Source organism: Saccoglossus kowalevskii, chromosome 7 (assembly GCF_978046115.1).
Source record: "Saccoglossus kowalevskii chromosome 7, keSacKowa6.1, whole genome shotgun sequence".
In the NCBI taxonomy this organism is placed as follows: Eukaryota; Metazoa; Hemichordata; class Enteropneusta; family Harrimaniidae; genus Saccoglossus; species Saccoglossus kowalevskii.
The window spans coordinates 27902062-27974150 of NC_140647.1; the positions used below are offsets into that span (position 1 = coordinate 27902062).

Consider the following 72089-nt stretch of genomic DNA (forward strand, 5'->3'; position numbering starts at 1 on the left):
CAGACTCGCAGTTGCACTGTTGCACTTATTATTTTACACACAGCGCTACCTATACTATCGATCGATTACCTAAGATAACGTTTCACGGGTGAGGTGGAATTTCGCGGAATTGTAATACCACAAAATATATATTGATTTCTACGAAGTGACGACGACTTTTCATTACAAAGGGTTATTCACCCTTAGCGGTCACCTGGTGAAGTCTGGGTTGATTCGACTTATAACTAATATTTAAACTAATACACTTAAAAAGTGGGAATAATCCCTGGACTAACATAAATAGTTGTCAGACTTGCAATTGCTGCACTGTTCAGTGCAGTCTATAATATCGGTTCATTCGACAGGTGCGTGTGTCGAAGCTACTTGGCTATTACTTTATCTAACCATAGGCATATGATTGAACCCAGTGTAATTAGTTGACGAGCAAATAGGCGACCAGTAAACGTACATGTTCTCAATTACGTCTTATTTCCAAAAATGTGAGGTAGTCAGATGAATTGTGTTTTCGTTCTAACAATATTTTTTCTTTGCTGAAATCTACCCGTTTTTTTGTATAAATTATATTACTGTACATATAAGGCTCGATATGAATACAATGTTTCGCCGGAAAAGCAATTCTCTCAACCAGTCATCGCAGAATTTGGTCATGTATTCACCATAACTCGGAATTTGGCGTTGTTGTACACGACGGAGAGTCATGTAACAATGTCAACATTTCTGTGTTCAGTGTTGTTGTAGGGCATGCTAGCTAGTTAATATCCCTCTCGATGCATAGAGCCGAGAACATTACAGTTACTGGTGACGTTGTATAGTTTCGAAGTCTTAAGCGGCACGCAAAGGTTGACTTATAGTATTAGGAGCTGCTGCACTTGTTAATCTGGCGACCAGCTTAGTATGGTAGAAGGAAATCAATGTTGTAAATATGTGCTTTAAAAAGGTCCTATTACCATATTTTATGTTATTATTTATTTATTCATTAATTACTGACAAGAACTCATACAAACGCTTAGACATTTAAGTTTAAATAGTATTGTTTTAGTTTTTCCAACGACAATTACTCAGCATATTAATGAACAACGGGATAGAATGAAATACATGTTGATGATGACGATCAGCTCATCACATGTAAAAAAAGAGGACAAATGATGGTGTTCTAAGGGGCAGTGGAACAATGAGTCAACTTCGTCGTGCTGAAAAACTAGTTAAACGATACCTAAATATGGAAAAAAAAACTCTGAGACAAACTCTGATCTTGCATGCAGTTTGCTCACGTTGGCCTGGCGCTAACCTTTACTCACTCACTCACTCACTCACTCACTCACTCACTCACTCACTCACTCACTCACTCACTCACTCACTCACTCACTCACTCACTCACTCACTCACTCACTCACTCATCTCAACTTTATGATGTAGGAGGAGGAAGAGGAGAGGGTCTGTATGTGAACTCACTCACTCACTCACTCACTCACTCACTCACTCACTCACTCACTCACTCACTCACTCACTCACTCACTCACTCACTCACTCACTCACTCACTCACTCACTTGTCCTAAAAGACTATAAGACAAACATCATCAAAGACCCCTTAACCAACTACAGATTGTCAACTGTGATAAGACGACTGGAGAGACGGGATGTGTCAGCGGTTCACATTTGTAATACATTGTTTGTTTTTTGAACAAGCAAAACTTGTAACTAAGCGACGTCTCGTACACCACGGCAGTTCTACAATTACAAAACAAATAGTGATTATTTCGAAACAAGTTACACCTGTGCATAACACAATGTACAGTATCTTTAACAAGTAACCCGATAAAATAACTAATTCGAGTATAGTAGGAAAGGTATCCACTGAGGTAATTGGTCTTTGACTCGCCTATATGTCTGACTCGCAACTACTCTACTGCCCCGCTTAAGATTTCTATACACGTCGTATTTTCTGCCCCAAAGTCGAATTCGTGCATTGTTAGCGTCACGTGTGCAGATTTCTATGACATGATGACTAATTGTTTATTTCACATACGACTGGCTCTTGCGATTTGACGTCCTGTTTTATATTAAGCGTGCTTTGAATTCATACTTTTCACACAGACCTTGCAGAGTGAATATTAAAATAGTAATGTTATATTCTATTTATGTCTTCTATGAAATCAAGGCAATGTTTACGATATCTTTCTGCAAACATATACTGGTTTACAACATATGATGATTTGAGAAAAATACTTGAAGAGACTTTAATTCCAAACAATGAATGTCATTATTATTATATTGAACTGACCATATTCAATATAAATACTGAAAACCTGAAGCGCTAAGCCCAATTATCCGTGGTTATTCCACCAGGAACATCATTTTTAACGAATTACGTTTCGCCCACTAGAAATCGCCAAAAAATGCTGATTCATACTAGGAACGAACACCGCACATTGTGGGTTGCCGTGGCTATTCCGTACTAGTATGTATTTTGAAGCTTTGCAGATTACTACAACGCCTCCATTAGCAATTTTCGCAATATTGTAACTAATGTGTCATCGATCAAATCATGTGACATGACAAGGCATTTGCCACATCCATAATCTTTCGGCTTGTGGGTTATTTATATGAGCGTTTCTTTAATATTCAATTTATGTCTGTTCTGTGATTATTGAACTTGGAAATTCCATATTATGTCGGTTGCTAGACAAAAACCACTAGTAAAACACATAATTAAACTAAAAACTAGCCAGATCATCTGATTTCAGCAGTGCAAAATGATACAACTGAATTTATCTGCTGTAGTCATTGTATTATGTAACTCGTATTTTTTTCATTATAAAAGGTTATTCACGTGTAGTGACCACCTAGCAAAGACTAGGATGGTAATATTCAGATAATTTACAACTTAGAATGTAGAAACTTCGACTTGCATAAATAGTTGTCAGACTCGCAGTTGCACTGTTGCACTTATTATTTTACACACAGCGCTACCTATACTATCGATCGATTACCTAAGATAACGTTTCACGGGTGAGGTGGAATTTCGCGGAATTGTAATACCACAAAATATATATTGATTTCTACGAAGTGACGACGACTTTTCATTACAAAGGGTTATTCACCCTTAGCGGTCACCTGGTGAAGTCTGGGTTGATTCGACTTATAACTAATATTTAAACTAATACACTTAAAAAGTGGGAATAATCCCTGGACTAACATAAATAGTTGTCAGACTTGCAATTGCTGCACTGTTCAGTGCAGTCTATAATATCGGTTCATTCGACAGGTGCGTGTGTCGAAGCTACTTGGCTATTACTTTATCTAACCATAGGCATATGATTGAACCCAGTGTAATTAGTTTACGAGCAAATAGGCGACCAGTAAACGTACATGTTCTCAATTACGTCTTATTTCCAAAAATGTGAGGTAGTCAGATGAATTGTGTTCTTCGTTCTAACAATATTTTTTCTTTGCTGAAATCTACCCGTTTTTTTGTATAAATTATATTACTGTACATATAAGGCTCGATATGAATACAATGTTTCGCCGGAAAAGCAATTCTCTCAACCAGTCATCGCAGAATTTGGTCATGTATTCACCATAACTCGGAATTTGGCGTTGTTGTACACGACGGAGAGTCATGTAACAATGTCAACATTTCTGTGTTCAGTGTTGTTGTAGGGCATGCTAGCTAGTTAATATCCCTCTCGATGCATAGAGCCGAGAACATTACAGTTACTGGTGACGTTGTATAGTTTCGAAGTCTTAAGCGGCACGCAAAGGTTGACTTATAGTATTAGGAGCTGCTGCACTTGTTAATCTGGCGACCAGCTTAGTATGGTAGAAGGAAATCAATGTTGTAAATATGTACTTTAAAAAGGTCCTATTACCATATTTTATGTTATTATTTATTTATTCATTAATTACTGACAAGAACTCATACAAACGCTTAGACATTTAAGTTTAAATAGTATTGTTTTAGTTTTTCCAACGACAATTACTCAGCATATTAATGAACAACGGGATAGAATGAAATACATGTTGATGATGACGATCAGCTCATCACATGTAAAAAAAGAGGTCAAATGATGGTGTTCTAAGGGGCAGTGGAACAATGAGTCAACTTCGTCGTGCTGAAAAACTAGTTAAACGATACCTAATATGGAAAAAAAAACTCTGAGACAAACTCTGATCTTGCATGCAGTTTGCTCACGTTGGCCTGGCGCTAACCTTTACTCACTCACTCACTCACTCACTCACTCACTCACTCATCTCAACTTTATGATGTAGGAGGAGGAAGAGGAGGGGGTCTGTATGTGAACTCACTCACTCACTCACTCACTCACTCACTCACTCACTCACTCACTCACTCACTCACTCACTCACTCACTCACTCACTCACTCACTCACTCACTCACTCACTTGTCCTAAAAGACTATAAGACAAACATCATCAAAGACCCCTTAACCAACTACAGATTGTCAACTGTGATAAGACGACTGGAGAGACGGGATGTGTCAGCGGTTCACATTTGTAATACATTGTTTGTTTTTTGAACAAGCAAAACTTGTAACTAAGCGACGTCTCGTACACCACGGCAGTTCTACAATTACAAAACAAATAGTGATTATTTCGAAACAAGTTACACCTGTGCATAACACAATGTACAGTATCTTTAACAAGTAACCCGATAAAATAACTAATTCGAGTATAGTAGGAAAGGTATCCACTGAGGTAATTGGTCTTGGACTCGCCTATATGTCTGACTCGCAACTACTCTACTGCCCCGCTTAAGATTTCTATACACGTCGTATTTTCTGCCCCAAAGTCGAATTCGTGCATTGTTAGCGTCACGTGTGCAGATTTCTATGACATGATGACTAATTGTTTATTTCACATACGACTGGCTCTTGCGATTTGACGTCCTGTTTTATATTAAGCGTGCTTTGAATTCATACTTTTCACACAGACCTTGCAGAGTGAATATTAAAATAGTAATGTTATATTCTATTTATGTCTTCTATGAAATCAAGGCAATGTTTACGATATCTTTCTGCAAACATATACTGGTTTACAACATATGATGATTTGAGAAAATTACTTGAAGAGACTTTAATTCCAAACAATGAATGTCATTATTATTATATTGAACTGACCATATTCAATATAAATACTGAAAACCTGAAGCGCTAAGCCCAATTATCCGTGGTTATTCCACCAGGAACATCATTTTTAACGAATTACGTTTGGCCCACTAGAAATCGCCAAAAAATGCTGATTCATACTAGGAACGAACACCGCACATTGTGGGTTGCCGTGGCTATTCCGTACTAGTATGTATTTTGAAGCTTTGCAGATTACTACAACGCCTCCATTAACAATTTTCGCAATATTGTAACTAATGTGTCATCGATCAAATCATGTGACATGACAAGACATTTGCCACATCCATAATCTTTCGACTTGTGGGTTATTTATATGAGCGTTTCTTTAATATTCAATTTATGTCTGTTCTGTGATTATTGAACTTGGAAATTCCATATTATGTAGGTTGCTAGACAAAAACCACTAGTAAAACACATAATTAAACTAAAAACTAGCCAGATCATCTGATTTCAGCAGTGCAAAATGATACAACTGAATTTATCTGCTGTAGTCATTGTATTATGTAACTCGTATTTTTTTCATTATAAAAGGTTATTCACGTGTAGTGACCACCTAGCAAAGACTAGGATGGTAATATTCAGATAATTTACAACTTAGAATGTAGAAACTTCGACTTGCATAAATAGTTGTCAGACTCGCAGTTGCACTGTTGCACTTATTATTTTACACACAGCGCTACCTATAATATTGATCGATTACCTAAGATAACGTTTCACGGGTGAGGTGGAATTTCGCGGAATTGTAATACCACAAAATATATATTGATTTCTACGAAGTGACGACGACTTTTCATTACAAAGGGTTATTCACCCTTAGCGGTCACCTGGTGAAGTCTGGGTTGATTCGACTTATAACTAATATTTAAACTAATACACTTAAAAAGTGGGAATAATCCCTGGACTAACATAAATAGTTGTCAGACTTGCAATTGCTGCACTGTTCAGTGCAGTCTATAATATCGGTTCATTCGACAGGTGCGTGTGTCGAAGCTACTTGGCTATTACTTTATCTAACCATAGGCATATGATTGAACCCAGTGTAATTAGTTTACGAGCAAATAGGCGACCAGTAAACGTACATGTTCTCAATTACGTCTTATTTCCAAAAATGTGAGGTAGTCAGATGAATTGTGTTCTTCGTTCTAACAATATTTTTTCTTTGCTGAAATCTACCCGTTTTTTTGTATAAATTATATTACTGTACATATAAGGCTCGATATGAATACAATGTTTCGCCGTAAAAGCAATTCTCTCAACCAGTCATCGCAGAATTTGGTCATGTATTCACCATAACTCGGAATTTGGCGTTGTTGTACACGACGGAGAGTCATGTAACAATGTCAACATTTCTGTGTTCAGTGTGGTTGTAGGGCATGCTAGCTAGTTAATATCCCTCTCGATGCATAGAGCCGAGAACATTACAGTTACTGGTGACGTTGTATAGTTTCGAAGTCTTAAGCGGCACGCAAAGGTTGACTTATAGTATTAGGAGCTGCTGCACTTGTTAATCTGGCGACCAGCTTAGTATGGTAGAAGGAAATCAATGTTGTAAATATGTGCTTTAAAAAGGTCCTATTACCATATTTTATGTTATTATTTATTTATTCATTAATTACTGACAAGAACTCATACAAACGCTTAGACATTTAAGTTTAAATAGTATTGTTTTAGTTTTTCCAACGACAATTACTCAGCATATTAATGAACAACGGGATAGAATGAAATACATGTTGATGATGACGATCAGCTCATCACATGTAAAAAAAGAGGTCAAATGATGGTGTTCTAAGGGGCAGTGGAACAATGAGTCAACTTCGTCGTGCTGAAAAACTAGTTAAACGATACCTAATATGGAAAAAAAACTCTGAGACAAACTCTGATCTTGCATGCAGTTTGCTCACGTTGGCCTGGCGCTAACAAACACACACACACACACACACACACACACACATACACACACATACGTGGATTGCTATATGTTGTGAGGACTAGGTAACAGCACCCCCCATACGAGGACACCATTTTCCCCTGTACCTACTGCCATAAAATTAAAAAACATATCATCAAATCTATTAAGGATATGCCCTGTTTACGCATTTTTAGAGTATCTCAAAATTTTGCTGACCTGGTTTTTCCTATGCCACAGAGGACAAAATTCCGAGGACTGTGATTTTGTTGCGAGGACAAGGAAATTTCAGGGGGTGTCACTCATAATCTTGTTGCAAGTCCTCGGAAAACATGCAAATAAACAAGATATTTCACTGCTCATCTAAAGCAGAGGTAACTGTTTCAAACATAAACCATTCAAGGCGATGACTTTTGGATTGTTTTTTTTTCTAAAACAGAAATAATTACACTATATTCCTTTTTAATTAGAAATGATTATTGCAAGACAATCCTTTTATATTCCATGTAATGAAGTGACTGTATATATTGTTGCCACTATTCATTGATATTCTATGCAATGAATTGACTGCATTTATTGATGTCAAAATTTTCATTGATACTCCATTAAAAGAAGTGACTTTATTTATTGATGGCAAAATATTCATTGATATTTCATTCAATGAAATGTCTGCATTCACTGATGACCCCAAGAATCTCCCCTCTAGATCTGCCACTGAAAATATTCATTCATATTCTCCATGCAATGAAGTGACTGTATATATTAATTTCACAATATTTATTGATATTCTATGCAATGAAATGACTGTATTATTGTTCGTAAAATATTCATTGACATTCTATGCAATGAAATAATTGCATTTAGTGTTCGCAAGATATTAATTGATATTCCATACAATGAAGTGACTGTATATATTAATGTTAACTATTGATAATCAGTGTATTTAAGTGACTTTATTTTTTCCAAACCAAAATATTCCAAGTAATGAAGGGACTGTATTTATTGTTGCCATCTTTTTCATTGATATTCCATACAAGGAAGTGACTCCATTTATTGCAGCCAACATTTTCATTACAGAGAGGGTAACCTCATACTCACTTTATTAGTACATGCTTCACACAGAAGTCAATACTGTTGTTTTTTAGCATATTACCAAGGCTGAAGTCATTCTCAAATTTCCAAATTATACACATATAAAGTGAATGTTTCAAACATAACTAAAACATAATCTCTACATAATAAATCATTAATGAACATAAAATTTGTTTGAATGCCTTTTTTTTTATTCTTAATGGTACACACTGAATACATGTACATTAAAAAAATCAGCAATAGTTACATAAAGTAAATGATATCATCACAGCAAATGTCAATGGTGGATAGGGGGTGGAACGACAACAAATTATCAAATATTCAGGTTTTAATATACATGTATGAGGGGCACACAATGAAACCATCCGTACTTAAACACTAAAAATATGGCAATGCTGCGTGATGGGATGGGTTGTTGTGTGCCCAACAAGTGTTGAACAAGGTGTGATACAGGTTTGTGAAACTGATATAACCATCTTTTAGAGCCCAGGTTTCATCATATTGTGAAGCTTTGAAATTATGTTCATAGTTTATCTATTCATATGCAAACAAGTTTGATCTTGCATACTGTTATTACCTATAATTGAAAATTTATCTGCTCTATTTGAAGTGCATCTAGACAAGCACATAAACCAAAATTAATTTATACTGGATCAATATAAATTGACTTGTTTTGACCATAACCATATATGAAAGCACATGCTAACAGAAGCATTCAAGACACATGTAAGAAAGATGAAACTCATTCTTGCATGTATTTGATAACCCACCCCCACCAACTAAATGGCATACAGAAGACCTGTAGCCAGAGTTAAGAATAATGCTGTTTTGACTTTGATTGCCTTTTATATGTTGTTATCAGATTGTACACACAATACTTTATGTTTTTCCATGACCTGCTGGCCAGTACTTGATTCTCTTTCAGACAGTTAGTACATTCAATCTTTCCAGGAACTTTTAACATTCTGATATTTCTCATAAAATAGTTTTTAACTATTGTCCGTTCTTCTGTGGTCCACATCTTTTTCCCATCACTCACACCTAAGCACAAGAGAAAATGTAATTAAACCAAAAGAGGTCCAAAAGAACTTAGTGCATGGAAATAAAACTGTCTAGTATTCAAGACTTAATGATAGCAAGCAATGTAGAAACCACAAGACAAATTAATTTTTAACTGAGAGCAAAATATATACGACTTCGTGCTTAGGAAGGGAATACAATCAATCAATTATAATACCTTTATCAGGTTCTCTCTGTAAATAAGCTTTCTTAGTTTCTGACTGAATAGGGTTATCGGTGGAAGTTCTCTTGTTATACAGTGATGACATAATTACATCTGGAATAAAAATAACACAAATCAAGGCAGTTAGTAAATGAAGCTGAAATCACAAGTAATGGAGCACTGAAAACAAACCCAAAAGAATGACACCCTCGAAGGTTTCGCACACTATACTTTGTCTACATTCACTAAGAAAGTACTTTTTTGTTGCGAGCAGTTCAAATTTATGAGTTAAGACGTTATTCAGGAAATTTCTCCCAAACAAGCATGAATACTCTACTCCTATAAGCAGGAGATTTGTGATGGAATGCAACAACTAATGATACTTTCTGCAGAAAACCCATTTACCAGACATTATTTAGCAATAAGAGGTCAAGTACTAGTACAGGGATGTGTTCAATGAGCGAGATGCAGAAAAAACACATTATTTAAGAGGCCATTTCCATCCATTATGGCAGCGAGAAATCCATTATTTCAATTATAATGCCCAAAATGTAGTGATGTGCTCAAGAAAAAGGACAACAACTCTGTTGTTATTGCGTCCTGACTTTAACACGTTCACAAACAAATGGCATACAAAAACATGTTTATAGGTAATTTTGCAATTAAAAAGACCAGGATTTTCTAACTTAAACGACTAGTAATGGATTTGTTGTTTAAACAATCTTCACAAGTGCGGACAATTTGGTATATTGCTGATCTTTTTTGTGCATTGTCCTCAAGCACTACCCTGTTATTGTCTGATAATGTTACAGCATCTGGTACTGATCAACCACACGATAACTAATAAGAGATAAAATAAAAACAATACCTTCCGCTGATTTTTTCTTCTTTTTTGGTGAGGAATCACTGGTAGAATATGTGGAGGTTCTTTTATTAGAAACTTGTGTCTTGTTCACAGCAAGATCTAGATTTGAATTAATAGATATAAAAATATAATTAAAGAAAATTTAATGCTGTTTAATATTAATTGTCATTTTATCATTTCCCATGATAAATATTGTGGTGGAATACAATTTCTGTAGGTATGGGATGGGAAAATACTGATATAGAGATAACAAGCAAAGCAGTGACCGTAGACTTGAAGAGAACGTACACAAGTGTTATTATGACAAGTGTGTAGTGTAACTTGCTGAAAACTTGGTCAGAATAAGTAATGACTTTGCAAAGACTAAAAATTACGTGACCAACTAGGACTGAGTAGGAGAAATCGCCTGTACAGTTGTGTTGACTAGAGTGATATTTAACACATTTTATAGCAAGTCACTGTCAACATTGTTGGGAGTTTAATAGTTTTGGTGTACTCACTTTGAACCAACTTGGAATCCTGACTCCAACAAGTGAGGATTGACTGGGGATTTGTAAATGTGTGTACCAGACACAGAAAGCCGATACCAGCTTATCTGTCACTTGACTATTGTAGGGGTGCACCCATAGGAAAGCGGATTGAACCAGACCATTAACGTCAATGAATTCCTACATTGCTTATTAGTTGGAATAATACTGGTGTACTTTGGATTTAACACTGGTACCAGTGGTAATCGCACAGGAGGAATGGTTAGAGGACTCTATTGACCGGGTAATTCAACTAAGATAGCAAACCCCTAACTCAACCACAGACACCCAAATGTGACCCTGGTAATCTGAGAATAAGCTCGTTGTAGACCACTCAGGAGACCCTGTGGGAACCTTATCCACTGAACCAATAAAGTGCTACCAGTGGTGTTAGGAAAGCTGACTCACCGCTGACTTATTTTATAACCGGTGGCCAGTTATTTAATAAAGTGCTAGAAAATATTTCTTGGACGAGTTGTTTCAAGTTAAAATTGCAACTGAGAACACAGATTAGTTACAGTTAAAAATAAGTTTAGTCTTACGGTAAGGGAAATAAAATTACCTTCAACAGATTTCTTCATAGGTAAAAGGAAATCCGTCTTCTTAAGTTCTAGGGATGGAGTATGCACAGAAGCTCTCTTTGACATGTGCGTCTTAGAATCTTCTGAAGCTAAAAATAAAAAAAAATACAATTTTATCAGAACAATCAATATGGCAAATGCAATTAATTTTGAACAAAATTATACCATGCATGTCTGGAAAACAGTTAAACAGATAAATTGATGTTATATTCAGTTGTTATTTCAAGTACTGTCTTTGTCCCAAATACCAATGAATCAAATCACGTTCAAGAATTCAACAAGTCATTGTCAATGACACGTCCCCGTTCCGTTCATATTTGAGCACAGGGAGCCCAGGAACTATAATCAACTGTAATACGCAGTCTCTATGAGCGGGGGGGGGGGGGGGGGGGTGGGGGGGGGGGTGGGGGGGGGGGTGGGGGGGGGGTTATCGGCTGGTATCTAGTGTAAGAAATAGACAAGGGATGAAGGCTCCAGCCAGCTCACATTTTTTAAACTCGAAATTACAGACGAAAAGAATGAAAAATAAAATCTAAAAAAAATACCAGGTTGAAGATTATTAGTTGCTCCTTCAAATTTCGCCAAAGCCTTGTCTACATTTTACCGATATCTGCAGAATAAATCAAGAAAACTACACAAATTTACTCCATTTAGGAATTCCTAACGGTTTGCCCGAACGCGCGGCACAGTTGAAGGCGTGGCCTGTTCAGCATTTGTCAACAACCAATCACAAGACTAGTTACGAACCACATCGAGGTCACGACTCGGTTAGCCTTGCTCAACTGGTTCGTAACCAGTCTTGTGATTGGTTGTTGCCAAATGCTACAGGCCACGCCTCCAAACTTTGCCGTGCGTTCGGGCAAACCGTTAGGAATTCCTAAATGGAGTCAATTTGTGTAGTTTTCTTGATTTATTCTGCAGATATCGGTAAAATGTAGGCAAGGCTTTGGCAAAATTTGAAGGAGCAACTAATATTCTTCAACCTGGTATTTTTTTTAGATTTTATTTTTTATTCTTTTCGTCTGTTTTTTCGAGTTTAAAAAATGTGAGCTGGCTGGAGCCTTCATCCCTTGTCTATTTCTTACACTCGATACCAGCCGATAACCCCCCCCCCCCCGCTCATAAACACCGCGTACTACAGTTGATTATAGTTCCTGGGCTCCCTGTGATTTGAGTGACATAAGTGACATATACATTCAAAGCAGATCATGACCGAAATGCACCTGCATATGTACAACACATTGAACAAAATCCATCCATGCATGACTGAGATCCGGTTCTGGAATTGGGAAAATACATGATTTTGATGCATTTTCGGCCTTAAAATGGCCATCATTCAGCTATTGTTAAGCGGATCATGAAACAAACGCACATATCTATTTGTGACATGATGTATCATGTGTGTGTGAAGTTTGAACTTGATCAATCCAGACATGTCTTGGATACGGATCCAGAACTGAATTCTTTAAAACAAAATGGCCACCAGTCGGCCATTTTGAACTTGATCCGAAAAAAAAAAAAAAAGACGTGCATCAAGGTCCTATTATGTTTAATGTATGTACCAAATTTGAACAAAATCCGTCCATGCATAACTGAGATCCGGGTTCGGAATGGTGAAAATGTGCGATTTCAACCTTAAAGCGGCCGCCATTTGGCTATCGTTAATGAAATCATGAAACAAATACACATACATATTTGTGACATGATGTACCTTGTGTGTGTGAAGTTTGAACTTGATCAATCCAGACATGTCTCAGATACGGATCCAGAACTGAATTCTTTAAAACAAAATGGCCGCCAGTCGGCCATTTCGAACTTGATCCAGAAAAAAAATAACGTGCATCAAGGTCCTATTATGTTTAATGTATGTACCAAATTTGACTGAAATCCGTCCGTGCATAACTGAGATCCGGGTCCGGAATGGTGAAAATGTGCGATTTCAATGCATTTTCGGCCTTAAAGCGGCCGCCATTTGGCTATCGTTAATGAGATCATGAAACAAATGCACATACATATTTGTGACATGATGTACCTTGTGTGTGTGAAGTTTGAACTCGATCAATCCAAGCATGTCTCAGATACGGATCCAGAACTGAATTCTTTAAAACAAATTGGCCGCCAGTTGGCCATTTCAAACCCGATCCCCCCCAAAAAATATGACGTGCATCAAGGTCCTATTATGTTTAATGTATGTACCAAATTTGAACGAAATACGTCCATGCATAACTGAGATCCGGGTCCGGAATGGTGAAAATGTCTGATTTTGATGCATTTTCGGCCTTAAAATGGCCGCTATTCGGCCATCGTTATCGAATCATGAAAAAAATGCATGTGCATATGTCCCATATAATGTGTGATGTATGAGTGAAGTTTGAACTTAATCGGCCCATGCATGTTCGAGATACAGGTGATCACGGACGCACGCACGGACGCACACAGGGCAAAACATAAGTCCCCGTTTTCGGACTACGTTCGAACGGGGACTAATAAGCTCACTTCAGAAATAAAACTGTTGCCAGTCAGACAATGTTAATCACATCATGAAAAAAAAAACTTTGTGAGATGATCATACAGAATTTGAGTGAAATAAGTACAGCCATGACTGGGAACTGTAAAATGTCTCTCATTATGTCTAAAAATGGCAGCTTACCTGCTTCTACAATACAACGTGATATATCTTCTCTAAATTGCACTATATTGTCCATGTCATACATTAATTTTGTAGACTGTCCATTAGCAAACTGCTCTGCAAACTGAAAAGTATTATGACATTATCAGCAATAAAATAAACATTGCTGTCGATACAACGGCCTGATATATGATACATACATTGAGAAAGTACTGTAAAACCATTTATTTTCACTGACATTTAATATATCACTATTTTAATTTTAAATGCAGCTGAAAGTCCATAATTACCTTGATGACTAACACACCACATGATACAGCATCATCTTGCATTGTATGATCCACTTTCAATATAGTATAAGTACTGACTTCACCCTTCTTACTTGCATAATTACTAAAAGATAACAGATATTTTAGTTGTTGAAAATGAAAAATCTTGGGCAAGAGTTAGGTGCATTTTTTGTGTTACGGTAAGTAAACTATGGCACGTAGGTGGCACAGGATCCTACTGATAATTTATAGCAAACACTTGTATCAAGAATAATACTTGAAGTAGGAGTGCATATGGATTCAACCTTATCCAATTCTTGGTAATTTGCTCCACAACTACATGTACCGGGGTATGTAATATTTTGTTATAGCAACAAAACACTCTTGGGGACATAGTTATGTTCAAACAATAACTACCTATTTCTCATACTACAGTATATCCCAGAACTTTGAGTTAAATTAAAAATCTACAAAATTATGCAAAAACAGAAAAAAATAAATTATAATTGAACTCTTCCTACTTACTTCCAATTCTGCTGAATTGTCACCATTGTCTCTTTACTTTCACCAGTAGAATTCAGATATATTATTTCATGACTTTTTTGCTTAACCACCTGTAAAGCATTACAAAAATCAATTCTCATATTGGACAGAAATAAACTAGTCATTGAAAATGACACAGTCCCCGTTAAATATTTGAAAGTTTTCTTTGTGCTTGTCATATTAAAGCGGAGGGGTTGTCGCGAGCGTGTCCTTGAAACTTGAGTTCCAAGTGGTGTATACAACAGATTGTTTATTTACATCAAAACACGTGTTCCGTGTAGTAGTAATATGGCCAAAAATAAAAACAGCCGTTATTCTGCCATCTTTGATCTGATTATGAAACACACTTGATATGTACGATGTATGTGCCAATACGAATGAAAATGGTACATAAATTGTGGAAATATAGTAGTAAGGCCAAAAAGTCAAATGGCTGTCACAATTTGTCATGGACATGCATCCTAACATGTATAAGGTAAATGTATGTGCCAAATTTGAATGAAAACTGACAGAGCACATCCAAGATACCACATAAAAAAAAAAAAAACAAGATGCAAAATTCAATTCATCCAATTGCAAAATAAATCATCATGGACATGTATCTTAGCATGTATAATCTATGTACCAAGTTTGAATGACAACTGACAAAGCATGTCCAAAATACAAAATTTTCAAAAAACAAGATGGCTGCTAGTCGGTCATTTTGAATCGAATCGCTGAACCACTGCATGTGCATATGTCCCACATAAGATACTAGGCACATGCAAAGAATTAACATAATCGGTCCAAAGGGATTCTGAGATATGACTCCGGACGGACGCACGGATCATCCGAACGGGGACTAATAAAATTGTTCAGTACTGATGGATTAATGCAAAGGAAATAGAAAACAATTATACAAGAATTTTAGAGTCAACTGTAAAATTGAAAATGGTGCCTGAATTATTTACAGTATTTTACAACTTACCACAAGTGTCCAATGTCCATTTATTATGCCAGAATTAGTTGTTTCTCCACCTTCAAACATAGCACCTATTACCATCTCATACTTGGAAAGATTTATCTGTAAATACATTGTATGCATTAGTAATAATACACATGACTAGTAACAATTGTTGCTAAATGGAAGAAACAAATTTCCACTAGCTGACTAGTCTGGAAAATATTAAATGATAATTACCTTTTTTGGTTTGGCCATTTCACCCTTCAAACAAATAGATGTCATTAAATTGTGGTCAAAAAAAAGAATGGCCTGAAAACAATATAAAATTACATTGTCAGCAATGAAATAAAGGAGATTATGTTTAATGATAAGCAATGAATAACCTGTGGCAACAAAGCATAACAGCAGACACCAATGGAGGAAATAAGTACTAAAAAACTGTTGAAGTGCACTACACTTTGGATATTATGCACTAATGAAAAAAATATATTTCAATACATATACACTGTATTTTACATAATATTCACGTCAGATAGCATCAGAAAGTGATGAACAGTGCATAAATAACTCAATCTAAATAAATAAAATTCATTTCGTCCGATTGTGAATGCTCAACACAGACCTGACAAACTTTCATAGAGAATGGTCAATCAGAATGCATCTTTAAATAGTAGCACAAATTATTAACAGATTATAGTAGTTACTCAAGTGACTTATAAATGAATGAGTGTCAAATGTTAAACACTTTTTTAATCTCATTGATGATCATTATATATCTAAGGCATTCCCATTGAGGTCAGGTCAACAAAGAAGTTGTGAATCAGAGACCCCCCCTCCCATCCCCTCCATTAATCTGCCATGCTGTTATGTTGACAGAAAAGAGAATCAGAGAGACCCACACTCCACAATCATCATAAACAAACACAGACTAAATAACACAAATACCAATGGTAACCAGTCAAATATCAAATTACAAAAGCAATATTGGGGAAAATACAACCAAACATGTTATCATACCAATTTAAGTTTGATTGAAAGTGACATTGATATGTGAACAAAGTCTATCAATTTTGAACAAATTATCACTGTCAGGGTCAGGGATACCCTGTACCAGAATATCTACAAGAAAAACAAGATTTCTTTCCATTGAGCAGCAATAAGTAAAAGTTTACCAAAATCTTTATCATTCAGTATGCAATTAAATCTTAAACTCAGCTTCCCAATTCAGCCATCACCATTCCACCTGTTCAGAACCTTTCAACATAAAATAAATACCTTTTTCTCTCTTGTGGCAATATAAATAGCAGAGTTCACAATATCATCTGACAGCTGTTTTTTATGGCCCAGGTCCAATATACTGTTCTTCATTATCGAGTAGGGCCCTACTTTCATTGTATCTACATCACCTGTAAAACAACATAAACCATTCAAAAACCCTATTACAATAAATACTTTTTCTATCAGGTTGATGTGGTTGTATCTTGTAGATCTGTATAAGCATCAGTGGCAGTCTTTTTCAGATACGCATGTTTACCTTCACAACATCTTCAACTAATGGAAGAAATTTTGGCATGTTCCTCTTCCTTTCATTCATAGTATTAAGTGCATGTAAATACTGAACACCAAGTGCCTTAGGAAATGGTGAATTAAACTGAACACTAAATATATGAACAAACCTTTAGAAACATCTTCATCATCAATATGCATACATTTGTCTTGTAGTTTTCCATTTATATCTGTATTATTATTATTCATTTCTTGAAATTCCTCATCTTCAATGATATTACCAGTATTCAGTAGGTCTTCATTCTCACATTCATCTATAATTCACACAATTTTGAAAAGTTAGTAAGCCAAATGACAAATATCATACGACTTATTTCAATTCTCGTCCTAAGACAGTGCTCAAAGAGATTACAGCATAACTACTGCAAAGATTGTTCAGTGTCATTGATAAAAACTATTTCCTGAACAAATACTAACCTAATATCAATACACAATAGACTGTTCATTCTATCGGTCATTCAGGTTTTTCTGCTGGCATATACAAGGGGACAATTTTTGTTATTATCTTTAACAGTGTCAGCAAATACTGATAATCGTTGGCTAGTGTATATTTGATACTAATAGCAATTCCCCATAATCATTGATTGAAATTCCATCAACAAATTCAGGCATTTCAATTTAGGGAAAGGTGACCAGCCTATATGCTAGTTCCATATTTGACATACAACTAAAGAAGGTGACGATGATTGAGTAAAAACAATAGTTGGAGTGTCATAGCAGTGAAACGCAGAATTTATCATGGGATAAAACACTACTCACCATCTATGTTGATTTCTATTTCATCAAGTCCTTTGTTCTTGAATTCTCCAATATTTCCTTTCTCAAATGCCATCAGAATTCTGCTGACCTTTGCAATTTGTAATGTATTCTGTGGAAGTCTGTAAAACTCTCGATGGACTCTTATGTCATGTCCCAAAAATCCAGCAAGGATGTCTTGCTCATTGTCCTTCAAATTGAAGATTTGTGACATTGTAGCAATTTGTTTCCTTAAATTTGTAGAGGTGAACCGTTCAGCATGTTCAATGCCACATTTTGTTACAAACTTTCTCAGGCATACTGTTGCACGTACTGGGCGCAGTGAGTTTTGTAAACACGCAAAAATGTATGGATTTGCCACATTGACTTCAACAGCTTTTCTTTTTTCGATAAGTAATTTTATCTGATTACAGTGATCCTTGGTTAATAGAACAGGCACATTTCTTCCTCTTTTGCCTTTTATTTCAACTCTATCAATCAAACGACACAGATTTTGCTCCCAACTTGTCAAAGATGAACCAGCTTCTTGATTGACTCCTCTTACTTCTTTAAAATCTTCTAGAAGCATTCTTTCCATTTCCCCACTCCTCCTCCTATTGAATAAAATCAATTGGGCTAACGTTATCTCGCTCAAATTCTTCCAGGTTGATGTGGTTGTATCTTCTTGTAGATCTTTATAAGCATCAGTGGCAGTCTTTTTCAGATACATGTTTACCTTCACAACATCTTCAACTAATGGAAGAAATTTTGGCATGTTCCTCTTCCTTTCATTCATAGTATTAAGTGCATGTGAACTTATCGACTGTGCCCACTGTATCTCACACAATTTAAGGAATTTCTTAGCTGCTAATTCGTTGGTAGAGTCTTCATTTTTGATTGCCTCAGCCATGCAGATTGTAGTACATTTCTTCAGAGAGTGACCCAACTTTAATGCGAGAGAAGGTTTTCCAAGAACTCTGTCGTCAAGGTTATAGTCTGCCAACTGCTGTGTTGCCTGGATTACAATTTCAAACTTTGAAGGATGAATATATTCTTTTAGGGAGGATGCATTTTTCTTACTGATCTTTCTAAGTTGTATTAGAAGTTTTGCAAGTTCTCTCATTTTCTGCTTCACGTACTGAATCTTTGCAGATTCTGTACCAACTTTCATATATTCCCTGGATCCAAATTCTATGATAAGATCATCATTTCTTGCAATTACTGCCACTTCATCCTGAGTCATTTTAGATAGCACTCTGTCCGCCATACCCTCTGTAACATTATCACTATGTGGTAATAACATTCCTGCTACTTGTTGTATTCTTCGATGAATTATTTTTGGTGTTGCATTTTCAAACAGTTTGACAGGACATATCTTGTTGTGTTTATACAGTTCTGCTTTGATGAACCAACCCAAACATTCAGGACAAGGGAGATACTGCGATACAGGAACTGTAAATGATGGTCTTCTGTATGGTATGATATAGCCATATCCATCTTTAAGTATTTCAACATTATGAGCATGGTTGCCTTTATTTGTCAGTTTCTGCCATAAAATTTTCCTTTCGGTACTTCCCTTTCTGAAACTTAATGCATAGACAACATCTTTCTCTGTACTGTGTTTATTCTCAAAATGCCTTGGTAACTTTGGATATTTGTTCATGCAGTAAACACAGTAAGCAAATTTGTCCCATTTTCTTTTCCTATTGGAATTATTTGTTGTTTGAACCTGCACCGAGGAAGGATTCACAGAACTGATTTGGATGTCATTCTCAAGATTCTTTGTAGTAGATGATGTACTAGGCAGATTTCTTTTTTCTGAAGACTTTACAAACTCTATGCTCATTTCACCTGCAGAAGTATTTTGATGATTCTTGTTTTCTTTCCCATGAAACTTTGATGACAATGGTGACACAGTATTGAATTCAACGGACTCACAATCCGACAGATCAGGAACAATGATACTATTGGAACAATTATCACTACTTTGACAGATAGCAGCTGATTGGCAAGCCTTATCTTTGGGGCTTATGCTAGATTTCATCCATGGCTTGTCATTTCCTGTAGTTTTCACATCACTGATACTATGCATATCTAATTCACAAGAAAAAGATACATCCGACTCACAATCTGAATTTGGTTCATAAGTAGGGTCAGCATCAGAATCGTCATAGTCTTCTTCAAAGTTTTCACTATCATTTTCATCTTCATTGTCATGAGTAGCTGCAGTTTTTACTTCCATTGAAGGATGTGTTTTAACCTTAGTTTGTACAGGTGTGAGAGGCCTAACTTTAACAACATTTTTACTTCTATCCCATTTAGATTGCAGAAATGGAAAAGAAATTTCAGAATCAGAAATGTCAGATTCACAGTCTGATTGCAAAACAATGTTTGAATCATATTTTTTAAACAAGGTTGATGATTTACGTACATTTTTACAGGAATTAGTATAACCTGGGGTGAGAAATTCTTCTGGTGAGGTTATAAATGGCAAAATGACTCTTCTTTTTAATGATTTTGTCTTGCCTCTATCTGACCCACCATTGACATCATTATGTACCAAACATGATTCTGGTTTCAAGTTGCCACCATCTGGTTCACTTCTGGCAGTTAAAATACTGTTCTGTAAGATGAATGATCCTGAATTCAAATTGCCACTATCTGGTTCATTTCTGACAGGTAGCACACTATTCTGTATTATACACGATTTTGGTCTCACGTAGACACCATCCGAACCATGTGCAATATACGATTCAAGATTCACGATACCACCATCTGGCTCAAACCTGCCAGGCAATATACATGCTTCTGGTTCTGAGTTGCAACTACCTAGTTTACTTCTGTCAATCTGCGTGAAATGTGATTCTGGTTCAGTGTTGCAGTCAACAGATTCACTACTGGCATTGTGGGTAACATGTGACTCTGGTTCAGTGTTGAAGTCAACAGGTTCACTACTGGCATTGTGGGTGACATGTGATTCTGGTTCAGTGTTGCATTCAACAGGTTCACTACTGGCATTGTGGGTAACATGTGATTCTGGTTCAGTGTTGAAGTCAACAGGTTCACAACTGGCTTTGGCATCATTGTGTACCAAACATGATTCTGGTTTCAAGTTGCCACCATCTGGTTCACTTCTGGCAGGTAAAATACTGTTCTGTAAGATGAATGATCCTGAATTCAAATTGCCACCATCTGGTTCAGTTCTGACAGGTAGCACACTATTCTGTATCATACACGATTTTGGTCTCACGTAGCCACCATCCGAACCATGTGCAATATACGATTCAAGATTCACGATATCACCATCTGGCTCAAACCTGGCAGGCAATAGACATGCTACTGGTTCTGAGTTGCAACTATCAAGTTTACTTCTGTCAATCTGCGTGAAAAGTGATTCTGGTTCAGTGTTGCAGTCAACAGATTCACTACTGGCATTGTGGGTAACATGTGATCCTGGTTCAGTGTTGCAGTCAACAGGTTTACTACTGGCCTTGTGGGTAACATGTGATTCTGGTTCAGTGTTGAAGTCAACAGATTCACAACTGGCATGGTGGTTAACATGTGATTCTGATTCTGTGTTGCAGTCAACAGGTTTACTACTGGCATTGTGGGTAACATGTGATTCTGGTTCAGTGTTGAAGTCAACAGGCTCACAACTGGCTTTGGCATCATAATGTACCAAACATGATTCTGGTTTCAAGTTGCCACCATCTGGTTCACTTCTGGCAGGTAAAATACTGTTCTGTACAATGAATGATCCTGAATTCAAATTGCCACTATCTGGTTCAGTTCTGACAGGTAGCACACTATTCTGTATTATACACGATTTTGGTCTCACGTAGCCACCATCCGAACCATGTGCAATATACGATTCAAGATTCACGATATCACCATCTGGCTCAAACCTGGCAGGCAATAGACATGCTTCTGGTTCTGAGTTGCAACTATCTGGTTTACTTCTGTCAATCTGTGTGAAATGTGATTCTGGTTCAGTGTTGCAGTCAACAGGTTCACTACTGGCATTGTGGGTAACATGTGATTCTGGTTCAGTGTTGAAGTCAACAGGCTCACTACTGGCAATGTGGGTAACATGTGATTCTGGTTCAGTGTTGAAGTCAACAGATTCACAACTGGCATGGTGGTTAACATGTGATTCTGATTCTGTGTTGCAGTCAACAGGTTTACTACTGGCATTGTGGGTATCATGTGATTCTGGTTCAGTGTTGAAGTCAACAGGCTCACAACCGGCTTTGGCATCATTATGTACCAAACATGATTCTGGTTTCAAGTTGCCACCATCTGGTTCACTTCTGGCAGGTAAAATACTGTTCTGTAAAATGAATGATCCTGAATTCAAATTGCCACTATCTGGTTCAGTTCTGACAGGTAGCACACTATTCTGTATTATACACGATTTTGGTCTCACGCAGCCACCATCCGAACCATGTGCAATATACGATTCAAGATTCACGATATCACCTTCTGGCTCAAACCTGGCAGGCAATAGACATGCTTCTGGTTCTGAGTTGCAACTATCTGGTTTACTTCTGTCAATCTGTGTGAAATGTGATTCTGGTTCAGTGTTGCAGTCAACAGGTTCACTACTGGCATTGTGGGTAACATGTGATTCTCGTTCAGTGTTGAAGTCAACAGGCTCACTACTGGCAATGTGGGCAACATGTGATTCTGGTTCAGTGTTGAAGTCAACAGGTCCACAACTGGATTTGTGGGTAATATGTGATTCTGGTTCTACATTGCAACCACCTGGTTCACAACTCGCATTGTAGGTGCCGTGTGATTCTGGTTCAGTATTGCAGTCAACAGGTTCACAACTGGCATGGTGGTTAACATGTGATTCTGATTCTGTGTTGCAGTCAACAGGTTTACTACTGGCATTGTGGGTGACATGTGATTCTGGTTCAGTGTTGTAGTCAACAGGTTCACTACTGGCATTGTGGGTGACATGTGATTCTGGTTCAGTGTTGTAGTCAACAGGTTCACTACTGGCATTGTGGGTAACATGTGATTCTGGTTCAGTGTTGAAGTCAACAGGTCCACAACTGGCATGGTGGTTAACATGTGATTCCGATTCAGTGTTGCAGTCAACAGGTTTACTACTGGCATTGTGGGTGACATGTGATTCTGGTTCAGTGTTGTAGTCAACAGGTTCACTACTGGCATTGTGGGCGACATGTGATTCTCGTTCAGTGTTGTAGTCAACAGGTTCACTACTGGCATTGTGGGTAATATGTGATTCTGGTTCAGTGCTGCAGTCAACAGGTTCACTACTAGCATTGTGGTTGACATGTGATTCTGGTTCTGTATTGCAACAATCTTGTTCACAACTCGCATTGTAGGTGCCGTGTGATTCTGGTTCAGTGCTGCAGTCAACATGTGGTTCACTACTGGCATTGTGGGTGACATATGATTCAGGTTCAGTGTTACAGCCATCAAGCTCAACACAAGCAAGTAAGGCATTACTGTTCATGACACATGATTCTGATTGTTTGTTTCCACCACCAGGAACTTTTTTCTATAGATAAAGAAATAATCCAATGTGATTTAGGTTAAGCATACATCTTGCAATAGTGCATTGATAATTATAACTGTACACCAGGAACTAAGTGTATTGCAAATAGTACCTAAAGACTTGTTTTTCCCAACTTATTCAGGGAGATTACAAGATTACAAAAGCATATACTAATTAGATGCATGATATTTATGTTTGTCACTTCTCTCAGGTACAGACACATGTGTCTTCTGTGTTACTGCTGACACTAATCTACACCAGCTGATATGAATACTATTTTGCACATTATTCTCAAAACAAAAAGCTACCCAAAAGCCAAAACATAAAAAATCCAACTGTGTAGATATAATACAGATTAAATATTTAATAATATTGAAAAGATAGAAAATATGGGCAGTTTTGGCCAAATATTGAGAATGGTCAATGAAGGCAGAGAATTATGCAAAGAAAGACAAGGAGGAACCAGAACAGAAAATTACCTAAACTTCAAGAAAAAATCACCAATAATGCTCTGAAAACAACAAAACATTTTGATGTTTTGATATGACAAACAAGTCAAAATACCACCACTGTCAAGCAAATAACAAATTTACAAAACAAGTCACTGTCAATGCCCTAGTCCCTGCTCAGTTTTTAGTGACCGCATTAAATATAAACAATGAAAATGTAGAGAAATTACAATAAATGTTAGGAGATTATTCAGCATGTTAAAATATGGTGTTACATCAAATGGCATCATATTCATGTTTTGTTCAGTCAAAGTGACACCTCCTATGAAAAAATCCACATAATCCACACATAATACAGTTGGACATTTTGAATCAAATAGCAAAACAAAACATATATGTTTTACATACCAAAATCTGTTAAAGCATAAAGCATATTTATGAAACTATGAAAAAAAAAAGCATAGCTGCCAGATTGAAGCAAATCACCAAACAGATTCACACGTGATAGTGTCATGTTCTCAAGTTTGAATAAAACTGACCCAGACATGCCTGAGAAACAGTTTACGAGCGTGTGAGGGAACAAAAATATATACTAGTCACTCAAAAGTCATTGAAACAAAAACAAAATAAATCAACTTGTGTAATGTATTGTCTTTGTAATGATTTTCAACAAAATTGTTGAAATGTTGATTTTTGGTGTGTTATTGGACTAAAATAATCACCAGTTGGCCATTCTGAATCAACAAAACAAAATAAAGTGATCATGCAAGGAGTAAATGAAATCAGCAAAGGCATCCCTGAGAAACAATGACAATGGCAAGTACAAATTTTTGAAATTTTATTGTTTTTGGAAAAGGATGCTAGTCAGTCATAATTTCAAAAAACAACATTCGTCTTGCGTTTGTACTAAATTTGAACAAAAAATATCTTGGAGAAATGAAGACCAGTCAGCCATTTGAATCAAACCATGAAACTATCATAATGTGCATCAGTCACCTGATGTTCATACCAAGTTTGAACAAAATCAACATAGGCATGTCTGGGTAACACCTCTTTTGAGACAGAAATGGCTGCTAGTCAATCAAGATCAACAAAATGACAAACAAATCCTACGCATATGTATTTCATTATGACTTGTCAATGAATGAACATATACACATATACACAGACGGAACCAAAACACAAGTCCCTATTTTGGAATTTGTTCAACAAGGCCTAATAAAACGCAGATTATTTAATTAATTTTGAGTTAGTAAAGTGGTTTTTATAGGCCATCATGAGTGAAGCTAATTCATAGAGGTTGACCAAATGTTTTAGGAACAGAATTACATAGTCAAATTTACATGAAGCAAAACATTTTTTTTTCTACTATACTATTTATAGGAAATGAAGTTCACACACAGATGATCAAAACTGAAAACACAATCTTCCAACCAAGAAAGAATCTCAACAACATTTCCCAGTCAATATATGTACAAATATGTACAAACTATCAAGTAAACAAAACTTTCATTGTAGCCAATATCATCTACAATATATGATTGTGTAACTATATCTCAACAGTAGTTAAGTGTAAGTACCACTGTAAGTACCACTGCAACGCCTTTTACAGCAAAAAAGTGGCTGCCAGTATTTCAGACATCCAGCTAATTCCAGTAAGAGTATAGATATTTACCTTAACTTCCCAAGGTAATCTAGTTGGTCCATAATTATAAAGAATCTCTTCATCAACGTCAATGTCTTTGATTGCAAACAATGCTAGGTATGGGCGACTCCTTAGTTCTATTACTTGCATTCTTGAATTTGGGTGCTTTCTTTCATGATTAACCAATCGTCCATATTTAGGACCTTTTGAAGGTTCATCAGTTGCATCAACACTAAAAAACAAATTTTAACCAAGTTTGAGTTTATATAACCTTTCAAGCCTATATAGTGCTTTACAAACTTATTCTTGTAGTCAGCTTTACATACATGATTATGATTAATAACATTCTAAAACAAAATGGACATGGTCATATGAAAAATAAAACATGGGGTCAGTAGCAAAATTTGAAACAAATATTTACATTCCCTAGAGTTAATACAAAAGATAATAATAATAATAATATACCTGGTAATAATGGTAATAATAAGGGTAATAATGTTCTTGAGCGGTCATGAATGGTTTTAAAAATATATTGGAACTTTCATCAATTTTACTATTTATAGACAACAATACTTCTTTTGTCAGGTAGAAACAAACAGTATTGCCCATTGTTAAAAACAAATTACATAGCTCTACAAATGTACATCTTACTCTGAAGTTAATACTAATTCTTTATACTAGTAACCAACAGTATTTATTATGTAAAGGGCTGTCAGATTAAATTACCATTCATAATGTATATTGACTTATAGATATTCTCAGAAATCTTCTATCATGCTCAAGCTCCAACCCGAGGAAGCTGCAATTGGTAAATTTTCCAGAAAAATATTTATTTTCCTGAAAATTTTATCTGTAACAAATTAAGGTATACCAAAACAAACAAAAATTATCAAATTTTGCATCACTTGTCACTACAAATACCAGTCTAAGATGCAAGGAAACTTGAGACTGATAGAAAAAAATGATGTGAACAGTTATGGGTCATCTCTATGAATTTTCTATGCATGAATTACAAATGCTATTGCAACAGCGGGGGATAGGCAAAAAGCATTCTGGGTAGTAATTTCAACAAATGGATGGAAACCTTAGTCAAAAAATAAAATGGCAAACGTGCCAAAATATTAATAGAAAATACTAACCAATAGCTTTTTCCTTTATGCTTGAAAAAGTAACGAAATACACTTTCCTTGCTGTCTTCACGTCTTTCACCCTCCCTTCCAGTTAATAGCTCACCATGATATTCTAAAAGGAAATCACCTTTTGTAAAATTCTTTGCAGCAAATACACCTCTTCCTGAAAATAAAACAGTCAAAATACATCATCACATTGGATTTCGACAGCTTTTATATTTCCAGTAAGGCAATTGAATTGCATGTTCAATTGTTCAGCGACAAATATTATATTATATGAGTGTTCTCAATTAAACGCGAAGTCGGTACAACACCGGAGTATTAGTAAACTTGCTGCCAACTTGCAATGCAACGTGTGGGCGTGGCTACCCAAGATTTCACATGCCACCACTTTTCAGTGGCGTCAATGTTTTATCTGAAAAGTTGATTGCTTTATAAGCATGGATGGCACCGAAATACTTTCACAAAGCTAGATTACTGTTGACCTACAAATGATGATGTCCATGCCCGCAAATCTGAAAATGATCAATTCAAGTAATAAAGCCACACTGCTGAAACCACACTGTAGTTACCCAGAAAATCAGCGCCACAAATCACACGAGAAGACAATTTGAATATAATCACCTTTCCACAAAACCATGTGTTTGTAAAACCCAGGCTGGTCTATTCCTTTTTGGATATACTCTTCGGCCACATTAAAACGGGTATTTCGGCCTTGATCCGTCTGACAACGACTTCTTAGTCTACCAGCAACCAGTTCACAACTCGCGCTCGACACCGCCATTTTAAAAGCTTAACAACTATGCGCATGCGCGTCTTCGATTAAAAAAAATACAGCGCCACAAAAATGTTAATCAACGTCCAGCAACACTTTACCAAACGCATAATTTTTGTCATGCTTAACATTTTATTTGTAAATACAAAACAGGGGAGGCACTCGAATTGGAGTACCTATGCTCAATAGTGTTTTTTGAAAAAAAAAAACGCTAAATGCATACAAACATTTGCAATAAATAAGCCATTCCACTGCATGTTCATACTAATCAAAAGTAAAACCTCTATTTGCGAAGGAGGTCGGAACGTATGATTGGATACTAATTCATATCGGGAATTCACCTGGGAGATGCACATAAGAATTAAGACATTGCGATTGAAAAACAAATATACTCTTTTTTTTTCTTTTTTTTTTTTTGTAGGCAGACATGACTTTCTGTTTGAAAACCACTCATAATACGGATTTTTCCGTATTGCAGCACACGTATAAGGCGGCGGCACGGAATTTTACATGGAGGGGCGAGATCTGATCACTAGCCTCGCGCCGAAAAAGCGACCTTATTAGGGAGTCTGGGGCATGCTTCCCTTTTAAAAGTTTGAAATCTAGACACTCTGAAACGCTATATCCTGTATTTTGAGGGGCAAAATTTGCTGACATAAAGGGTTTCAGCTTGATTTTGGAGAGGCGACGAGGGCACCCCCCCCCCTCGCGTGTTGCCGCCACTGGTACAGAGTTAAGGAATATTTAAACATTTTGAAGGGCGGCAAAGCAACAACATTTGCCTCCCGTGATACGCTTCTGTTAATTTCGAACCCTGTGCTCAAATCAGACATCAGGGAAAGACGGGTAAATGTGTAACGTTGTGATAACTGCATTTCTAGTCGGGATCACTCGCATCATAAACTACTAGCACGTGCATTGTATATTGTGACATTAAACAAAAAATCATGATCCCTTATTCGTGGTTCGGCGACCCTGTTTTTGCCAGGACGAGGGAAATGTATGCTTTTTCAACAAGAATATCTAACAGAACCGGGCATGAGACTAAGATATTTCTGTAGCAACCACACCATGTTCTAGAATAATTTCAGCAAGTTAAATGGACAATACCTACCCTGAAACCAAAGTCTTTTAATCCGCCAACTGAAACGATGATACAGTTTGCAGAGAAAAGCGCCACTATCCAAACGCAATCAGAAAACGCATCTAAGAAACATTCGCGCTGCATTCGGTACAAAATGGTAGTTAGGATAATAAAGTACTTTTAATTGTAGCTTAGAGGCAATGGACCACACGCGTGTACCGGGGAACAGTCTGTACAGGGTCCGGGGGTCACTCGGCAGAGCCGGTACCCTAATTGAGATCTGCCGCATCGATGATCGTCAGTCAAATTTTGTCGTGGACATCATACCCGTTGCAGGCGAGCTAGAAGTAGTATCAGCCAAAAGCAGCATAGAAAATTGTAGTGATACAAAACACAACTTTATATCATACTTGGCCAGATTAGGAAAAAACAGCCTCTCCCATGAATACTACCAGTGTAGCAAATAAGCGACAGGTCGATTCAAAACCTCGTCTGAAAGCTGGTTCAAAGTGAGACTCTGTCGACAGTAATCTATAATTCTTGTGAATGGTATTGCTCAAAGTAGTGCTTCAACGGGGACCCGGGATGTTCACTTCAAATATGAAAATCACCACCTTTACCAGCATTTTACTGCACTGTAAGGCTTGCTCGCAACAAATCCAACTCCTCCGAACCCAGCATTAGCTTGCAATATGATTCGTGTATATGCCGGAATGATGTAACTAGTTGCAGCCGTGGTAAATGTCAGTTCATTGGAATATAAATTTGCTCAGGGCAATTTCTGAATATGTAATAAATAAAAGGTCGAGGGTGTGTTGATGTGGTCGGTAGGTATATAAAGTGCTGGGGCAAATGTGGGTATATCGGTAAGAAATGTATTTGAATAGGTAATATATAGACCGCCGATTTACAAAAAAAGGAATAGGTATTACAGCTACACACCTTCAACTACTAACAAATAATAAGTCAATAACGCGGGACGTTTTACTGTAAACTGGAGCAATAATAATGTAATAACCACGAGATGACATTCAAATATAACCACAAATACTACTATGCACCAATCACGTCGAACCCTGATTCCCCAAGCCACAGTCCCCCTGTCATGGGGACTGTGCTTAAGCCCAGAACATTGCTGAGACAGTATTCGCAATGATACGCACAGCCCGGGCACAATACATGCTCTAAGTTGATTACAAATAAAGTGTATGGACTTTACAGTGACACCCCGGCGTTTGCTTAAATTTGTCCAAGACCCATTCTTGCTTTCATCTACATACTGGATTTAACAGAACACTTCATTGTCCAATTTTTTTGGACAAAGTTACGATCTCAAAAAGTTTATTGAGCCGCCACAAAATGCAAATTTGCATTCTCAAGTGTTCAGTATAATGCGATTTTACACTATCCAGATCCAGAACAGAATGATATTTCATTTTCAAAATGAAATGAGAACTAAAGCGGTTATGTGAATGTTGTCACCCTATAATAATACGACGCATCATGGTGTGATACATAACACATATAACTTCAATTAGTATTCCGTTCAGTAGTGGGAATCTCACCCGTTTCATAGACAAAGTATAAGTATTCACTAGCTGTGACACACACAATCTTGTTATCAAATGTAAAACGTAACTAAAATTTAGTACGGATTGCTCTGGTCAGAATCAAGTGGGATACTCGCCTTAAAAGTGACTGTTTTATAGTATACCCACTTTATTTCGAAGGTAGTTCTGAGACGCATAAATCATCTGAAATGCTATATTTGCAACCATGAATCAATGTAATGATACCCAGTCCTAGAACTAGCATGCATCGATTGTAAATACATTGAAAACTAGCACCTGTTTTTCGGCGTTACAAGTTCAAATAGTTTCTTGTTAAAAGATAATGTGGATATAAAATCGTCTTTTAAGAAAAATCACGGGCGGCGGCTAGCGCTTTCGCCCGTTTGCGTTTCGGAGATCGCCTAATTCTTCGGGTCCACGAGCGACCACTGCAATGGCAGCCATTTGCTTGGTGGCGTCTGCGTAATTCTGGAAGAATATGTTCTCATGCTTCTCTTGTGAGCCCGAAATACCCATGAATGTTCTTCATTACACGCTATGTACTTTGCGAAAAATAGTAGCCTTTTTTCTAATTCCAGTAAAGTGTTAATCAGACGTATTCATTTGAAATGCTGGTATAATATATTAACAAATGATCGCATTACATAGTCCTCGTAGTTAAAAGTTTGAAAGATCAGAGTATGTCATAGATAAGGAATGGTCCCATAATGTTCAACGTACATACCTATATGTTTTTTGAACGGAATTCAAAATTCGGCTACCACCCGACCGTATACATATCTCATCAAATGAACACATATGCACATGTGTGACATTATGTATATATAAAGTTCAACATAAATGGTCTGGGAAAGTCAGAGATATTACAACATAGCAGCATTCGTTAAAACAAAATGACCACCAGTCTGAAATGAGCCTGAGGTAATGAATAACCTGAATTATAATGTCTAATATATGTGCTAAATTTGAACTAAATCAAACATTACCAAGATATGGTCACACATGGCAGAAATTCTTGATTTATATGAATTATCAACATACTATGGCCACTATTCTGACATCTTAAATCATATCGCAACTCAATATGATGAGTGCCGTATATATGAAGTTCACACATGACTTGTCAGCACAGGTTAAAGATATATCCAACTATTCACAACTGAGAAACGGTACCAGAATGGCAGTGATGGTTAATTTTAATGATTTTTTGATATTAAATTGGCTGCCATTCGACATTCTTGACTTAGATCACCAATGAATAAATGTTCATATGTACGACATGATGTATGTACGAGATTTGTAATGATGTGCTTGAGTTTGGACTGTTGAGAAAACCATATGGTGCAAATTCACGCAATAATGAACTCTGGAGAATGCAAATGTGTATATTGTGGTCAGTCGCATCCTGCAGGAAATACTATATTGAAGTTTCATGTTCCCAGATGATCAGATAGTGTGCAATAGCGCATCTCAATTCATTCAAAAGTGCAATTTTGTACCTCTCAATTAATATAAAAGTACTAATTTGCACATTCATTGGCACTTTCCAGATGTAGGTATATCTGCGCATTTAAATTTTCATTGTAGCTTATGATATTTTCTTTTACTCTGGGATATTTGGATAAACGCCCGTTTGCTGTTAGTTTTGCATCATGTGTGTGGATTGTAAGTAGGAAATCAGCATGTTCCGGGGACTAACAAACACACTACCATTGGGGGACAAATAGTTCCAATAGTCCCAATATTTTGACAAAAAAACAGTTTGTTGTAATACATCACGTGTGTAGATTGCATGTAGAGAATCAGCATGTTCCGGGGTCTAACAAACACACTACCATTGCGAGGACAAATAGTCCCAATATTTGGAAAAAAACAGTTTGTTGTAATACATCACGTGTGTGGATTGCAAGTAGAGAATCAGCATGTTCCGGGGACTAACAAACACACTACCATTGCGAGGACAAATAGTCCCAATATTTGGAAAAAAGCCAGTCTGTTGTAATACATCATGTGTGTGGATTGCAAGTAGAGAATCAGCATGTTCCTGGGACTAACAAACACACTACCATTGCGAGGACAAATAGTCCCAATATTTGGAAAAAAAAACAGTTTGTTGTAATACATCATGTGTGTGGATTGCAAGTAGAGAAATAGCATGTTCCGGGGACTAACAAACACACTACCATTGCGAGGAAAAATAGTCCCAATATTTGGAAAAAAGCCAGTTTGTTGTAATACATCATTTGTGTGGATTGCAAGTAGAGAATCAGCATGTTCCGGGGAATAAAAATCACACCACCATTGTGAGGACAAATAGTCCCAATATTTTGAGAAAAAAAAACAGTTTGTTGTAATACATCACGTGTGTGGATTGCAAGTAGAGAATCAGCATGTTTCGGGGACTAACAAACACACTACCATTGCGAGGACAAATAGTCCCAATATTTGGAAAAAATTAAAGCCAGTTTGTTGTAATACATCATGTTTGTGGATTGCAAGTAGAGAATTAGCATGTTCCGGGAACAAACAAACACACTACCATTGCGAGGACAAATAGTCCCAATATTTGAAAAAAAAGCCAGGTTGTTGTAATACATCATGTGTGTGGATTGCAAGTAGAGAATCAGCATGTTCCGGGGACTAACAAACACACTACCATTGCGAGGACAAATAGTCCCAATATTTGGAAAAAAAGCCAGTTTGTTGTAATACATCATGTGTGTGGATTGCAAGCAGAGAATTAGCATGTTCCGGGGACTAACAAACACACTACCATTGCGAGGACAAATAGTCCCAATATTTGGAAAAAAGCCAGTTTGTTGTAACACATCATGTGTGTGGATTGCAAATAGAGAATCAGCATGTTCCGGGGACTAACAAACGCACTACCATTTCGAGGACAAATAGTCTCAATATTTGGAAAAAAGCCAGTTTGTTGTAATACATCATGTGTGTGGATTGCAAGTAGAGAATTAGCATGTTCCGGGGACTACCAAACACACTACCATTGCGAGGACAAATAGTCCCAATATTTGGAAAAAAGCCAGTTTGTTGTGATACACCATGTGTGTGGATTGCAAGTAGAGAATCAGCATGTTCCGGGGACTAACAAACACACTACCATTGCGAGGACAAATTGTCCCAATATTTGGAAAAAAGCCAGTTTGTTGTAATACATCATGTGTGTGGATTGCAAGTAGAGAATTAGCATGTTCCGGGGACTACCAAACACACTACCATTGCGAGGACAAATAGTCCCAATATTTGGAAAAAAGCCAGTTTGTTGTGATACACCATGTGTGTGGATTGCAAGTAGAGAATCAGCATGTTCCGGGGACTAACAAACACACTACCATTGCGAGGACAAATTGTCCCAATATTTGGAAAAAAGCCAGTTTGTTGTAATACATCATGTGTGTGGATTGCAAGTAGAGAATTAGCATGTTCCGGGGACTAACAAACACACTACCATTGCGAGGACAAATAGTCCCAATATTTGGAAAAAAGCCAGTTTGTTGTAATACATCATGTGTGTGGATTGCAAGTAGAGAATTAGCATGTTCCGGGGACTAACAAACACACTACCATTGCGAGGACAAATAGTTCCAATTTTTGGAAAAAAAACAAACAGTTTGTTGAAATACATCACGTGTGTGGATTGCAAGTAGAGAATCAGCATGTTCCAGGGACTAACAAACACACTACCATTGCGAGGACAAATAGTCTCAATATTTGGAAAAAAGCCAGTTTGTTGTAATACATCATGTGTGTGGATTGCAAGTAAAGAATTAGCATGTTCCGGGGACTAACAAACACACTACCATTGCGAGGACAAATAGTTCCAATATTTGAAAAAAAAAACAGTTTGTTGCAATACATCACGTGTGTGGATTGCAAGTAGAGAATCAGCATGTTCCGGGGACTAACAAACACACTACCATTGCGAGGACAAATAGTCCCAATATTTGGAAAAAAGCCAGTTTGTTGTGATACATCATGTGTGTGGATTGCAAGTAAAGAATCAGCATGTTCCGGGGACTAACAAACACACTACCATTGCGAGGACAAATAGTCCCAATATTTGGAAAAAAGCCAGTTTGTTGTAATACATCATGTGTGTGGATTGCAAGTAGAGAATTAGCATGTTCCGGTGACTAACAAACACACTACCATTGCGAGGACAAATAGTTCCAATATTTAGAAAAAAAACAGTTTGTTGTAATACATCACGTGTGTGGATTGCAAGTAGAGAATCAGCATGTTCCGGGGACTAACAAACACACTACCATTGCGAGGACAAATAGTCCCAATATTTGGTAAAAAAGCTAGTTTGTTGTAATACATCAAGTGTGTGGATTGCAAGTAGAGAATTAGCATGTTCCTGGGACTAACAAACACACTACCATTGCGAGGACAAATAGTCCCAATATTTGGAAAAAAGCCAGTTTGTTGTAATACATCATGTGTGTGGATTGCAAGTAGAGAATTAGCATGTTCCGGGGACTAACAAACACACTACCATTGCGAGGACAAATAGTTCCAATTTTTGGAAAAAAAACAAACAGTTTGTTGTAATACATCACGTGTGTGGATTGCAAGTAGAGAATCAGCATGTTCCAGGGACTAACAAACACACTACCATTGCGAGGACAAATAGTCCCAATATTTTGAAGAAAGCCAGTTTGTTGTGATACATCATGTGTGTGGATTGCAAGTAGAGAATCAGCATGTTCCGGAGACTAACAAACACACTACCATTGCGAGGACAAATAGTCCCAATATTTGGAAAAAAGCCAGTCTGTTGTAATAAATCATGTGTGTGGATTGCAAGTAGAGAATCAGCATGTTCCGGGGACTAACAAACACACTACCATTGCGAGGACAAATAGTCCCAATATTTAGACAAATTTATTAATTATTAATATACTACAGAATAAACAGACGGAACACAGTTAATTAATAAGCTGCTAAGCTAATTATCTAAGTTTCAATTTGTTGGAAAAAGCTTTTACTATGATACTGAAATTTGTATTCAAATTAGCTAATTCATTTGCACATATTAATTATTAGATATTAATCTATACAAACACTGTGCATGTACTAAGTTTCAATGCACTGAAGGAAAATGTTACATTACAAACAAAACGTGATAAAAAAAGTTTATTAGTATATATGGATTAATTACAAAACTATTATCAGGCAATCAACTTACACATGTTATGGTGAGGAATAAACAAGCTGAAATAATTAATTAGTATAAAATTAGCTAATTAATTTACACATACTAATTAGAAGCTGTTATTATATGTTGATCAACTACACACTCAGCAATCATGAACCAAGTTTCAATGAATGTGTGCAAACAAATGCAAAGATACAAATGCTTAGACAATTATTATGCTAATTATCTAAACCATGCATAGGTTTGTAAATATAATCCAGTATATGCATTGGTTCAAGCAGAATATAGTAACCCTGTGCCAAGTTTAATTTCAATCTAGCCAGTGGTTCTTGAGATCAGTGGAACGAGATTTGAAACACAAACGGAAGGAAGATGGACGGACAGACATATTTGCAGCATTAGCTTCTGTTTGTGCTCTGCAAATAATCTTTATAATGCTGTAATCCTGTGTGTTAACAAATGATTAACATTTGTTCAAATGATTTGCTGATGTCAGAATGAAATGACAATACAAGATACTCTTGAAATAAACCAGTATAGGTATAACTTATCAGGGGCACATTTACCAGATATCTGGTAGGTCACACTCAAATAAACAGTACACAGTCTCACAGTGCACAGCAAGAAAGTCAGACAGTCATATTATTTATTCAGTAAAAATAGACTTATCAGAGCACAACTTACAGTACCCCCAAAGCACACATACTAGAATATCTTGTCCTGGGGCTATATTTTTTTTGGAAATTAGTATCCCAACCAGACTACCAGAGTTTTTTTAAAATCTTATTTTATAAAACTAGTAATATCTATTGACACAACACTGACTTTGGAAATTACAGAAGTAAGGTTTCAAACAAAACAAAATAAAATAAAAGCAATCATAGAGTAATAGTATCATCGTGATTAAGTAAAATCATGTCTAACACTGTGGAGAAAAACACACAACACTTAATGGCGTGACTATCACAAATGGAAGTTATCCCGCTAATATTACTCGCATTAAGTTATCACGTACGTCATGAATCGCCATGGTTATATAAAAAAAAGGTTTCGGCTTAAGTTTATTTTTATATTTAGATTATTTAATATCACAACAACAAATTATATATTCAATGTTTAACTATTAATATAAAATTCTTTCGAATACATGAATTGAAGATTTATTTGGATCAACAAAACCTAACCGTGTGATAGTCATTAACAAGACAGTGGCTCGCTTGCAGCGTGTGACTCAGTACAAAACCAGTTTAATGTTTATTCGATTTGGTGAACATTTGTGAAGACCTGCAGAAATGTACTCACTCGTTTATTAGCAAATATAAGCCAGGGGATGGTTAATATGTTTAAAATTCCTGAATAACAATGAACGAGACACTAAATGCCACAAATTCAAACTATTCTGTATCACGAAGGCGGCCATGTTAGTTTTTCAATCGCAATGCATTATGGGGCGTTCACTATGACGAAATCTTGAAATCAGGGCATGTCAAATGTAACAACCAGATTTATTATACAAGTTTCATTTTCAAATGATTTGTACTTTTTAGGACTGTTATGTAAATTACCATATGTTCGTTATCTGACTGTATTTGAAGCTAGCATACATCAAATTGCCAAATTAACGTTATGTAGGTCAATCCGGGGGTGTCCAGCTCGATAACCTGCTGTATGCGTTCACAGGCTGTGAGCAGCTTTCAATCCTCGGACGTCACTGAAATACGGTAACACCATAGATTTATTTTTCTGTAATAAGTCTTTTTTCAGCAATGGAGTTGTTTCAGTGTCGAATTTATGAATGATTGGGGGCTTTAGAATTATTAAACATGAATAAACGTAAATTATTCTTACAACAAAGCTAAAAAATCAGTCTAAAAGCCTTTTCAAAATAGTGTGTGTATTCACCAAAAAACTTTGGTTGGTGGCGCTCCCACCTAATTAGCGCAGTTAATTCCGCGTTCACACACGTACAGTGTGTATGCCTAAGGTGTGTGGATATGCTAATTTGGTGGCGCTGTGAGCCACAAAACACCTCCAATGAAAATGTGCGGATTTTAACCACACACATCAATGTTTCTGTACTTACCGAGGACCCCTGTCAGAAGAACGCCAAAGGGTATTTTATCGAATTTCTTTCGTTTTTAAAGGGTGTTTTTCCGAGGACAGTCAAAACGTCCTCGGAAGTCTCCCTAGGTCCTCGCAATAAAGGTCGTTTGACCATGCAAAGTCCTCGCAACATATAGCAATCCAAGTACACACATACACACACACACACACACACACACACACACACACACACACACACACACATACTTGTATTGCAATATGTTCCGAGGACTTCATTGGATTAACTTTTAATATAGTTGAATTAACTTTTAATATAGTTGCGATATGAACTCGATTAAAACGCGTTCCTATATAGGGTTGCGTTTTAATTGGAGTTTAATTAAACTCAATTACAATGCAATACAATGGAGAATTGCATTTTAATTAGGTTTAATTAAACAAGAGTTGAATATCCCGTGACTGAACATAGAAATGTTTGCGAAGCTTAGGTTTAGTATCGGGGTAAGGTATGGTACAATTATATTAATATTAATATAACGTGAACCATACCTTCCCCCGATACTAAACCTAAGCTACGCAAAACGTATTAATAATCGAATTAACTATTAATATAAATTATGTTTTCCGAGGACTATGAAAAAGGTCCTCGGAAGGTGTGTATGTCCTCGGAAGTAGCTATATATATGTATTTTTGTCCTCGCAACATATAGCAATCCAAGTACACACACACACACACACACACACACTCACTCACTCACTCACTCACTCACTCACTCACTCACTCACTCACTCACACACTCACACACTCACTCACTCACTCACTCACTCACTCACTCACTCACTCACTCACTCACTCACCTCAACTTTATGATGTAGGAGGAGGAAGAGGAGGGGGTCTGTATGTGAACTCACTCACTCACTCACTCACTCACTCACTCACTCACTCACTCACTCACTCACTCACTCACTCACTCACTTGTCCTAAAAGACTATAAGACAAACATCATCAAAGACCCCTTAACCAACTACAGATTGTCAACTGTGATAAGACGACTGGAGAGACGGGATGTGTCAGCGGTTTACATTTGTAATACATTGTTTGTTTTTTGAACAAGCAAAACTTGTAACTAAGCGACGTCTCGTTCACTACGGCAGTTCTACAATTACAAAACAAATAGTGATTATTTCGAAACAAGTTACACCTGTGCATAACACAATGTACAGTATCTTTAACAAGTAACCCGATAAAATAACTAATTCGAGTATAGTAGGAAAGGTATCCACTGAGGTAATTGGTCAGGTATTATAAATATTATGACGTCACTATTTGATATTGTATTGTTAGTGTTTATGACGGGAGAAGTTAAATGTGTACGAACTTGTATTGTAAACATTTGATCGTTAAAAAACAGTTGTGAGCTATTTATCAGTATAATCAAATTAGTATGCAAGAGGACATACATGGATTGTTCAGAGATGAATACTAACAGTATGACCAGAGGCGGCGGCTCAACATTTTGCATGAAGAGGGTGAGATCTGAAATCTAAACCATCTGAAACACCATTTCCAGCAATTGATAGCCAAATTTTGCTGACTCAAAGGGTTTCTGCTTGATTGGGGGGGGGGACGCCCTCAACATTGTTCACGGCTGGGAGACCACCCGCTCTGCCCTGTAATGGTGCCGCCGCCACTGATGACGACAATAACATTGAGTTTGGAACAGCTAAGCCCATATCTTAGATAGTGAGGCAAACGAATGGTCACCAGCAATAAATAACAGTGTTGAATTCGAAAAACAAAAAAAGATTATGATTTCAGTACGAAAATATGATGTGTGGGTTTATATGTATATTCGTCATCGGTGTCTAGCTGATATAGTGGTTATTTCCAAACGCGTTACTTGGCATATTACACTCGTGCTAAACACAATGTACATAACAACATATTTAACATGTTCGTCCCTCGATAAAAAACTAATATTCCATTATAATGAGAAAAGTAGCCACTTAAGTAGTTACTCTTGAATTTACCTATATGGTAGACTAAATGTCAGACTCGCACTTGCTCTACTGTGCAGGTAAAGATTTCTATAATCACTGTATTTAATTTCTGTCTCGAGGTTAACGTCCTGCGTACAGATTTCTACGAAGTGATGACTAATAGGTTGGTGGTCTTTTCACTTTCACTTTCATGCCCAGTTTCATATAAAGCGTTGTTTTGGGCGCATACTATTCACGCAGACCACCTTGCAGAGCGATCGCGAAGCAACAATAAAAAACGTTGTCTGGTTATTTAGGTGAGTAAAAATGTAAATAGAATTTGTTCAACTTTTCACTTCATTTCTGTCTTCTATGATATCCAGCCATTGGTTACTGCATTTTATAAACATAAACAAATTACTTAGAGATCGCAAAGAAATGAAAATTATTATTATTACAATGAGCTGCACATAAACAATATGGATAGTGAAAACATCAAGCGTTAAACCAGGACTGTGCATGGTTATTTATATCAGAAAAAACATTATTTTGATCACATATGCATGTGTCGCTCTCGAAATGTGTTCGTGCACTTTCATAAAGATTCTATTCATATTTAGGAATCATCATCTTAGATGGTAGGTTGCCGTGGCGTGTCATTTTGTCACAATTAGATCCAAATATGTATTGTTTACGGATACAAAAATTAGGCCATGATTTCATAAATCATATTGGATGTACCAGATAGTTTGTTTACATGCTTTGTCTGATTTCAGTCAAACTGGGTATTTTTAATGGTGTGTTAATATGCAACGTTTGTTTCATAATTTGTGATGAATATTTGTGTTTATGTTACAGTACATATATTATTCTACTTAATTAAGTTGACCCAAATCAGTTTGGTTAGGCGCTCGCTTAGATAGTTATCTTAGGGACTATGGTGTTGTTCATTTCGGCTTGGATTAGGCCAAATAAATCATCTTGTAATACAATTTAAATAATTACAGAAAAACTATGTTTACTAATACTATATAGTGGTTTGATTGGCTTTCTTATGTGTTTTCGTCAAATTGGTTTCCTTATTAAACACCTTAAAATATTACTAGAGAAGTATGTAATGTAAGCTTGTAAAAGTAATGGTGAATGAGACAGCTAAAAAAAGGTTTATTTCTGGCTTGCATTTTTAAAGTTTGTGTTAAAATCATTTTCGTTCAGTTTCATTTCAAATTGGTGGTATTACCTAGATTGCGCCACCAATGACAAACGTGAGGCACGATGGGTCGTGAACTATCTTTCATGACCATGATTTAAGAGTTTTGTAATCAAACAATTGAAGACCAGTAACCTGCTTTTTGATGCTTACACACTGGACATAACTTGTGGTGAAAATTTTCATTACACGTGTACAATAGGGAACCCCACTTTATGGACAAGTTATACAAGGTACTTACATCACGGTTGAAATAAGGGTCGAAATAATAATCTAAACATGGGGGTTTCTACAACGAGCCAAATCACGCCATATAACATTAATATATATTTTATATAATTACTGCACTTCCAACCTGAGCCAATGCCATAATCAATTAAATCAGCAAGTAGCATGAGGTCACCTTCAAACAAAATAACAACATTTTTTTAGCATACAAACAATATGTCGACAACGAACGTCAGACACACTGACACTGGGACTGCATATGGTACCAAAGCCAGTACAGAATTACCAGTACCACTGCGGGGCACTAATCATTTTTTAGAAAGCTCTTGTGTGTATTTTTGAAAATTGTTTTCCAGTCAGCTCAAATCAGTAATTTACCCAATATTTGGAGGGGTCAATTTTAATAGCCACCTATGTTGTTCTAAAGTTTTTTGCCGTTATAAATTCATTCTAATACAAAATAACTTAAAATTCAATTGGTAAGATTTAAGCACGGGGATGAACCTTTATGAAACACAGTGTGAATATAGTATATACGAATAGTTCACATGAATCTCCATGTCTGTGTCTTATATAGCAAAACGTTCTCATGATGTATTAAATAGGCTTGAATACTTGCATGTGATTATTTGATAATATCAATAATAAAGTCAATATAAAGAGTCGTTAATTCTAGTTTATATTTACAATAGTGATAATCGTGATTATCTTTACTATAATGGGCTTTTTTAGCAAGGACAACCAGAGATAGAAATGATGAAACGCCAGTTTTATTGATTTTTGGGGATCATAAATTGTCATTTGTTTCATCTGATTGGTATGAGGACTTAATGGACCATGAGATTCATTTTCCTTGATAATGTCGCACTGTGATATTGTCTGACTGATTATCTATTGTGACAATTCAACTGTTGCTTTTGCAGAGAAATAACACTCGCCTGGCATCTAGCTCCATTAAAATTATTTTGCCTATTCAAAAATTGAACGTAATCTTCTTTTTTTATCAGAGTTTCCTACATGGATCCTACCGATGGTAATAATGACTGGAAATGTTTACTGGAAGGACTTAATTTATATAACATCGACGAGACTGTGAATAACCTAGTCGACAGTAGCTTCACAGTTACTGATATACGTCAACATATTGAGAAGAAAGGAAATGATTTTGCTAAGGCAGAATTACGGAAAGTCGTCAGTAATGCCCTTGTACTGAAACATATAATAGGACGTGTCGAGGTAACTTAATACATTGATATAACAAAGTTAATGTAATTCTCATCTGTTCCCCTTTATGAATAATAGGCTGGTATTTTAAATAGACGATACTCATGTAAACAATATTTAGAATAAATATAAAATTACACATTACATATTATCATGCGCAGATTCATAAAAATTTCTTTTCCAAAATAGGGTATTTGTTCATTGGTTCATGACTATGGGTCATCCTTGTTTGGTTTATTATACAATCACGTGTCCCATAGATGAATGTACACAATATGTATACAAATTGCTTACATGGAGCACACATTATTTTGTACAAACGTTGTGTAATTAGGCGTTGGTGTCACTATTTGTAATAGTCGTGTTCCTAAAGAGGCATTCTATTTTGCAGTTAAAATAAATCTTGGCTTGTGAGCACACCTTTTACCCCAAACGAAAAATGATTTTTCCAAAAACTGATACTGATTTTGTTTATGTTTCTCATAAGCATGATGTTGATAATTTGCTCATTGTGATCTATATACTTTAGTAACTTTTGTGAAACTCGATACAAATGTTTGTAATGTGTGATCTGTGTGCTGACACTTTGCACCCCAAGACACCATCTCCATAATACATGGCCAGCTGCAAAAGTCCACCCGACAGCCTTGGCAATTTTCGAAGTGGTTACAATATTTCTATATGTTCTTGTTCCACTGTTACAGTTATCGTATATGATAAAAGACTGCGATAAATCAATTAGTGTCGGTGATATTGAGCGAATAATACAATGTTATCAAAGTTATATACATCCCGAAGATAGAAAATTGTTGCAGGCAGCTGTAACTTGTGTAGCCAAGGAAATTCCATCAAAAGTAAGTATATTGTCAAACGGCGAAACAATATAATGACAGTAAAAGTACATTACGTTCCCTTTCAAACCAATAAAAGTTTAACGTTGTATTTTATTATGAATGCCGCTTTATTAGAATAAAATACAAATTCGTGCAACTTACTCTCACCAATCATGCGACAGTAAATTGTATTTTGGACATTGCAGTGGTGAAGTGGTAAGAATTTGTATTCTCTCAGTGAATCTGGAGAACATTTTTTTTCTCGGGCATAACACAGAGACAGGTCATAATAGCACGTGGCGATATTTTTGTTATATCAACCTTTTATTGACTGACTGTCGGTCATGTTTGTCCTGAAAAACTTTAAACATTTCATTAATAACATGTTGATACAACTCATGGTAGATTGCAAATGAAGATCAATTGGTTTCGTAATATCATTCAAAAAATATTACGTGTTCTCGTCTTTCTTATTCAGGGGATTCAATGAAAGTTGTCAAAATCAAATCACAAAATGGTTCAGGCCATGAACAGGTTTTCGTGTATGTTAATTGTATTTATTGCTATATGCAAACACACAATGACTTTAACTATTCCTCGGATTTGCCTTTGGCGAATTATTTCAAAGTCGTTTGGTCTTCAAATGTTATTTCACCCCAATAACAGGGAATATGTTGCCATTGACTTGTTATCAAGTGCATATGAATATGTAATGCATTATTCATTTGTTTTCAGGCATTAACAGATGCAGAAATTACCTGTAAAAGTGAAACCTTGCATATTGTCTTCCATTGTGGAATGAAAGACAATCAGTACAAAGTGGAACGGAAAGATGGAAAAAATATTTTTTTTGTTTTGAAGGGAATGACAAAAAGTACTAAACTGTCCACGGTATCAAAATATGGCATTGCTGGGCTTTGTTTGGGTGCTGTACTTGGTGGCATTGTTGCTGGTCCTCTTGGTTATGCAATTGCCATAAAGGCAAGTGGTGTTGTTATTGCTTACGTTGCTGGTAGCGGAGGCCTTACAGCTGTAACTGTTGGAGGTGGGACAGTTGTTGCTATTGAAGGAGCGGCAGCCGGGGCAGCTGCAGGTGCAGTAGTAGGGGTAGCTGCAGGTGCAGTAGCAGGAGCAGCACGTGGTGTTGCAGCGCGTTTCATTGAACATACAGAGTACAAAATTATTAAAGATAAGTAATACATGATGATGCAGTCTTTGTTTTCAATCAAAATCTAAAAAGACAATAATGTAATTGACTGAAAAGAAGAAAGTAATGACCATCCATTATAAACTTATCAATATTTTAGAATAAACAAGACTTGATTTTTTTCTGTATTTTCCTCTACTGCTGATATACCTGCTTAGTTTCAAAATTTAAATATTGTATTGTTGTATGTTGTATCATTATATGTTGTATTTTTAAATTGAATTTTCCTAAAAAATTAAAAATGTAGCTAATAGTTCGCAATATATATCTGCACCGGTTTTTGACGCTGTACGCGCGCACATGTTTTGGAGCTGCGCATGCTCGGGTCTCTGCTTCAAAATATCCGCGTAGAGGGTCGTAGAATTTTGCTTTAGTGTTTTAATTTTCACAGGATTTAACACGTTTTAGTTCGCATAACGGTAATATAAGTCGATCAATAGTTTCTATCGATATCATGCTTGAGCTGTGTGAAGCGGATCGAAATATAATCTCGAAAATCGTGTTATTTTCTGACAATTTAGATGTCATGGTGTAAATTTTGGTTGCTCGTTTGAGAAACCACGGCGGTAGACAAGTCATGTAGTCACGCCACATTTTGGGATTGGCGCTGTAAGGTGATTTTATTGTGACGTTGTACATTTAAATCATTGTATTTATCTCTGTCTTTTTCCGTGTGCATATTTGAGTACATACATGTGTGTGTATAATGAGTTAATGATTTAATATTTACTGTGTTGGACATTGTAACCTTTTCCCATCCACACGCCCTGCTTCTTTTTTGTTTGTATAGTGTGGGAACTGGTGTGGGCATCATTTATTGCTTTGTTCATATTATTCTATTTGTATAGTAGTTGGGCACTTTACTGTGCTCAGCCTGAATATTGGGCACTGTCAGGTTAATTTAGTTTAGTTAAATTTAGACCAGAAAAAAGTTGGCCGCAACCAAGAGGAATATGAACCACAGCTAGCCCCCTTTTTTCCAAAAAAATATAATTAAGCTCTTGATATGTAATTAGAAACATTTAGAATAAAAAAAAACATGACAGTATTCATTGTGCCTAGTATGTTGATAAAGCTTGCCCTCAGAACATTGTCTAATTGTGTTGAGAAGGATTTGTCTTTCATGTTCACGGCATAAAATCGCGTGTTTCCGGTCCAGTTACACAACGGTTACATTGCGGTTATGCAGAAAATCCGTGCATAACCGTTGCGTTACCGTCAGATTATGGGGTGGTATAACCGTCACGTAACCGTCAGCCGAAAAAGGCTTGTTTGTTGTCCATTCAGTTTAACGTAAATCAACGGTAATTTCTGAAAAAACGCAGATTTCCGATCAACGTTTATAACGTATACTTCTAAATAGCCGCAGATTAAGTTGGACGGAAGAAACGTAAATGCAGAAATACACGTCAATTTACGTTGAAACTGAAACGGCATATACAGCTGGGTAACCGATCATTATAACCGATCATATATATTTAGACTTAATGTTATTTGTCAAGAGTTGGCTAGTTAGAGTAGAGAAACCCTGTTTAGATCATTAATTTTGTTATTCCGAACATTTTTGAAACGAATATAAGTGTTGACGTATTGGGATGCATTGCAATCCGTGATGTAAGCACCTGGTACAAATTGAAGGGGGTTACCCTATTGTACACGTGTAAGGGAAATTTCTGTTACAAAAGGTTATTTCCCTTGTGGCAGCATCAAAACGCAGGTTTCAGGTCAGTGTGCAGGTCAAGTTACAGGTCGTCAATAACAGATATTGTAATGTGTGCGAGACACTATTTTTGTCTCAGCAACCAGTTGTTGGTCACGCGACACAGGTCAACCTTTGTATCTAATGGGCGTCGTTACTATTGATGCTGTAAAAAATGAGCTAAGGTTTATCGATTTTTATTTTGTAATTAGACTTATTTGAGACATAGGACATCTCTGCATGTTTACAGTGCCACAACTAGTACGAAAGTATTGCATATGTATGTTCACTTAGAGGAAAGATATACTGATCAAACTTCCAAACGCTGTGCGTACACTAGTGTTAGACGAGGACCCAGGCCTGGCATCGTAATATTCCAAGACCAATGTTAAAGGGCGGTGATCGTTGCGCTGCCCATGCGCATTTGTGTTGATACACATTGATTTTCCCACAATACAATGAGCTTTTCTAATGGAAATCACAAGTATGAGGTTCGACCTGGGCGTAACATACATTAATTACCGCCGATGACTCATTTGATACCTTCCAATCACCTAAAAAATATGCAATTAAAGCTTTGTAACGTCTCAGTTTATACTCGTTGATTTGCGCAACAATTTCAAAGTTGCCATCTTTGTTTATATAAGAACTATATATCTCACGCATGCGTGGCATGGCGACTGCCACCCTTCAAGAAACGACTTTCCGATATCCAAAGAAAAACGTGCATGATATTTGTATTAAATTACAACTCGAGTATACATGAACGGAAGAAAAATATGAGACTAATGGCTTCTTTTCGTTGTAAACACAAACATATGAACCAGTGACTGAAATATAAAAAAATATATTGCGAATATTATTGTTTTTCGACCGTCGTAATTTTATATTTTCGTGTAGGACTTACAAATGTAAACGCTTCTATAAGTACAGTTTCTGGAGTAGTGGCATCAAAACTGCATGTTTCACCAGAAGTAGTGGCACTTTGGGTCAATCTGACTGTATATTATTATGATCGATGATCTGAAAATAACAAAAATATATTCAGTACTTAAAATAACAGATGTACATAACAATATCTTTAACATGTCCGTCCCTCGACATTTCATTAAAATGTGTAAAGTAGCCACTAAAGTAATTACACCTGAACTCACCTATATAGTTGACTAAATGTCAGACTCGCACTTGCTCTACTGTGCAGGTAAAGATTTCTATGTCCACTGCATTTAATTTCTGTCTCGAGTCACATAGGGCACGTCGCATGCGAAAGGTTAAATTCCTGAAGTGTGACGTCCTGCGATTTCTACGAAGGGATGACTATGAAGTGATGACTAATAAGTAGATGGCTCTTTCACTTTCATGCCGAGTTTCACATAAGGCGTTGTTCTGAGCGCATACTATTCACGCAGACCACCTTGCAGAGCGATCACGAAGCAGCAATCAAAAACGTTGTCTGGTTATTTAGGTGAGTAAAAATTGGAATAGTAATTTGTTCAACTTTTCAGTTCATTTATGTCTTCTATGACATCCAGCCAATGGTTACTGCTTTAGTAAACATACGCTGATTTTAAAATATACAATGTGAATACTGAAAACATCAAGCGTTAAACCAGGTCTACGCATGGTTATTTATATCAGAAACATTATTTTGAACACTTATGCATGTGTCGCTCTAGAAAAGCAAGAATTGCTGTGTCTTCGTGCACTTTTATAAAGATTACTCAGCAATGAACTAGCTGATTCTATTCATATTTAGGAATCACCAACTTAGATGGTAAGTTGCTATGGGTATAATTTTATCACAGCTAGATCCAAATATGTATTGTTTATGGATACAAAAATTAGGCCATGGTTTCATAAATCATATTGCATGGACCAAATAGTTTGTTTACATGCTTTGTTTGAATTCAGTCAAACTTGGGTATTTTACATGGTGCGTTAATATTCAACGTTTGTTTCATAGTTTGTGATGAATATTTGTTGTTTATTTTACAGTACATTATTCTACAGAATTAAATTGACCCAAATGAAATTAGTTAGGTGCTCGCTTAGGTAGTTATTTCACAGGGACTATGGTGTGATTCATTTCGGGTTAGGCCAAATAAATCATCTCATAATACAACTTAAATAATTACAGTGAAACTATGTTTACTAATACTATATAGTGGTTTGATTGGCCTTCTTATGTGTGTTTGTCAAATTGGTTCCCTTATATAATAAGTATATAATGTAAGCTTGTAAAAGTAATGGTGAATGGGTCTCAGCTATTTCTGGCTTGCATTTTTTAAAGCTTGTGTTAAAATCATTTCCGTTCAGCTTCATTTCAAATTGGTGGTATTACCTGCCTTGCGGGGAAAGTAACGTCACCAATGACAAACGTGAGGTACGATGGGTCGTGAAATATCTTTCAGACCATGATTTAAGAGTTTTGTAATCAAACAATTGAAGACCTGTACTCTTACTTGCTTTTTGATGCTGCCACACGGGACATAACTTATTGTGGTGGAAATTTCCATTACACGTGTACAATAGGGGGCCTCTATGGACAATTTATACAAGGTGCTTACATCTCGGTTGTAATAAGGGCCGAAATAATAATCTAAACATGAGGGTTTCTCTAACGAGCCAAATCACGCCATATAACATTTATATATGTTTTATATAATTGCACTTCCAACCTGAGGCAATGCCATAATCTATCCAATCAGCAAGTAACATAATGTCACCTGCAAACAAAATAACAGCATTTTTTTTAGCATACAAACAATATGTCGACGACGAACGTCAGAAACACGGACACTGGGACTGCATATGGTACCAAAGCCAGTACAAACTTACAAGTACCATCTTTAGAAAGCTCTTGTGTGTATTTAAAAAAAAAAATCCCGGTCAGCTCAAATCAGTAATTTACCCAGTATTTGGAGGGGTCAATTTTAATAGTTAAAGCCACCTGTAAATTTAAATGTATTGACATAATTTAAAAAAAGAACCCTTACATATTTTAGAATAAAACATAAAATCAACAACTTAGATGATAAGTTGCTATGGGTGGCATTTTTTCACAGCTAGATCCAAATATGTATTGTTTATGGAAACAAAAATTAGGCCATGGTTTCATAAATCATATTGCATGGACCAATTAGTTTGTTTACATGCTTTGTCTGATTTCAGTAAAACTTGGATATTTTACATGGTGCGTTGATATTCAACGTTTGTTTCAAAGTTTGTGATGAATATTTGTTGTTTATTTTACAGTACATTATTCCACAGAATTAAATTGACCCAAATGAGATTGGTTAGGTGCTCGCTTAGGTAGTTATTTCACACGGACTATGGTGTGATTCATTTCGGGTTAGGCCAAATAAATCATCTCATAATACAACTTAAATAATTACAGTGAAACTATGTTTACTAATACTATATAGTGGTTTGATTGGCCTTCTTATGTGTGTTTGTCAAATTGGTTCCCATATAATAAGTATATAATGTAAGCTTGTAAAAGTAATGGTGAATGGGTCTCAGCTATTTCTGGCTTGCATTTTTTAAAGCTTGTGTTAAAATCATTTCCGTTCAGCTTCATTTCAAATTGGTGGTATTACCTGCCTTGCGGGGAAAGTAACGTCACCAATGACAAACGTGAGGTACGATGGGTCGTGAAATATCTTTCAGACCATGATTTAAGAGTTTTGTAATCAAACAATTGAAGACCTGTACTCTTACTTGCTTTTTGATGCTGCCACACGGGACATAACTTATTGTGGTGGAAATTTCCATTACACGTGTACAATAGGGGGCCTCTATGGACAATTTATACAAGGTTCTTACATCACGGTTGTAATAAGGGTCGAAATAATAATCTAAACATGAGGGTTTCTCTAACGAGCCAAATCACGCCATATAACATTAATATATGTTTTATATAATTGCACTTCCAACCTGAGGCAATGCCATAATCTATCCAATCAGCAAGTAACATTAGATCACCTGCAAACAAAATAACAGCATTTTCTTAGCATACAAACAATATGTCGACGACGAACGTCAGAAACACGGACACTGGGACTGCATATGCTACCAAAGCCAGTACAAACTTACAAGTACCATCTTTAGAAAGCTCTTGTGTGTATTTAAAAAAAAATCCCGGTCAGCTCAAATCAGTAATTTACCCAGTATTTGGAGGGGTCAATTTTAATAATTAAAGACACCTGTAAATTTAAATGTATTGACATAATTTAAAAAAAGAACCCTTACATATTTTAGAATAAAACATAAAATAGTTAACACTATCAGAATAATTATGGCACCACCTATGTTGTTTTAACAAATTCAGAGATTTTTGCTCGATCCTAATACAAAATAACTTAAATCATGATTCAAGCACGGGGATGGACTTTTATGAAACACAGTGTGAATATAGTATATACAAATAATTCACGTGAATCTGAAATATCCGTGTCTTGTATAGCTAAACGTTTTTTCATGATGTATTAAATATGCTTGATTACTTGCATGTGATTATATGAAAATATCAATATTGAAGTCAATATAAGGTGTCTTTAATTCTAGTTTAACAACTGTTTTAACAATAGTAATAATTGCGATTATCTTTACTATAATCTGCGTTTTTTTTAGCAAGGACAACCGGAGATAGAAATGAAGAAACTCCAGTCTTAATAATTTTCGGGGATCATCAATTTTCATTAGTTTCGTCTGATTGGTATGAGGACTTAATGATCCAGGAGATTCCTTTTTGATAATGTCGCACTGTGATATTGTCTGACTGATTATCTATTGTGACAATTCAACTGTTGCTTTTGCAGAGAAATAACATTCGCCGGGCATCTAGCTCCATTAAAATTATTTTGCCTATTCCAAAATTGAACGTAATCTTTCCTTTTTTTATCAGAGTTCCCTAAATGGATAGTACCAATCATATTAATGACTGGAAACGTTTACTGGAAGGACTTAATATAAATAAGCTCGACGAGATTGTGAATAACCTACTTGACAATGGCTACACAGTTAATCGATTACATACTGTTATGTACACAGAAGGGAATGACGTTATGGAGGCAGCCTTACGGAAAATCATCAGTAATGCCCTTGTACTGAAACATATAATAGGACGTTTCGAGGTAACTTAATACATTGATATAACAAAGTTAATGTAATTCTCATCTGTTCGCCTTTATGAATAATAGGCTGGAATTTTAAATATATGATACTCATCAACAACATTTTGAATAAATTTAAAATTACATATTATCATGTACAGATTCATAAAGGTTTCTGTTCCAAAATATGGTATTTGTTCATTGGTTCATGACAGTTAACACGAATAAATATCAATTAAGGTCAATTATTATGTAATGCTAATCACAGTCGTTCGATCTAAACATGATTCAAATCGTACTTTTGGTCATTCTTGTTTGGTTTATTATATAATCACGTGTCCCATAGATGAATATACATAATATGTATAAAATTGCTTACATAGAACCCAAATTATTTTTTACAAACGTTGTGTAATTAGGCGTTGGTGTCACTATTAGTCATGTTCCTAAAAAGGAAATCTATTTTGCAGTTAAAATAAATCTTGGCTTGTGAGCACACCTCTTACCCCAAACGAAAAATTATTTTACAAAAAACAGTTACTGATACAGATTTTGTTCATGTTACTCATAAGCATTATGTTGATAATTTGCTTATCGGGTTCTATATACTTTCGTAACTTTTGTGAAACTCGATACAAATGTTTCTAATGTGTGATCTGTGTGCTGACACTTTGCACCCCAAGACATCATCTCCTTAATACACATGCACACAGTCCACGCGACAGCTTTTTAATTTTCGAAGAGGTTGCAATATTTCTATATGTTCTTGTTCCACTGTTCCACAGTTATTTTATATGGAAAAAGACTGCGATAAATCAATTAGTGTCGGTAATATTGAGCGAATAATACAATGTTATCAAAGTTGTATACATCCCGAAGATAGAAAATTGTTGCAGGCAGCTGTAACTGGTGTAGCCAAGGAAATTCCATCAAAAGTAAGTATATTGTCAAACGGCGAAACAATATAATGACAGTAAAAGTACATTACGTTCCCTTTCAAACCAATAAAAGTTGATCGTTGTATTTTATTATGAATGCCGCTTTATTAGAATAAAATACAAATTCGTGCAACTTACTCTCAGCAATCATGCGACAGTAAATTGTATTTTGGACATTGCAGTGGTGAAGTAGTAAGAATTTGTATTCTCCTTTTTTTCTCGGGCATAACACAGAGACAGGTCATAATAGCACGTGGTGCTATTTTTGTTATATCAACATTTGATTGATTGACTGTCGGTCATGTTTGTCCTGAAAAACTTTAAACATTTCATTAATAACATGTTGATACAACTCATGGTAGATTGCAAATGAAGATCAATTGGTTTCGTAATATCATTCAAAAAATATTACGTGTTCTCGTCTTTCTTATTCAGGGGATCAATGAATGTTGTCAAAATCAAATCACAAAACGATTCAGGCCATGAACAGGTTTTCGTGTATGTTAATTGTATTTATTGCTATATGCAATCACACAATGACTTTAACTATTCCTCGGATTTGCCTTTGCCGAATTATTTCAAAGTCGTTTGGTCTTCAAATGTTATTTCACCCCAATAACAGGGAATATGTTGACATTGACTTGTTATCAAGTGCATATTAATATGTAATGCATTATTCATTTGTTTTCAGGCATTAACAGATGCAGAAATTATCTGTGCAAGTAAAACCATGAATGTTGTCTTCAGATGTGGAACGAAAAAAATCTGTACCTAGTGAAACGGGAAGATGGAAAACATAAATTGTTCTGTTATTACGGGAATTGGAATTAGTACTAACTTGTCCTCAAAATTAAAATTTGGCATTGGGGTTGGAAGTGCTTTAGGTGCCAAACTAGGTGGCCTAGCTGCTGGTCCTCTTGGTTATGCAATTGCCATAAAGGCAAGTGGTGCTGTTGTTGCTGCTGGTAGCGGAAGCCTTACAGCTGCTGCTACTGAGGTGGGGCAGTTGTTGTTGTTGGTAAAGCAGTGGCAGCCGGGGAAGCTGCAGGAGCAGTGGCAGCCGGTGCAGCTGCAGGAGCAGTGGCAGCCGGGGCAGCTACAGGAGCAGTAGCAGGAGCAGCAGCAGGGTGTGTTATTGGTGGTACAGCTGGAATTGCAGCGAGTTTCATTCAAAATGTAGAGTGGAAAATGATTGAAGATGAATAATACAATAACAAATGTACAAAGACATTAATAACATACTTTTTGCAGTTACCCTGTCTGTATGCATGTCGGTTCCACTGGTATCTAATCTAGCACAATGCACAGACCTGATTAGTTAGTGGTTAGTTTTCCTAATGACCTATTTTGCATAATAATCAGCCATATTCAACTTTTCCGTGAGTATCTAAAGATTTATTTTCCTTATGTCAATGACACTTGGAACATAGGAACTCTGAGATAGTGTGCATATCTGATTATTTCTTGGCTGTTGTTTGAAATCCAAACTTAAGTCATCTAAATGTGATTACTTCGTGGCTGATTATGTGTACAAGCAAAATATGGTTTAATGTCTGGGAAACTTACATGAAAATTATTTACTCTGATTTTATATTGTTGTATTATATGAAAAATATACATGGAATTTGAATATAATATGTTGTTGTTTAACTTTCTTAGCATAACAATATTATGTGATAAATTATACATCATTCAGTGTCCCCACTGGGAATTTGAAACAACAAGGAAAATTGTTACTGGTATAACGAATATGGTTTACATAAAGACATCATGAAGTTTTAACAAACTGATTTTTAGTGAATCTATTTAATGAAATTATATTAGGGCGCCCTTATGTGGCCCAACCACGCGCAAATTACTCTAGTTAAATTAGTTTTTGGTTCTTGTTGGCATTTTTCGATGTCTGTATTTATCTAATTAATCTGTTTTTTCCCCTATTATTTGTATGTGTTAAATGTGTGCTTTTTGCCGACTATCTGGATTGAATTTGCCTTAGTGATATTTTTAGTTGCAACATAGCAAACTTTAATAAATATTCCGGGGCATACTGGTCATTTTGTCATTATAAACATAAAACAGAATTACAGAATAAACATAATAACAGTTTATGGTTTTGTTACTTGTGTGAGACGGAAATAATAAACTGGCTCCAAAAACACACCATAACAAGCAAATACCCTTTAATAAACATTGGTCGCCATCGGAAGATCGAGAATAGCGACACAACATTTTGAAGTCTGTGGTGAGTCTTCGTTGTCGCGACTTCCGCTTGATTGCTGGATGCGCAGCGTCTGTCTTTTTTCTCTATATAGTTCTCTACGAAAACCACGCATTTATGAAAAAGTAGTCTTGTAAGTCTCTGTATTTTTGTATATATTTAAATACCTCAATAAAGTAAATGGAATTTGTATTGTTGGCTCCAGCTGGAAGCATGATATTTCGATTCGTCTCTGGTGGGCTGAATAAGATTACCGATTTCAGTTAATATTCTTTTTTTAATTTTCAGATCACCGATCATAATAATACCACTGTTTTGATGCCACTACTCCAAAAACTACTTCCAGAAGCGCTTACATATGTAACTCCAACACAAACATATAAAAACACGACGGTGGAAAAACAATAAGATTCGCAATATATTTTTATATTTCAGTCACTGGTTCAGATGTTTATGTTTACAAGGAAAAGATGGCTGTAGTATCATATTTTTCTTCCATTCATGTACAGTATACTCGAGTTGTAATAAATACAAATGTCATGCACGTTTTTCTTTGGAGATCAAAAAGTCATTTCTTGAAGGGTGGCAGTCGTCATATCACGCATGCGTGAGATATATAGGTCTCATCTAAACAAAGATGGCGACTTTATCTTTGTTGAGCAGATCAACGAGTATAAACTGAGACGTTACGGAGCTTTAATTAGATATTTTTAGGTGACTGTAAGGTATCGAATGAGTCATTGGTGGTAATTAATGTATTACACCCAGGTCAAACCTCATACTTGTGATTTCCATTAGAAGAGCGCATTGGATTGTGGGAAAATCAATGTGTATCAACATAAATGTCGCACATGATGAGCTGCGCGACGATCACCGCCCTTTAACATCGGTCTTGAAATCGTACCGTGCCAGGCTTGGGTCCTTGTCTAACACTAATGTACGCACATCGTTTGTAGGTTTGATCAGTATATCTTTCCTATAGTTGAACGTACATACGCAATATTAATGATTTAAACATAGTTTCTCTAACTTGCCAAATCACGCCAAATAACATTTAGTCTAAATATATATTTTTATATAATCACTGCAATACCAACCTGGGCCAATGCCACAATCTATTCAATCCGCAAGTAATACTTGCTCACTTGCAAACAAAACAAAACAGTAAATTTAAAACATTTTAGATCGACTACGAAAACCTGAAACATGGACATTGCTATAGCACATTAGGGAGTATAAAATTACCAGTGAAATTCACATTGCAATTTTAAAGGTTAAAGCCACTTGTACATTTGAATTTATTGGGAAGATCATTCTATTAGAAACGTTTTAGAATAAACATGACTTGACAACTGATTTTTCTGTATTTTCCTGTACTGCTGATATAACTTTCAGCTTAACAGTTGTGTGAAAGACATTGTTAACACCCTTATATCTTATAAATAATATGGTATTCTATTTACCACGTCACCGAAGTAACTTAACGTTTAAGAATCATGCTCGGCAAAATTGATATCACTCGTATATAATAGTACAAAATATGAACTAACTAAGCTGCAAATTATGTTTTGTACCACTACTATATGATAAAATCTTTTTGTTATTGTTTGATTACATTTTTATCAGTCTTTTATAAGTATAATATGTTCGCCATATTAATAAAATTACATATTATGTAATATTACAATAATTTATTAGTTATATATAGGTGGAGGTTTAGACCATGATACTTCCATGATATTGAATGACATTGTGCCACACACAGAGAACATAACGTAGATTGATATTATCAGAGATCAGATATAATAGATAAAAATAGATGTGCTCACTATACCAAGCATGTGTCACGTTTTTTCTGTTGTTTTATGAAAGTGAATTCAAAAATCTACTTTGTACTAAATTTTAACTTTGTTAAATAAATTTGTTAATAAATTTAATAATATGAGGTTATTTCGAGGATACCTCAAAGTAAGCACGAACACAGTAAAGCGGCAGTATCGACCGATGACTGTACTGTCTGATTGCATACTTTGAGGTATCCTTGTAAAAATCTCATTATTAGTCCACGTTCGGATTCAGTCCGAAAACGGGAACTTATGTTTTGATATTTGTACGTACGTGCATCCGTGTGTCCGTGCGTGCGTGAGTCCGGACCTGTATCTTAGACATGCCAGGATAAATGACAATCAAACTTCAGACATACGTCATACATAATGTTATACATATGCAGATCAATTTATGGAATCTTGATACACATCATTTTATTTTTCAGATCCAATTTAAAATGGCCACTGGCGGCCATTTTGTTTTAATGAATGCAGTTCTAGTGCCATATCTAATGGCAGCAACTTTTGGGCTAAAAAATCAAGCATTTCTGGCATTCCAGAACTTGATCTTGGCGATTTTTCAGATCGGATTGAAACTAGCTGACTGGCGGTCATTTTGTCTTTGTGTGGAGTCCGGTCAAACCCTGGTGGCGGCTATGTTTGTTTTTATTATTAGAGGACGCTTACGCGCGTAGTCATTCAATGTTCGAATTCCTAATATGGTAAAAATACCCCGGAAAATACCGGAAAATTACGGCACGCTGTAACTTATGGCGTAACGGTGATAGATGTATAATAATAGGATTTAACATGAAAATTATTTTGCGAAAACCTTTTTTTTCACTTGTGTGTCTTGCTGTTATGAAAAAAAATTTAAACATCTACTTGTGTGCCAATTTCAACTCGTCAATATATTACTTATAATGTATAAACCGTATTGAAACGCGTGTCACGTTTTAAAAAAAGCTACATGTTAGGCTAATTTCAATCCTTTAAAATTGTGAACGACTGTGGCAATATGTGGGATTCTCCTAAAAGATTACAAGACAAATATCATCAAAGACCCCTTAACCAACTACAGATTGTCAACTGTGATAAGACGACTGGAGAGACGGGACGTGCCAGCGGTTTACATTTGTAATACATTGTTTTTTTAACAAGCAAAACGTGTAACTAAGCGACGTCACGTACACCACGGCAGTGCTACAATTACAAATCTAATAGTGATTATATCCAAACACATTACACCTGTGCATGATACAATGTACATTATCTTTAACAGGTAACCCGATAAAATAAGTAATTTGTGTATAGTAAGAACGCTAGACACTGAGGTCATTGGTCTTGGACTCGCCTTTAAGTCTGACTCGCAACTACTCCACTGTCCCGCTTCAGATTTCTATACACGCCGTCTTTTCTGCCCCAAAGTTAAATTCGTGTAATGTTAGCGTCACGTGTGCAGATTTCTACGACATGATGACTAATTGTTTCACATACGACTGGCTCTTGTGATTTGACGTTCTGTTCTATATTAAGCGTGCTCTGAATTCATACTTTTCACACAGACCTTGCAGAGTGAACATATAAATAGTAATTCTATGAAATCCAGGCAATGTTTACGATATCTAAGCGCTAAGCCAAAATTATGCGTGGTTATTCCACAAAGAACATCATTTTAAACGAATTACGTTTCGCCCACTAGAAAAATTTGCTGATTCATACTAGGAACGAACATCACACATGGTGGGTTGCCGTGGTACGGTATTTTTTAACATTTAGATCCAAATATGTATTTTTATGGATACAAAATCTAGGACAAGGTTTCATAAAATCATATCTACATATTGTATGGTCCAGATATTTTGCGTTGTCTGATTTCAGTCAAACTTGGGTATTTGAAATGGTGCGTTAATATACAATGTTTCTTTCACAATTTGTGATGAATATTTATGGTGATTTTACAGTGAATTTTCTGAAATAATTGACCCAAGTGAACTAAAGTTTGATTAGGCGCTCGCTTAGTTGCCGTAAAGATGGGCGAAAGGTACACTTGAATCTATTTGAATGTAGTTATTGTAACAAAGAACAGACGATCACGAACCCCTTGACAAATAGCATATATTAACATAGACCTCTCAACAAACTATAGACTTTCAACAGCAAGATGGGGATTCTGGTGTGGTGGAGCTGTATTAAGCCACATAAATCTACTCGGTACTAGTATGTATTTTGCTGTTTTGCAGATTACTACAACGTCTTCATTAGCAATTTTCCCAATATTGTAACTAATGTGTCATCGATCAAATCATGTGACAGAACAAGACATTTGCCACATCCATAATCTTTTAGCTTGTGGGTCATTTATATGGGCGTTTCCTTAATATTCAATTTATGTCTGTTCTGTGATGATTGAAATTAGAAATTCCATATTTTCTAGTCAAAACCACTAGTAAAGCACATACTTAAACTAGAAACTAGCCAAATCAGCCGATTTCAGCAGTGCAAAAATGGTACAACTGAATCTGCTGTTATTGTATTATGTAACTCGTATTTTTCCAGTACAAAAGTTATTCACGTTTAGCGACCACCTAGGATGGTAATATTATCCAGTTATTGTACACAGCGCTACCAATACTATCGATCAATTACTTAAGATAACACGTAATTTTAACATCACAAAATAAATATTGATTTCTACGAAGTGACGACGACTTTTCATCACAAAGGGTTATTCACATTTAGCGGTCACCTAGTGAAGTCTGGGTTGGTTCGACATATAACTAATATTTCAACTAATATACGACATAAAAAATGGAAATAATTCCTGGACAAACATAACTAGTTGTCAGACTCGCAATTGCAGCACTGTTCCAGTTCATTCCCTCTATGTACAGCGCTGTCTATAATATTGGTTCATGCGACAGGTGCGTGTACCGAAGCTACATCATTATGGCTACTACTTTATCTAACCATATATGATTTAACTCGTGTAATTATTTAACAGTAAATGAGAGATAAGTAAACGTACATGTTCTCAATCACGTCGTGTTTCCAAATATGTGAGGTAGTTAGGTGAATTGTGTTCTTCGTTCTAACAATATTTTCTTTGCTGAAATCTACCCGTTTTTTTTGTATAAATTATAGTACTGTACATATAACGCTCGACAGGAATACAATATTTCAACGTAAAACGCAATTCTCAACCAGTCATCGCAGAATTAGGTCTTGGAAGTCACCATAACTCGGAATTTGGTGTCGTTCGGCACGACAGAGTCAAGTAACAATGTCAAAATTTCTGTGTTAAGTGTTATTGTAGGGCATGTTAGCTAGTGTTACTGCTGACTTTGAATCGCAAGTCGGTCAGACACGAATATTGCCGTTGACCCCAACTCAAACAAGGGAATCGCAACAAGAAACGACACAAAACAAGTTGTTATCAGAACTAAATATTGTATTCGTATAAATGTATATAGTGTGCTCACAAGGTATCACTGGATTGTACAGTATACAAGTTACATACAATAAAGTGCTATAATTTCAATATTGGTCAAATACAGCATACATACTATTACCGGCATTCACACTGCATTCAATTCGTTACAAACTAAGGTCAAGCATTCTGAACATTCCATGAATATATTATCTTAACACCAGACTACAGCTGGGTTTCACAACAACTCCAATTCAATTCAATTCAATTAATTAAACAGTGGCTGCAGAAACACCACAATAATCGCTACAACAAATAGTACTATATTTAAACAGTGGCTTCGGAAACAGCACAATATCTCAGGTCAATAGAAATATACAATTATACGGAATGCTTGCCCATTAAAGTAGTTGATCAAATACAATATACTGTCATGCAAATACAAATCATAAGGATTCAATATAATTACAAATATGTACGCAAACACTTTAGCTCAATTTGTGAATACAGTCAGTTCCATAATAAACACCTTCGGCTACGGTAACGTGGAAATACACTAACGCCAGAACGGCTACGTAGAAATACGTACTTGACACGGTGATGTCCACGCACCTTGCAATTCTCTGGTCATAGAGTTGAGGTAGTCAGTCGGCGATGTTCACGCACCTTATGGTTCAGCTGTTTAGTTGCAGTAGTCAGTCGGCGAACACGCCCTTGAAGTAATTGCTGAACTCAGCGGAGAACGGCATCGCAGAACTGCAGCATTGATAACGAACGTTGGAAGGCGTCTACAGTGTTCTGTACAGGGTGGAAATCAATGTCAAAAATATGTGCTTTAAAAATGTCCATATTTTGTGCTATTATTTATTTATTCATTAATTACTGACAATGACTCAGTATCCCATACAATCACTTTAAGTTTAAATAGTATTGCTTTAGTTTTCCCAACGACAATTACTCAGCATATTAGTGAACAACGCGAATAGAAAGAAATACATGTTGTTGATGACGATCAGCCTATCACATGTAAAAAGAAGTGAAATGATGGTGTCTTAAGAGGCAGTGGAACAATGAGACAACTTCGTCATGCTGAGAATCTAGTTAAACGATACTTGATGGGGAAACAAAACTCTGATGACAGAATTTGATCTTGATCTTGTAATACTAATTTAAAATGGAGAACATTTATTTGTCCCTTATGTAAACAATAAATCCATCAATTGAGTATTCTTGAGTTTTTAAAATACTGAGATATTTTGTTTATTAACCTTGATATCTCACGTAGATTAGTAAAAACACACATAATTTGCATATATGAACCAAACAGGGAGGGTGAGTTGAGGTTTCGAACTGTACCAATGCAACTTGAAAGATGTTCAATCTCGCAAAAATAAGTTCTTTTAGTCAGTTTTTCAATTCGTGTTCCATCATGGTGTAGTTCAATATTTTTCTGGAGGGGCATACTGAAAAAACAACATGCGTATAGTTGAATGCACAGCATAAATAATCAATTAAACTTCTCCATTGAAGTTAGAATATACACTTTCAATGCTTCGTCTTTTATTTTTTCATAGTGTACGGTCAGCTCATATCTACGACAAACACGGTCTACGTCACCATATGAATTAGTACGTTCACACTTTATTTCTTCTTCAATATAATTTAAATTATTAAAGTAGTTAAGTTTTAATTGTTCCTACACAAACTTGAAAAGCTATAATGATTGTATACAATTTACTGAAAATAAATGTACCCAGTAGCAGTGAAATTATTAAACATGTTAATTAACTATTTTAACAGAATTAAATTCAGAGAATGCTGATGGAAATTTCATGCCTGATAATTGTTTTTACCAATACCATCTTTGTTCAGATTAACATTGTATCACGTGGCTGAATGATATGCACCTTATGACATCTTATATTTTGATGGATAAAGGTTTGCTGATGTAAACGATGCCAAAAAATAATAACAAATGAAGTTTGATATGTTGAAAGAAGGTTAAAATAAAGACATGATAATATGTAAATAATGTACAAACGAAGGAACAATAATGCAGCAATCAAAATAAATATAACAATAAACAATAAGAAACGATGAAATAATCACCAAATAATTGAGAAATAATGACATCGGCATTTGAAATGTCACACAATAGACAAATGAAGTAAACTTGTCTCACTAATTACCAAATATTGATAGAATATTGTTGAAATAATCTAAAAAGATCAACAAATGATATAATAACGTTGAAATCATGAAATAATATGACAAAAATTCTAAATAATTATGTAATAAAGATATAACAATTCAGAAATGATTATGTAAACATGGTCAAACGATATAATAACGATAAAATTATAATAATATATTGTAATAATGAAATAAAAGTAAAAATATGATCGAGGATATGAGATGAAAAAAAAACAAAAAAACAATCATAACGAAATTTTAATCTCACGCCCATATGAATCATCATAAAATATTAATGGTGAGGTATATAATGTAAGCTTGTAAAAGTAATTTAAGAGTTTTGTAATCAAACAATAGATGCCCTGTGACCTGTAAACTGTACCCTGACTTTAAACCAGTATCCTGCCTTTTGATGCTGTCATACGAGAAATAACCTGTTGTGATGGATATTCCATCACACGTGTACAATAGGGCACCCTTTCGAAGGGCAATTTGTACCAGATGCTTACATCACGGGTTGTATTTTATCTCAATACGTCAACACTTATTTTGGTTAAAATCAGGGGGGGGGGTAATATTCTAAACATGAGAGTTTTCCTAGCCATCCAAATCACGCCAAATAACATTAAGTCTAAATATATATTGTATAATCACTGCACTACCAACCTGATCCAATGCCATAATCTATTCAATCCGCAATATGTGCTCACCTGCAAACAAAATAACAGTAAAACATTTTAGCATACAAACAATGTTGTCGACGACCAAAGTCAGAAACACGGACACTCGGACTGCATATGTTACCAAAGCCACATGTCAAAATAAATGTATTGATAAAATTATCTAAACAGAACCCGTAAATATTTTAGAATAAAATATAAAATAATTAACACCAGCAGAATAATTATGGCGCCACCTATGTTGTCCTAACAGGGCTTTTTTTTCTCTAACTTAATCCAAAAAAAAAATATGATTCAAACACGAGGATGAACCTTTATCAAACACATTGTGAATGTAGAAATGATGCAGGTAAATTACAAGCACAAACATGAGAACCAATTTACCTGTAATGCTGATATACGTTTCATTTTAGTTGTTTTGTGAAGGGCATTGTTAACATTCTTATATATAATACATAAGGTAGACTTTCGTGGTTTTCTGTTTACCACGTGTCATACTCCTCTGATGTTATTATGAGGAAACTTCAAAGTATTCACGAAGACAGTACAGCGGGAGTATCGACTGCCACGCAGCAGAGGTCGATGCGACGGCGTACTGTCTGAGTGCATATTTTGAGGTATCCTCGTAAAAACTTCATTATTATACATCTTTTCCTCCCAAGGATACATTATGGGAAGGACGGATTCCAAAAAGTTTAGAACAGTTCCAAAAGGACTTAAAAAGATAGAGGCTTGCATAATTTCAATGTTTTAAACGTGTGTATTGTTTTTTCACAATACTACAAGAAAAATATGTTATCAAAGACCCCTTGGCCAAATATAGATTGTCAACAGTAATATGGCGAACGGAGAAATGTAGTGTCAATGGTTTACTTAATATTGTATTGGGTAAGGACAAGCAAAACATGTAACTTAAGACCATCCCAATAACCTGGCTTTGTTCGGACACCATGCTACACCATTGCAGTGCGACAATGTAAGTAAAAACTGGTTGTTATTTTCAAACACGTTACTCAGCATATTGCATTCGTGCAGAGCACAATGTACATAACATCTTTAACATGTCCGTCCTTCGATACAAAACTAATATTTCATTATAATGAGAAAAGTAGCCACTGAAGTAATTACTCTTGAACTCACCTATACAGTTGACTAAATGTTAAACTCTCACGTGCTCTACTATGCAGGTAAAATTTTCTATACTCACTGCATTTAATTTCTATCTCGATTCACATAGGTCACGTCGCACGAGAAAGGTTAAATTCCTGAAGTGTAACGTCCTGCGTACAGATTTCTACGAAGTGATGACGAATAGGTTGGTGACTCTTTCACTTTCATGCCCAGTTTCACATAAAACGTTGTTCTAAACCCATACTATTCACACAAACCACCTTGCAGAGCGATCACGGAGCAACAATAAAAAACGTTTCAATAAAAATAAAAATAAAATAAAAATTGTTTTCTGTGAAATCCAGCCAATGGTTACTGCTTTTATAAACATACACTGATTTGAGAATAGATTCATTACATATAGATCACAAAGAGGTGAAAAATCATTAATATTATAATGAGCTGCACATATTCATTACGAATACTAAAAACAGCAAGCGTTAAACCAGGACTATGCATGGGTATTTTTACCAAAAACATTATATTAAACGAACACGTAATTATGTGTCGTTCTAAAAATGGAAATAATTGCTGTGTGTTCATGCACTTTCATAAAGATTACTCAGCAATAAACTAGCTGATTTTATTCATATTTAGGGATCACCAATTTAGATGGTAGGTTGCCGTGCCGTGGCATTTTTTCTAGTTAAATCCAAAAATGTATTGTTTATGAAAACAAAAATTAGGCCAAGGTTTCATAAATCATATTGCATGGACCAGATAGTTTCTTTACATGTGTTGTCTATGCAACGTTTGTTTCATAATTTGTGATGAATATTTGTTGTTGATTTTACAGTGACTCAAATGAGTTTGGTTGGGCGCTCGCTTAGATAGGACATTTACCCTGCTTATCTCACAGGGACCATAGTGTGGTTCATTTCGGCTCCGGTTAGGCCAAATAAATCATCTCAATATACAATTTAAATAATTATGTTTAAAACTATGTTTACAAATACTATCTAGTGGTTTGATTGGCCTTCTTCTTATGTGTTTTTGTCAAATTGGTTCCCTTATAAAACACCTTAAAATTTGAATGGTGAAGTATATAATATAATAATCACTGGACTAACACAAATGGTTGTCCGACTCGCAATACTACACTGTTCCAGTTCATTCCCACTATGTACAGCGCAGTCTATTGTAACCATAGTTATATGATTGAATCAAGTGTAAATATTCAACGAGCAAATAAGCGATCAGTAAACGTACATGTTCCTAATCGGGCATTGTTTCGAAAAATGTGAGGTAGTCAGGTGAATTGTCTTCTTCTAATAATTTGTTTGTAGAAATCTATCTGTTTTGATTTTGTAATTTATAAAGTACTGTAAATATAACGCTGGACAGGAATACAATGTTTCGCCGTAAAACGCAATTCTCAACCAGTCAGCGCAGAATTAGGTCATGAATTAACCATAACTCGAAATTTCGTGTTGTTAGGCACGACAGAGAGTCTAGTTTCACAGTCATGTGAAAATGTCAACATTTCTGTATGCAGTGTTGTTGTAGGGCATGATTCAGATAGCTAGAAACCCTCTTGATGCATAGAGCCGGCCGGGAACAGTTACTGGTGACGTTGTATAGTTTCAAAGGTTGACTTATAGTATTAGGAGCTGCTGCACTTGTTAATCTGGCGAATAGTTTAGTATGGTAGAAAGCGTGTACAGTCTTCTGTACAGGGTGAAAATCAATGTTGAAAATATGTGCTTTTGTGGTGTTTCTCGAAATAGTTGTACCTTAAAATAATATTCATGAGATCTGTCAGGTTATAACCTCGTTAAAGTTAGTACATTGTTCTTGTAGTGCTTTAGTTCGTTCTTATATAGTCCACAACCCATGTGTGACTGTACCAGCTATACCACAGCACTAAGTGTTCGTCGATCTTGGAAGGGCAATGCAACATACCCGCTGTAAACTGTGGATGACTTTCCCAGTGTTTCTGACATTAAGAAATGTTGGCCAAGTCTATGGATCCACACATACCAGTACGGGGATCTTTTGAACTTCATGTTAAGTGGATCCTCTCAATCATATATAACAATGTTGAACAAATCATATTTAGGTATTTCGAGGTATTTCGTTGTGTTTTAACAATTTCATCTGCTAGTTATTTAAGTAATAAATAGGTAAAACTTAAAATCATACTGAAATATTCACTTATACATTCATACATAGTCCCTATTCTTCTTTTTTTTATTTTATGACAATTTCGAGCAATGCGTGATATTCTTTTTGAAGTAATTTTTAAAACATTTCGAAATATCTCTGATTTGTTCAACATTGATATCAAAACAAACATACTTGTTTTGAAGTTGCAAAGTTGTGGCTATCAGTCATTTGTATGTGAGAATGGTGCTGCTTCTTGACAGATATCACAAATAAACGCAACTTTAATTACAAATGTGAGAACTACTCAGAATATCAATAGACAAACCCTCTGATACAATTGATGCACGTGGTGCACAACTTGTGAATTCAAGTGCAAGTACAATATAACCGCTTAAGATGATTACATTTTAGTTTTAGTATGTGACGTCACTTATACGTATCGTTTTCCTCTGTTATTAGCATGTTCGCCAGTTAATACACGTACTCTATTATTCTTAGAATAATATAACATAATAATACATCAAACAAGGACATGATAACAACGAGAACATACATGTTTGCCTCGTATATCTCGACCTTTATTTACGATGATATGTACAAGGTAAACAGAAAAGAAATACAAAACATTGTAAAAGTAATTAAACGTTACACGATCAACCAATTAAAAATCTAAAATTTTTCAAAAATTACATTTTAGTAGCGTTTGAATGTCTTGGAATATATTGGCCTAGCACCAGTCATATTAATACAAAATTAAACAAATACATCACTGTAAATAATTCGTAATGAGGACATACCATACTATACAGAAGTTACTGTTAACGAAAAGCACTCCGTTTAAGATGCCAAGAAATCATACATCATTCCAAGAATTGGGTTGCTTCTACATAAATTTAAAACTGAAGGCACCTACAATTCCACCTACAATGCTAGCACCGACTGCAGTGAATGCGGAGCGAACAAACTGTGAATGTGATTGGTTGACCATTTGGTGATCGATCACAGAAAGCAAGTGTGATATCAATGCTTCGCCGTTTTGGTAAATGATAGGCTGATTTTTTATATCCATGCACACATCCCGTAAATCATCGTAGCTAATGTAATTTGGCAAAATACTCAGAAATAATACAAGATAAATGCCTGCCAGCCCCCCTAAACACATCCCAATTACAATATGACGAGTATTCATTCTATCAAGCACAGAGTATGCGATACATTTGTGGAACGGCATCCCATATGAATCCAGTCTGACAATAAACTTGTTACGTCTATTACCAGAGATGAACATCACCAGCTTATCCTTATTCGCACATTCAATTTCGGCATTCTTCAATACCTAAAAGTATGAAAAACTAATTACATGACTCACATCAGGTAAACCATGATGAAACTCCAATTAAACTTAATATTGATCATTTTGTTTTTTGTGTTTTTTGTGCTTTTTGTGCTTTTTGCATGTGTGTGCGTGTGTGTGGTATCAACTTCATGACGACTTTAATTTAACTATAGATCTACCAAGTGACGGCCCTCACTATTCTCATAATTTATATTAATATTTAATTTATTAATATAATATTAATTGTACCATAACTCCCCCTTTACTAAACCTAAGGTTTGCAAATATTTCTATATTAAGTCACAGGGTATTCAACTTGTATTTAATTAAGCTTGAACTAAAACGCAATTTTATGTTGAATTGCATTGTAATTGAGTTTAATTAAACTCCAAGTAAAACGTAACTCCATATAGGAACGCAATTTAATCGTTTTTTTATGTTCAACCTTGCGACTTATATGTTCGCACAGTTGGTTAATAATTGTCAGTCAACATATACCATGATTCAACAACCTGGGCCCAGGTGTTAGGTCGTATGAACAGTTTAGTGTATACGTGTGTATATACGACTATGTGCTGCATTTGGGCTATATTGAATTTAGTTAAAAAACTGAAACCAAACAAATCCAACTTTGATGTAGTGTGTGAAAATTTAAAATATATACTTTGTTACCATGGCGACTATTTGATTACCTTTATGTTTGATTTTTTCACTATCTTCAAGGCTTCGTCTAACATTTTGTGATGATCATCAGTCAGTTGATATTTACGGCGAAGACAGTCTATATCAGCACAGGAGATAGTAGGTTTGCAATTCTCTTCAATCTGAAATACGAGCATAGATAGTAGTTAGTTTATAAAAAAAGTAAACCTGATAATTTAGGGCACATTTTGTCTGCACTGAAAATAACAGAACATCATTAAATTATAAGAACTAAATGACTACGAACACACAATGAACACTGACAGTTTATTGCACATAAACATACCTTATCACGTGATACAATTTATTATGTTAATGGACAAAATCTACTCACCACTTCACCCGAATGTGGGTATGAAAACTTTGGCATGAGCAACTCAAATTTAATATTTTTATTACCCAGGAAACAGTGTGACTGCTGAAATATATTCACAATATATCTGCTATCAGCACTGGTTAGGACATTATATACATGTATAGTTGTGTGGGTGGTAACGACAGTTTGTGTAGTGCACGTATCACTAAGACGGACATGAACATAACTTTTTGACTGACGTAGTTAGTTGTCTACCACATTACAGCACATAGGTACCATACCCACCATGATTCCTGCATGTTGTCCCATGTCATTACCCCCGAACACAGTAATTACATAATTATCCCATGTTATAATTGTAGATGTCACTCTTATGGTTGGCGTTTTTTATCTACGTAGCTTAAACTGTTCAAATATGTACCCACACAGTTACTGTGCTACTAACCGGACTAAGTGCCATACTCTTCCTAATCAACAAGTGGTTTCCTGCAAACAAAATAACAGTTGTAACAGAAATCAAGTTTGCAAACATTAATAACTAAATAAACTGAACAAAAATCAGTTAGGGAGAAAAACCTGCTTTGAGACCAAGATGCCTACATCATTGATATTTGCCGGTATTTATAAGAAGCCTTTTTAAAAAAACAAGCTCATGATACACAAGTAAATCAATTCAGAAAGCCTGTGTTAACCATCTATTTCAAATGTCATCCCAATGTGTCTATATTTAGTGTTGAGTTTGCAGAAGAATGCAAAATTATTTGTCTATCTCTAACCTTGAAAAACACAATAACACAATGGAAGTGGCTCACGCGGTAATACACTGGTCATTTGATGCCACAGATACAATGATATCAAATCCACGTCTAAAAGACAAGATTCCACCATGCAATAACAATTCTGAAGGCTCCAAGCCGATGCTCAAAAACAGGTGTTATAAAGGTAGGCCTGTAGGTTTCAACTACTATACAAGGGACAGATTAAACTTAGACTTACCTGTATGGATGTCGATTACAGACTCACAGTTGCCGTACTATTTGCTTTGATGTGTTCGCGATATTTTGTGTTTACATACAGACCCGTTACCTGGGCTAGGTTGTATTCTCGGAATATCAATGTCAGACCTGAGTATGCACACGTTCTACGAAGTGGTGACTGTTGTTTCCACGTCATAACCCTCACGCGTATCATAACGCGTTGCTACCTAACCCCTGCATACAAACGCAGACAACAGAGCGAACAGAAAGCAACATTGTAGAACAGTGCCTCGTTATTTAGGTGAGTACATGCGTGAATGGTAATTTGCTTTACTTGAAATTGCTTTTCAAAAAACGTCAATGAAATGAAAATTACTAAATATATACATATTCCATTCAGCGGGAATAGTATACAAATTAAAAAAGTCAGTTCAACAAGTTGTCAGGTAGATCGAAATATAATTTAGAACTTATTTTACTCACTAAAAACAAAGTAGTCGTATTTCAACATTGTTTCATTGTATTTTGCTGTCTTCTTAGGTAGGGAAAAATTAACCCTTAAACTAATACCTGTGTATACACACTGATTTCTACGAAGTAGTGACTGTTGTTTTCATGTCCACGTAATAGAACGCGTTGCTATGTAACTTCTATATACAAACTGAGGCAACAGCGCAAACAGAAAGCAACATTGAAGAACAGCGCCTAGATATTTAGTAGAGTACAAGTGTGAAAAGAAATTTGTTTTACTTAAAACCGCAATTGCTTTTCGAAAAAAACGTCAATGAAAGGAAAACTACTAAATATATACACATGCCTTTCAGTGATAATTAATTAAAAGCTAAATAGCTAAGTCAGTTCAACAAGTGGGTAGGTATACCTACGTCATTCTAGTACTTTACCCACAGAAAACAATGTTCTGGCATTGCATATTGCTACTTTTTGTTCTTAACCGCTCAATCGAATCAGGTCTAGATCATCAGAAACTATTTTTAGATAAAATTGTGTGCCCTCTGGTGCCATATATATTGAATTTTAGTAACAGCTGATAGGATATTTGCATATGTGGCCATATCATTTAAATACGTATAAAGATGGCAGAGCAATATTTTAATCAAAATCGGCAAGTAAGACGTCATACACAAATCTTTACTGGGACAGCAAGCCATGTGACGGCACAATGCCACTTTCCCGGGATACGAAGATACTGCGTTTTGCATGCGCGCGCATACTGGATCCGGAGTGTAACATGAACATGCATGCGTGCAACACCAAGATAACAGGTGTTGCCACAGCTATGCTCGGGGTCACAATCCGATAGGGTTGGGCTCCAACATGGCTCCTACCTGTTAAGTCGTCCTTTCAAGTTTTTGTCGCATGATTTCCATTTTTCCATTTTTCTGTTACACCAATTTCGGACAATCTCATAAGTTTGCATACCCGCAAGAAGAACAAGGTGGTTAGCTATAGTAGTCTGAGGTGCAAGTCAGAACGCCAAATTGAACTGGAATACAGGGCAGGCTAAATAGCAAATACCTCACAATGCAAAGTTCACAATTTTCATAGATGAAAAAAATCAAGAAATAAATAACAAGGCATAGGAAGTCCGTATATTCAAAACGCATTTTCATGAAGTAACTCATACTTCAAACAATGATTCCAAAGAACTAGCAAAAAACACATAATACACAAAGCAGAAAGTGACTGGCATTGTTTGAAATAGTATTACATATAATCTCTACTTAAACAATACATAACAAATTATGGCAGGAATATGATGATTATATTCCATTTGATAATCAGGGACTTCCGGTATTCATTGAAACAACATGTGGTGGTATATGCAAAATGACATGAAAGATTAATTTAATTTCGATGTATTGACCAGATGAAAGTTTCATATAATAATAATTACAAGTCGATGCGGTATTTGAATAGGATGAATAGGATGTCTAACTTAGAGGATAAAATAGGATATTGAACATCTCTTAAAACTACAATGATAATATCGGTGAAAAAAAAAAAAAAAAAAAGATTCAGTGATGACAACATTTCATAGAATTTTATTAGACGATAATTTTCCAATAATGATTGATATTGTGATTGTGCGCCGCATGTGCGAACAGGATGTGAAACGGAGCCTAATAAGTTGCACATTGGCAAATTTGAAACGTTTTCAACCAAAAATCTTAAAACCGATTCACTTCACATCGATGTGATATATCATCAAAATAAGGTGTTATAATACCTCATCCTCATTACCATACGAAAGATGGTATATAACTGTGTCGTCTGCAATATTTCATATGAAAAGTACAACCGTGGAAGCGGGTAGGAATCAATACACATAATACTAACTATCATTATACACAAGACCCCCATTTCTTCACCCGACAAACCGATTGTTTTGGGACACGACAAAAACGCAAAAATAATATATCAAAAACGTTGTTCTGCATACTACGTTGTTCAAATTAAGCAATTTGTTCATACATATATGGAATAGTACGAGTACGAGTTTCACGTTTACCTAATAACCTTTTTTCGGCAATTACCTTACACCTGAATGTTCAACAACTGTGTATAATAAATGGTTATATTGCCGGTGACGCATCACCCAACCAATGAGTTCTTTTTTAGTGTGAAAGTTATTGTTTTAATGATGAAAGTGACAGCAACCAGCGAGACATAGGCGCATTTCCTGATGACGGCAAAGAAGTATATGGATGTCCATTTTACTGTTAATACGATTAGAAAGCTGTCCCATCCTTGTTTTCTATTTTAAATTATTTATGTTAACACTCAACAGGAAGTCGGCATTGTGTGATATCAATTTAAAATGCACATACCATCATGGTTACTAAAAACAGTATAAATGTTCACGCTTCAAGAAGTACAGGCTAAGATTCAAGCTAATGTTTATATGTCTGCATATCGCAAAGAACGAATTGCGTTGACGCAAGGGAAGAAATCAGTGGTTAACACAAGCTAAGGAATTCCAAAACGTGTTAAGAATAAAACAAATCGTCAGTCATTTTAACTATGATTACTCAACACGGTAGCTAGAATGTTAAACATGTTAGTTCCACAGTTATAAAACAAAACCAAAGGAAATTCAGAAAATGCAGATTGCAGAATAACAGGAAGTAGCACGGTTATCGTGTACGCACACTTCGTTAGTCCGTGCTAAGTATCTGTGTCGGGTCTTGAAACGGGACAGATTTAATTCGTACTTGGCGTTTCTTAGAC

At 35.8% G+C, this 72089-nt stretch overlaps 5 protein-coding genes and 2 long non-coding RNA genes across 8 annotated transcripts in view; 3 read left to right on the plus strand and 4 right to left on the minus strand.

The window, feature by feature from the left end:
• Window positions 1–8312: 8312 nt before the first annotated feature.
• On the minus strand, window positions 8313–27017 carry LOC146740899 (uncharacterized). Its single transcript, XM_085501889.1, has 16 exons — window positions 26787–27017; window positions 25678–25879; window positions 23188–23556; window positions 22291–22578; window positions 18048–21990; window positions 17399–17542; window positions 16998–17128; window positions 15960–16031; window positions 15747–15842; window positions 14762–14850; window positions 14258–14360; window positions 13989–14091; window positions 11320–11427; window positions 10234–10329; window positions 9381–9479; window positions 8313–9184 (listed from the first exon to the last, which is right to left on the minus strand). The coding sequence occupies exons 2-16, from the start codon at window positions 25795–25797 to the stop codon at window positions 8955–8957; spliced, it is 5991 nt and encodes a 1996-aa protein (XP_085358015.1). The 5' UTR covers window positions 25798–25879; window positions 26787–27017; the 3' UTR covers window positions 8313–8954.
• A 12646-nt stretch (window positions 27018–39663) lies between these two features.
• On the plus strand, window positions 39664–45183 carry LOC146740900 (uncharacterized). The gene is made up of 4 exons (XM_085501422.1): window positions 39664–39750; window positions 41879–42107; window positions 42800–42949; window positions 43664–45183. The coding sequence occupies exons 2-4, from the start codon at window positions 41889–41891 to the stop codon at window positions 44123–44125; spliced, it is 831 nt and encodes a 276-aa protein (XP_085357548.1). The 5' UTR covers window positions 39664–39750; window positions 41879–41888; the 3' UTR covers window positions 44126–45183.
• A 1482-nt stretch (window positions 45184–46665) lies between these two features.
• LOC146740901 (uncharacterized) lies at window positions 46666–47101 on the minus strand. Its single transcript, XR_014929923.1, has 2 exons — window positions 46989–47101; window positions 46666–46857 (listed from the first exon to the last, which is right to left on the minus strand). It is a non-coding gene; the product is annotated as an uncharacterized LOC146740901 (long non-coding RNA).
• On the plus strand, window positions 46731–53992 carry LOC146740902 (uncharacterized). The gene is made up of 4 exons (XM_085501423.1): window positions 46731–47299; window positions 50741–50969; window positions 51734–51883; window positions 52578–53992. Exons 2-4 carry the CDS (start codon window positions 50751–50753, stop codon window positions 52659–52661), a joined length of 453 nt encoding a protein of 150 aa, XP_085357549.1. The 5' UTR covers window positions 46731–47299; window positions 50741–50750; the 3' UTR covers window positions 52662–53992.
• A 5368-nt stretch (window positions 53993–59360) lies between these two features.
• On the minus strand, window positions 59361–63431 carry LOC146740903 (uncharacterized). The gene is made up of 3 exons (XR_014930007.1): window positions 63374–63431; window positions 62220–62263; window positions 59361–60158 (listed from the first exon to the last, which is right to left on the minus strand). It is a non-coding gene; the product is annotated as an uncharacterized LOC146740903 (long non-coding RNA).
• Window positions 63432–66065: 2634 nt separating this feature from the next.
• On the minus strand, window positions 66066–68979 carry LOC146740904 (uncharacterized). Of its 2 annotated transcripts, none has more exons than XM_085501729.1 (4): window positions 68860–68979; window positions 68309–68349; window positions 67538–67669; window positions 66066–66845 (listed from the first exon to the last, which is right to left on the minus strand). In XM_085501729.1, exons 2-4 carry the CDS (start codon window positions 68321–68323, stop codon window positions 66393–66395), a joined length of 600 nt encoding a protein of 199 aa, XP_085357855.1. In that variant the 5' UTR covers window positions 68324–68349; window positions 68860–68979; the 3' UTR covers window positions 66066–66392. The 2 variants fall into 2 exon arrangements, with proteins under 2 accessions (XP_085357855.1, XP_085357854.1); XM_085501728.1 differs by having other exon boundaries at window positions 68149–68349.
• Window positions 68980–69052: 73 nt separating this feature from the next.
• LOC146740905 (uncharacterized) overlaps window positions 69053–72089 on the plus strand; it is a 9609-nt gene continuing 6572 nt past the window's right edge. The window contains exon 1 of the mRNA XM_085501730.1: window positions 69053–69141. The gene's annotated coding sequence lies outside the window, so the exon portion shown is untranslated. The remainder of the gene's footprint in view (window positions 69142–72089) is intronic.

Bases quoted from the DNA above. Each gene is read 5' to 3' on its own strand.
- LOC146740899 (XM_085501889.1), bottom strand. From the start codon at position 25,797: ATGCAAGTAATAGAACTAAGGAGTCGCCCATACCTAGCATTGTTTGCA. The intron at 22,579-23,187 runs GTTGACTACAAC...CATTTCACACAG, and splicing joins ACAATGCCAGTAGTGAACCT to ATTGACAGAAGTAAACCAGA. The intron at 10,330-11,319 runs GTAATTTTATTT...ATTCAAATCTAG, and splicing joins TATGAAGAAATCTGTTGAAG to ATCTTGCTGTGAACAAGACA.
- LOC146740900 (XM_085501422.1), top strand. From the start codon at position 41,889: ATGGATCCTACCGATGGTAATAATGACTGGAAATGTTTACTGGAAGGA. The intron at 42,108-42,799 runs GTAACTTAATAC...CCACTGTTACAG, and splicing joins ATATAATAGGACGTGTCGAG to TTATCGTATATGATAAAAGA. The intron at 42,950-43,663 runs GTAAGTATATTG...ATTTGTTTTCAG, and splicing joins CCAAGGAAATTCCATCAAAA to GCATTAACAGATGCAGAAAT.
- LOC146740902 (XM_085501423.1), top strand. From the start codon at position 50,751: ATGGATAGTACCAATCATATTAATGACTGGAAACGTTTACTGGAAGGA. The intron at 50,970-51,733 runs GTAACTTAATAC...ACTGTTCCACAG, and splicing joins ATATAATAGGACGTTTCGAG to TTATTTTATATGGAAAAAGA. The intron at 51,884-52,577 runs GTAAGTATATTG...ATTTGTTTTCAG, and splicing joins CCAAGGAAATTCCATCAAAA to GCATTAACAGATGCAGAAAT.
- LOC146740904 (XM_085501728.1), bottom strand. From the start codon at position 68,172: ATGGGACAACATGCAGGAATCATG. The intron at 67,670-68,148 runs GTGGGTATGGTA...CTCGTATTTCAG, and splicing joins GACAACATGCAGGAATCATG to ATTGAAGAGAATTGCAAACC. The intron at 66,846-67,537 runs GTAATCAAATAG...TCATACTTTTAG, and splicing joins TGAAAAAATCAAACATAAAG to GTATTGAAGAATGCCGAAAT.